This window comes from Panthera onca, chromosome X (assembly GCF_046562875.1).
Source record: "Panthera onca isolate mPanOnc1 chromosome X, mPanOnc1 haplotype 2, whole genome shotgun sequence".
NCBI lineage: Eukaryota > Metazoa > Chordata > Mammalia > Carnivora > Felidae > Panthera > Panthera onca.
The window spans coordinates 89,642,366-89,714,029 of NC_138357.1; the positions used below are offsets into that span (position 1 = coordinate 89,642,366).

General features: G+C 46.0%; 1 long non-coding RNA gene across 1 annotated transcript; it reads left to right on the plus strand.

Annotated features, from left to right (window-relative positions):
- The first annotated feature begins 35,322 nt into the window (after nucleotides 1–35,322).
- On the plus strand, nucleotides 35,323–47,964 carry LOC145714486 (uncharacterized). Its single transcript, XR_014136868.1, has 3 exons — nucleotides 35,323–36,103; nucleotides 43,601–43,751; nucleotides 47,199–47,964. It is a non-coding gene; the product is annotated as an uncharacterized LOC145714486 (long non-coding RNA).
- The last annotated feature ends 23,700 nt before the right edge of the window (nucleotides 47,965–71,664 follow it).

The following is a 71,664-nucleotide window of genomic DNA, read 5'->3' on the forward strand; positions in this document are numbered from 1 at the left end:
TCCTTTCCTTTCCTTCCCTTCTTCCCTCCACAAGGAGGGTTGCTCTGTTTGATCCCCCTTCTTTCCTTTGCCCCTGAAATAGGAATGGCCCTCAGGATTCTGCCATTCGTTAGCTTTTTCTCTTCTCCACCTGTATTTTGTTGCCTCAGAGCCCTGTGTTCAAGTTCACTCTCAGGCCTTGAGTTGCCCCTCTCCCTCTGCCCCTCTGCCCTCTGTTCTAAAGACTCCCCAGGTCTTGGGGCGCCTGGGTGGCTCAGTCCGTTAAGCGACCGACTCTTGATCTCAGCTCAGGTCATGATCTCCCGGTTTGTGAGTTCGAGCCCCACATCGGACTCTGTGCTGACAGCACGGAGCCTGTGTGGCATTCTGTCTCCCCGCCCCCCCCCCCATCCTGCCCACCTCTCAAAATAAATAAACCTAAGAAAAAGCAGACTCAGGTCTTTATCTCCTACTCCCACCTCCTGGCCTTCCACAGAAGGTCTGGATCTATATCCTTATCTGCCTCCTGGACGGCTCCCACGGGATATCCTACAGGTGCCTTTGTAAAGCACACGTGTTGTTCTTCTTCAGTCTGCTCTTCCTGCTTTCCTGCCTTAATGAATGTATTTACCATTAATCCAGGATCCCAAAGTAGAAATCCTGGCCCTGTCTCCAGCCTCCTGCGCAACTCCTATCCCTCTCACAGCCTATATTTAGTTTGGTTCAGGTCCCCTTTGGGATCGCAGTAATAGCCTTCCGACTGATCTCCCTGATTCTTCCCCTTGCCTCTAACCCCCACCTGTCATCAGCTTTCCTTTCCCCAAACGCAGGTTTAATCGTGTCATTTCCTACTTAAGAATGATTTGTAGCTCTCTACGGCCTACAAGAGGCATTCACATTCCTTAGCCTTCAACCTTCTTTTCCTATTCCATCGTCTGCCGTTTCCTCCCCGCACTCCATCTGTCCTAAACTATTTTCCATTCCTAGAACATTCCTTGAGTTCTTTCCTGCATCTGTGCTTTCTGCACGTGCCGTTTCTCTTCTACTTCTGACGCCCGTTCCTATCAGCTGGTGACTTCCCATTTTTTGCTTTAAAGTGTTGTGTTTATTATTTATTCTCAGAAAGACAGAGAGAGCGTGAGCAGGGGAGCGGCCGAGAGAGAGAGAGAGAGGGAGGGGGAGGGAGAGAATCCCAAGCAGGCTCCACACAGATCCTGGGAACCGTGAGGCCACGGCGTGAGCCGAGATCAAGAGTTGGACGCTTGACCGACTGAGCCATGCAGGCGCCCCTACTTTGTCTTGAAAAACTGGCTCCCGTGTGACCTTTTCTTTGAGGGAGCCCTCCTGTCCTCTAAGTAGATCGTGTTATTCACACTTCTTTTAGGGTTGTTAGAGGGGATGCCAAACCTTGGCACCATTGCGTGTTAATCTTGGTGGTGCCCTCCGTGATTACCGAGAGCAGTACTTCCAATGTGAAGGCATTTAACACTTGCTCACTGAATGAATCCTTTCTTTCCTATAGCCGTTAGCTTTTGCTGCTTAACAGAACACCACAATATGGATTTAGTCAGTGGTGTCAAGCCACCCGCATTGTCATTAGTTAGCTCTTAGGTCAGTTGGCTATTTGGACGGGACTCCACTAGGCAGTTCTTTGGATCTGGGCAGGTTTTCTGCCGGGTGGGTTGGGGGCTGGCTCTTCTAGGATAGCCTCAGCTCCAGCCCCATGTTTTTGTGGGTTTTTTTTTTCCTTTTAATTTTCTTTCTTTCTTTTTTCTTTCTTTCTTTCTTTCTTTTTTTTTTTAAAGTAATCTCTATGCCCATTGCGGGGCTCGAACTCATGACCCCGAGATCCAAGAGTCCAGGAGTCACATGCTCTTCCGACGGAGCCAGCCAGGTGACCCCCCTGTGCTTTTTCTAAAAATATCTTCTAACCAGGCTAGCTTGGGCTTGTTCGCACTGGGGGTGTTAGGGTTCTAAGAGGGCCCAGGTATGCAAGGTCTCTTGAGGCCTAGGCTTGTAACTGCCTCCAGGTTACTTCCTCTGAATTCTGTTAGCCAAAACGAGTCCCAGAGCCAGGGAGGTGGCGAAATAGCTTCTGTCTCTTGAAGGCAGGAGCTCCGTCATGCTGTAAGGAGCACGGATAGAGGAGAAATATTGCAGCCCTTTTTGCGAGTAACATACTGCATTTGCCTAGAAGCAGGAATATGAGATACGACCAGGTGTGGTCCAGAGGGTTGGAGGGAGGATGGTTTTCACCCCAAGTGCATCCAATCGCATCTAAGAGGAGCCCAACTAAGATGGCCCCGTGTTTCCTAGCGTGCTCTTGATTCTCCCCTCAAGTCCTCTGTCCTTATCCTTTCAACCAAAGCATATTTGAGACAGCCCCAGTTTCTTTTTGACCTTGATGAGGTACCTTTGATGCTGTAGGATGGGCAGATTGCTCTCAGTGCGGGAGAACGGACAAGCATAGCTCTGTTTCCTCTGTATTCTGGAAGCCGCTGTAGATACCCTTGGGCATTGGGGACCTTCTTGTTACGACACATCCTTTAGTGTTTGCCATCGATTTGTCTCTCACGTCCCATTTATTTATTTATTTATTTATTTATTTTAGATTGTTCAGTTTCTTTTTATTTTTTTTATTTAAAAAAATTTTTTTTCAATATATGAAGTTTATTGTCAAATTGGTTTCCATACAACACCCAGTGCTCATCCCAAAAGGTGCCCTCCTCAATACCCATCCCCCACCCTCCCCTCCCTCCCACCCCCCATCAACCCTCAGTTTGTTCTCAGTTTTTAAGAGTCTCTTATGCTTTGGCTCTCTTCTACTCTAACCTCTTTTTTTTTCCTTCCCCTCCCCCATGGGTTCCTGTTAAGTTTCTCAGGATCCACGTAAGAGTGAAAACATATGGTATCTGTCTTTCTCTCTATGGCTTATTTCACTTAGCATCACACTCTCCAGTTCCATCCACGTTGCTACAAAATTCCAGATTTCATTCTTTCTCATTGCCACGTAGTACTCCCTTGTGTATATAAACTACAATTTCTTTATCCATTCGTCAGTTGATGGACATTTAGGCTCTTTCCACAATTTGGCTATTGTTGAGAGTGCTGCTATAAACATTGGGGTACAAGTGCCCCTATGCATCAGCACTCCTGTATCCCTTGGGTAAGTTCCTAGCAGTGCTATTGCTGGGTCATAGGGTAGGTCTATTTTTAATTTTCTGAGGAACCTCCACACTGCTTTCCAGAGCGGCTGCACCAATTTGCATTCCCACCAACAGTGCAAGAGGGTTCCCATTTCTCCACATCCTCGCCAGCATCTATAGTCTCTTGATTTGTTCATTTTGGCCACTCTGACTGGCGTGAGGTGATATCTGAGTGTGGTTTTGATTTGTATTTCCCTGATAAGGAGCGATGTTGAACATCTTTTCATGTGCCTGTTGGCCATCCGGATGTCTTCTTTAGAGAAGTGTCTATTTATGTTTTCTGCTCATTTCTTCACTGGATTATTTGTTTTTCGGGTGTGGAGTTTGGTGAGCTCTTTATAGATTTTGGAGACTAGCCCTTTGTCCGATATGTCATTTGCAAATATCTTTTCCCATTCCGTTGGTTGCCTTTTAGTTTTGTTGGTTGTTTCCTTTGCTGTCTCACATCCCATTTAAAAGGCATTTTGGGGGGAAGAGAACGTCAGGAAATGAAAAGAGGTCTGACTGATGGCGGCCGTTCACGTGTGAAAATTGAAGATCTTATACAGAGAAATGGTTGTAGTTTACCTGGTCATAACGTGTGTGTGCTTTTCCAGATGCTATGAACGGAATATTCAGAGTGGAAACATGAGTTTAAAGGTTTCTGGTTTGCTACCTGTTAAAGGATTCTTTTTAAGGACTCTCATACATTATAAGAAAGTGTAGTTACAATATATGGGCAGGAGCTTAGTTGAAATCTACGTGAAATGCTTATTAGTAAATATTCTGAGAGAAACATATATGAAACGACCCTGACTTTCCAGAAGTAGTAGAGTCACCTTGGGTCAGTTTTGAGTTTTTCCAGAACTTTGTTATAGTACAAATTGGTATGTATCAGTAGAGCCGGTGGAAGGAAAGAAAACGGATCTAAATTTTTCCTCATTCAAGCCCATCTCTGCTGATCCCGGAAGTACAGATTGACTGGGGAGTGACCAAAATGCGTAAAATAAGGGACACTTGAAGGGCCTCGAGACCCCCTTTGGACCTCTTTCTGACCTTTTACAGGTGTTTTGCCTGCCTATGCCACTCCAGATCGGCTACTGACACAGTTAGAGGCATGAAACATCCACAACACGAGTAATCCTCTGTCAGAATGACAGATGTGTTACTATTTATGGGGAAAATAGAACTTTCACTTATGTTAAACAAAATCTTCTTAAAATTTTTTCTCAGGGCATGCTTCTCCTTTTATTTTGTAGAGAACAAAAGACACCGCTCACTATATTCTGTTTATAAGTCAGTTTCTTCCTGGATCTCTGTATCTCATTCGCTGTTTATTTAAAATAATGTAAATTCGAGGGGCTGTAGTTCCATTATTCTTAGAAGACCGTGACTAGTTTGAGTTAGAAAATCATTATTTTTCACTGGTAACAATTGAGCGAGGGAAGGAGCTTTAACAGATTGAAATAGGATCCTCATTGAGAGAGCATTTGCAGGTGTTTGTTTTTTGTTTTCTTTTTGAAACAAAAGTAACTAATTTTTATAGTGTAGTTTTTATTAAAATTTTTAATGTTCATTCATTTGAGAGAGAGAGAGAGAGAGAGAGAGAGAGAAACAGAGAAACAGAGCGGGAGCAGAGAAGGGGCAGGGAAAGAGGGAGGCACAGAATCCGAAGCAGGCTCCAGGCTCTGAGCTGTCAGCACAGACCCTGACATGGGGCTTGAACCCACAAGCTGTGAGATCGTGACCTGAGCCGAAGTTGGACGCTTAACTCACTGAGCCCACCAAGCGCCCCTATACTGTAGTTTTAATTTTTTTTAATGTTTTTATTTATTTTTGAAGGACAGAGAGACAGAGCATGAGCGGGGGAGGAGCAGAGAGAGAGAGGGAGACACAGAATTTGAAGCAGGCTCCAGGCTCCCAGCTGTCAGCACAGAGCCCGACGCGGGGCTTGAACTCACAAACCGTGAGATCATGACCTGAGCCGAAGTTGGACCCTTGACCGACTAAGCCACCCAGGCTCCCTTCTATACTGTAGCTTTAAAGAAATGTTTATTTATGAGAGAGAGAGAGAACAAGTGGTGGTGGAGGGATCAGGGAGAGAGAAGGACGGAGGATCCAAAGCGGGCTTTGTGCTGACAGCTTAGAGCCTGACATGGGGCTTGAACTCATGAACCGTGAGATCATGACCTGAGCCAAAGTTGGATGCGTAACTGACTGAGCCACCCAGGCGTCCCTCATGTTTTGTTTTTCTAAGAGCTAGTGTGATAATCTAGACAATAGTGTAAAATATTTTATACAATATATTCCTGACATGTTGAGTAATGTGAATTCTCCTTCGTATTATGTTTACTGATGTATAGATACGTAGTCTATATGTACTATACTATGCGCGTGTGTGCGGGGGGAGAGACAGGCAGAGAGGGGGGTGGAGAGAGAGGGAGAGAGAGAACACACATCCTCCTGCATAAGGTTAAAACAAAAGCTGTACAAAAATCATGAGTAAGCATAGAGCTGATTTATTCAAACAGCCACATAGAACAGTGACTTGAGCTTTATCACGGATTGTTAATATTTACATTGGAGAAGGTTATGATAGGGTAATGACTAAGGAATTCAAGGTGATAGTTTTAGGAGGAGCCTCAGACGCCACACTGAATGGTGTTACGGGGCACACTGTTGGCTTTTCAGTGGGGATTTAAAAACATACACATTTAATATGAACTAGATGGTTGGGGACGTCTGGGTGGCTCAGTGGGTTAAGCAACCAGCTCTTGATTTTGGCTTAGGTCATGATCTCACGGTTCGTGAGGTCGAGCCCCGGGTTCTGTGCTGATAGTACGAAGCCTGCTTGGGATTCTCTCTCCCCCCTCTCTGCCCCTCTGCTTGTGCTCTGCCTCTGTCTCAAAATAAATTAAAAAAAAAAAAAAAGATAAACTAGATGGTTAATCAGTCATCCTCCTGTCCTTTGAATACTAATCCCCGCGTTGGAAAATATTTAAAATGACCTCCCTGTTTTGTAAAAACCATGTTTTTGTTCCTGATAAATGATGGCAAAATTTTCTTCTTGTTATGGCAGCTGTCAGTATTTGGAGCACAGAGGTTGGGATCTCGGGCCCAGCGGTGGGTGAGGGAGGGTGTTGGACTGTGTTTTGACAAATGAACACAAACGAAAACGTGGCGTGTATTTGATCAGGAAAAGGTAACGGAGGAAAACGCAGTAGAGTCTTTGTCAATATCCTAAAGAGGAAGAGGTATGGCTGCTTTAGCCAATCACAGCGCCTCAGATTTAACGGATGCGAAGTAAAAAGCCATGGGCGCCGAGGCGACATTTTGTGCTCTGGTGGTAAGGAACCCATGCAGAGGGTCGGCTGTTGTCTTTTCTTTACCTCCAGGGACGGCAGTGTGGGACATCTTCCCTCATTCACTGTCATGCATGGGAACCTGACTGCTGGGGTTTAAGTGATGGTCCCTGGCCACACCTTTCTCGGTCTCTTTGACACGTTTTTCTGCTCTATCCGTGAGCATCAGGTTCACAGAGTGTGACCTAAGTCAGTGTGCGTGTGTGTGTATGTGTGTGTGTAGGAGCTCTTCCCAGTGATAATGCTGGATCTCCATATCTCCATGGTCCGTGAATGAGCACCTAGGGTCTTGTGTTTTGCATCACCAGCAGTGACTTTCCATCACTGTTCGTGAAACTGTATATTCGTTAAAATCCATGCGTTGCAGCAAGGGTTTTCACCTTGGATTCGATTTGACCTCAGACTGGCCTGGTGCTAGAATCAGAAGTCAGGAGGCTGCCGTTCACGTTTCCAGTCAGCTTCTAAAGAGCTGTGGGGGTTGGGTACATCATTCTTACTGCTCTGGGCTTTGGTTTTGTCAGTTTTTAACATGAGGGTTGGGCTGCTTGTCTCTAGAGTCCCGTTTTCCTCTGCTGCTCCGTCAGCCTTCATGCCATGGTTGTGTGTGTGTGTGTGTGTTTTTTTTCCTGATGTCCTTAAACTCTACCATGAGACTATCACTGGGATTAAAACATGTTGATCGCCTGAAATGAGGAGTTCCATTACGATACGGTTAATGAACTGAGATCAGTGGCCAGGTAGAGACCAAGAGGCAACCAACCATCGTAGTATATTCGAATTTATGTCATGGCGGAGTTTTCCTGTATTTGGTCAAGAACAGAGTGATTACCACCCTATTAAAGAATGTCAACTTTATTGTTGAGTTAGGGTACCCCTCGCACTGCCCTCTTTATTATAACCTCTCCAACAATAAGAAGGTTAAGTTTTAGTGGACTGCATGTGGGGGTTGCTACATGATTTTCCCTAGTGCTTGCCATGTTTTTGTACTAAGCATTTGACCTTCCCAAGTCCACGTGTGGTTTTTTCCCCTTATGTTTAACCTGGCTTTGGTTTGTGGAGTTTCCGGAACTTGAAGGTTGAGGTCTTTCATCAGTATTGCAAAGTTCTCAGCCATTTTCTCTTCAAATACTGCTTCTGCCCTGTTCTGTCTCTTCCTCTCTTCTGTCTCTCCAATTACGTGGTCAGGAGAGCTTCTCGTGTTCCTTATGATCTGTTTAGTTTTTCCTTTCCCCTTTTCTACTTTAAAAAAAATTTTAATTTCTTTTTTAAGTGATCTCTACACCCACCGTGGGGCTTGAACTCACAACCCCAATATCAAGAGTCCCACACCACCAACTGAGCCAGCCAGGCGCCCCCCCCCCCACCTTTTCTGTTTGGGTTTTAATAGGGTTGCCTTCCATTAACTTTTATTTATTATTTACTCATTTTTTATTTATTTTTATTAAAAATTGTTTAATGTTTATTTTTAAATTTTATTTATTTTGATTTATTAAAATTTTTTTAATGTTTATTATTGAGAGAGACAGAGTGTGAGCAGGGGAGTGGCGGAGAGAAAGAGAGACACCCACAGAATCCGAAGCAGGCTCTGGTTTCTGAACTGTCAGCACAGAGCCCAATGCGAGTCTTGAACCCACAAGCCGCGAGATCATGACGTGAGCTGAAGTCAGACGCTTCACTGACTGAGGCACCCAGGCGCCCCAATGTTTGTTTTACTTTTGAAGAAGAGAGAGAGTGTAAGCAGGGGAGGGCAGAGAGAGAGAGAGAGAGAGAGAGAGACAGAATCTGAAGCAGGCTCCAGGCTCTGAGCTGTCAGCACAGAGCCCAATTCAAGGCTCAAACCCACGAGCCGTGAGATCATGACCTGAGCTGAAGTCAGATGCTTAACTGAGTCACCCAGGCGCCCCTAGATTATTTTTTTTACATAGATTCTATGTAAAATTCTAGATTCTATGTAAAATTCTAAGATTCTAGTTCTTTTTTGAAATTCTCCATTTTTTCATCCATTTTTTTTTTCATTTTCTTTGACCAATTAATCCATTACTTTAAAGATTTTGTCTGCTGAATTCCATAATCTGGATCACCTTCGAGTCTGCATCTCTTGTCTTTGTTTTCTCTTGAACGTTGGTTACGTTTTCTTGCAATTTTTCTCCTGTCTACTTCTTATTTTTCTACCAGACCTGGTTCTTCCGGGCTTTTAATTGAAACCCTAGAAGATCTTTTGTCTTCTTGGCCCTGACAAACTGTGGGAGATTAAACTTTGCCCTTTGGGGGTCTTGTGCTTAGCCCCCTGTCCCCTTGATTTTTAGTCTCTTTTTTTTTTTTATTTTGGGAAAGAGAGCACGCACATGTGTGCACGTGTGTGCACACGTGTGCGGGGCAGGGAAGGGCCAGAGAGAGAGGGAGAGGGAATCTGAGGTCATGACTGGACCTGAACTCAAGAATCGGACACTCAACCGACAGAGCCACCCAGGCGCCTCCTGTCCCCTCGGTTTCAAAGTCTTGCCACTGTTTTGAGGAGAAACCTGGTGATGTACTCGAGGGAGCCCTCTTCCCTCAGTAAAAATGTCGTCTCTGAAACACTGAAACTGGAGACGTCACTCTCCCTTTTAATGGCCTTGGGCCTCCCATCGCTGCGTCCCTCTTAGAGCTGCGGCACTCACAAATGTGGGTATTTCCCATTTGTCCCAGGAGCCTACATTAGCGTGTTCGCCAAAAAGCTTTGCTGGTTTCTTTGGCTCCCTAGAAATCTTCTCTCTAGGCAAATCTCCTCAGCTCCCAGGGGCCCCGAGGGAGGGAAATCCTCAGAAGGAAGGGCTCCCTTCCTTTGACATTCTTGACCTTGAATGCTTTAGTGGCTCGCGGAAGCCTCCTACTGTTTTTTTCTACCTAAAACCTATAAGGTGGGAGGGGCAGTTTCACACTATCCGTCATCTTCATGTCCTCTGTTCTCCTCGTGGAGTCCTCAGTTTACGCTTTCAACATTTTTCAGCTTCGTGATAAAAGTAATGTTGCCCCTGAAGCACCTGCTGACTCATTGCCATATTTCCAAAGGAGGAAAATGGCACCCCTGAGACAATACGGTCTTCTTCAACATATTTTCATTTCACTTCCTTAGGTTCCCAAGTTTCATTTATCCAGAAAACACTTTTCTTAGGTAGAAGATGGTAATGGAGGCTGTTTCAGTTGATTTAACGTCTGACGGGTTCCTTATCGGACACATTTACTTCTCTTTTGTCCTAAAATGAGGCATGACTCATTACAAAGCCTGCCATTTGTGGGGGAGAATTTGTTCCAGAGAATTCGAGGACCATTAACAGGCAGCATCCATATGGTTTGCACATGTAGAAAGGAGAGAACGGAGCCCCTCAAATTATTTAAATTGGAACCATTTCAGTGTTAAGGAGCAGTTTCTGTTGTTAACTTTTCTTAGAAGCTGGGTAAGACCTGGCCAGCGCCGAGAGCCCCCAGGCCTGGCGGGAGCCCGGAGTTCTAGTATTGGCTTTGCCTGCCACAAGCCACTTGCCCCAGGGGGAGGCCTCTGTTTTCGCCTCCCGAGAATGTTAGGACATTGGAACAGTTGAACCCCAGTCCTTTCCATCTCTGCCCTTTGGATTCCAGTCATCCATCGCTTGGAAATGAAGGTTGTCCTTGAATTTTAATCGATTGAAAGGATCAAACTCTGCAAATTTCTTTTGACTCACACATTTTCTGTGTTTGTGACACCAAGTGGGAAATCCCAGATGCTGTGTGTCAGGGTCAAGAAACTATTTTTTTTTTAAGTTTTATTGATTTATTTTCGAGACAGAGAGCAAGAGAGAGCTCACGCGCGTGCACGCACGAGTGGCGGAAGGGGAGAGAGAGGGGGAGAGAATTCCAAGCGGGCTCCGCACTGACCCAGCGCAGAGCCTGATGCGGGGCTCGAACTCACAAACTTTGAGATCATGACCTGAGCTGAAATGGAGAGTTGGATGCTTAACCAACTGAGCAACCCAGGCGCCCCAAAACTATATATTTAAATTTTTTTAATGTTTATTTAGTTTTGAGAGAGAGAGAGAGAGCACGGGGGAGGGGCAGAAAGAGAGAAGGAGACACAGAATCCGAAGCAGGCTTCAGGCTCCGAGCTCCGAGCTGTCAGCACAGGGCCCGACGCGGGGCTCGAACTCACGAACCGCGAGATCATGCCCTGAGCCGAAGTCGGACCCTTAACCGGCTGAGCCACCCAGGAGCCCCAGGATTTTCTATTTACATAATCGTGTCACCTGCAAAGAGATAGTTTCCTATGTGAAGGTGCTTTATAAACAGTAAAGAGCTGTAAAAACATCAATTATCATTAGGGCTGTAATGACACATCCCGTGTCGGCAGTAACCATCTGTTTGTTGTGGCTGTCGCTATTAAAAGCGAGATGTGAAATCAGCCCAAGGGTATTTAAATTATAGGCACCTTGACTTTTGTTCCCACTTCAGTTTTTTTCGGGGGGGGGGGGGCGCCGGGGAGCGAGGAGGGGGTGGGTAGGTGAACCACTAGCAAAAGTATAAGCTCTCTGCTTGAAACCATTGAAATGTAGAGCTTGGAGGGGACAGTGGGATGATTTTAGCAAGTCCCCCTCTTTGAAAGATGCCCTTGAAGAAGTGTAACTGACTTACCGAAGGTGACTGAGCCGCTTCAAGGTAAAACCACAACTAAGACTGACTGTTACCTGTTTAAACCCAGATCTGTGCAGTGACTTCGGCACTTTTGGCCAAGGACCCCAAGAGGTTTTTCTTGGCTTTCAAACCTTGAGATTCTGCTTTCTCGTCTTCCCCCTAACTTGCATTTATTTATGTTTTTTTCTTTAAATTTTTTTTTAACGTTTATTTCTTTTTGAGACACAGAGAGACAGAGCATGAACGGGGGAGGGTCAGAGAGAGGGAGACACAGAATCGGAAACAGGCTCCAGGCTCTGAGCTGTCAGCACAGAGCCCGACACGGGGCTCGAACTCACGGACCGCGAGATCATGACCTGAGCCGAAGTTCGGCCGCTCAGCCGACTGAGCCACCCAGGCGCCCCTTATTTATGTTTTTAAAAATGCTTTTTCTTTCTTTTTGTGAGAGAGAGCATGAGAGGGGGAGGGGGAGAGAGAGAGGGGGACAGAGGACCCGAAGCGGGCTCTGTGCTGACAGCAGTGAGCCCGGTTTGGGGCTCGAACTCACGCAACGTGGGATCACGACCTGACCTGAAGTCGGACGCTCAACCGGCCGAGCCGCCCAGGCTGCCAGTAGAGTTTATTTTTGAGAGAGAGAGAGGGGAGAAGAGAGTGCGCAAGCGAGTGGGGGAGGGGAAGAGAGAGAGAGAGAGAAAGAGAATCCCAAGCAGGCTCCGTGCTGTCAGAGCTGAGCCCGCCTCGGGGCTCCGTCTCATGAAACTATCATGAGATGTGACCTGAGCTGAAAGCAGGAGTCAGAGGCTTAACCGAGTGAACCCCATTAAAAATGAAGTCTCGCCTTGAAATGTGAAAGTTGGAGATTTCATTGGCAGTTTATTGAAGCCGTCTGACACGGGAACAGACCTGTGGAAAACAGAGGACACACCGTTAACCGGAAGTCGAACAAAATCTTGATTATATTTTGGTCAGTTTCCTTTCTGTCTTTCTTCCCCCTGTGCGTGTGTCTGTTGCGGTCGACCCACAGCCGCAGGCGTGGTTTTGTGGGTTTTGTTTTGTTTTGTTTTTTTCATTTTACATCATGCATCCTTCCATATCATGCGTCTCTGATAATGATTATGTTTAATAGACCGTAGGTCGTTTCCAATTTTTTTTTTATTTTGTATTCTTACAAATAATGCTGAAAGAACAGCTTCTGCCAGGAGCACAACCCAAAAGCACGATGCCGTGTCTGCTCGCATTAGTCAACGTGTGTCATAGGGCCGAACCCAAAGTCAAGTTAAGTGGGGACTTGTACTTTTCCCCCATGACAATTGAAAGGGTGACTAATGCTGTGATACAGAGGGAAAAACCGTTGGGAGTAACGAGCCCCTCGACCTCCTGGAAGGGAATGCGATGGTGAGATGTAGAACATAAAAAGAGAAATAAGTAATGAACGTGGCAGGTGGAGGCAGGCCGATGGATTTCGAATTCAGGTTCTGACCTTGAGCAGAGGCCGTGTCTTCAGATGTCTCCCGTGAAATGGAATAATTAAGAGAAATGACGTATTCAAAGCATGTTGTGCCTGCCTGACATGTAAAAAGGCTGCCAGCAAATGTTCCCTTTGACGAAATTTTGCCATGGTACCGAATGTGCTGTTTGGATGGAACTTGACTTTCCTGGGTTTTGACTGGTTTTGACTCAAACACACACAATGCAGAGGATTTTGTAGGCATAAAAGATGGGCATAATTTCTGGATTATTCTCCTTAAGTCCCTTTACAAAGTGCATCATCCCCGGGGAGCTAATTTAAAATTCCTGCCTCCGTTCCATTTCCAAGGTGATTATGTGTTCTTTGTTACTTGAAGGGTGGTCCAAGGGCCAGCGACATCCCTCACCTGAGATTCGTTATGTACATTAAATGTGAACAGCACTGATACGGATTGTCCTTAGAAACACGGTGTCAGGGGCGCTTGGGTGGCTCAGTCGGTTAAGCGTCCGACTTCGGCTCAGATCGTGAACTTAGGCTCGTGGGTTTGAGCCCCACGTCGGGCTCTGTGCTGACAGCTCGGAGCCTGGAACCTGCTTCAGATTCTGCGTCTCCCTCTCTCTCTGCCCCTGCCCTGCTCATGCTCTCTCTCTCTCTCTCTCTCTCAAAAGTAAATAAACATTAAAAAAAAGTGAACAGAAACACAGTTGCAAAAGTTTTCTTTGTGAATTATGATTTGCCTTTCACTTGGGCCATAATGAAAAACGATCAACAATATTTAGGTAAAATTTTTTAAAAACCTATTTTAGGGTATATAATTTAAAATGGGCATAGTTAGAACAGTAATCATTTTGGATTGTTTTTCTCTTTTCCAGCTTCTAGGAAAAACAGTTATTTTACCTAGACGGTTTAATTTCGATGATGACCTTTTGGCCCATGACCTTTGGTTTGGCTTATTTGAATTTTAGAAATCTTACTTAGATTTCATAGGATTGAACTTGAACAGTATTAGAAGTAATCTACCGTGTAATGTTCGGAATCTTTGGAACAAAATGATAATTCTTGAACTAAAGAATCTGTTCTTATCTGACCCTGCTATATGATAGTAATCTTGTTTTTGAGTTTTTTAATGTGTAGATTGTATGTCAAGAGAACCTGATTCACTGCAGGGAGGGTGTGGACACTGAATGAAGTGGGGTTTGTTTAAAACTCCTTTACACACTTGGAGTCCCTGGGCGGCTCAGTCGGTTGAGCATCCGACTTCAGCTTGGGTCATGATCTCACACTCCGTGAGTTTGAGCCCCGCGTCGGGCTCTGTGCTGATGGCTCAGAGCCGGGAGCCTGCTTCGGATTCTGTGTCTCCCTCTCTCTCTGCCCCTCCCTTGCTCACGCTCTCTCTCTCTCAAAAATAAATAAACTTAAAAAAATTTATGAAAAATCCTTGACACTCTCAGATGCCGCACCAGTGTAAGGTTTTTGCCTGCTTTTACGGCAAACGACAGCCCGTGGGCCATATCTGTACCTGTGGTTTAAGTAAAGTTTTATTGGAACACAGTCCTACCCATTAAGTTACTCAATCGCCTATGGCTGATTTCATAGTACAGTGACAGAGTAATAGAGACCATGTATGGCCTGCAAAGCTTATAAGCTACTTACTCTCTGGCCCTTTCCAGGGAAAATTTACAGTGAAATTCTTGTGTCTGAAGAATGTTGTTTTTTTTTAAAGTAAGTCTCTTTTCTTTAAATGTTTATTCATTGAAGGGGGAGGGGCAGAGAGAGGGAGGGGGAGAGAGAGGATCCCAAGCTGTCTCCGTGCTGTCAGTGCGGAGCCCAACTCGGGATTCGTGCTCACGAACCCATGAGATCATGACCTGAGCCTAAATCAAGAGTCAGGCGCTCAACCGACTGAGCCACCCAGCTGCCCCGTTTTTCTTTTTTCCTTTTCTTAATTTTTTTTTTAATTTATTTTTGAGACAGAGAGAGACAGAGCATGAGCAGGGAAGGGGCAGAGAGAGAGAGGGAGACACAGAATCGGAAGCAGGCTCCAGGCTCTGAGCCGTCAGCCCAGAGCCCGAGGCGGGGCTTGAACTCACGGACCGTGAGATCATGACCTGAGCAGAAGTCGGACGCTCAACCGACTGAGCCACCCAGGCGCCCCTCTTTTTTCCTTTTAAATAGAACCAAGGAGTCAGGCTAACGTTGAATAGGTTTTTATTTTTCTTCTTCCAAATTATATGTTCGTGTTTGGGCCCTGACCACGGGTGAAATTAACCTCGCCACTTTTTGGACCTGTTTCCTTTTAAGTCTCTCAACCAGTCCTTTTCAAAGAACTGAAGATAATGCTGTCATCAGATGCTGACTTCATTACACAAATGCAAGAATTCATCAGTGAGCTGTGTATTCTGTATTTCTCAGCTGCCTGCTACTTGCTTCTTGCAACCCAAAGGCTATTTTTCTCTTGGAACCCAGAAACCTTAGGCTCTTCCTTCCCTAGGGTGCCGCCTTGTGGTGGGCTGTGGGTCCTTCACCGACAAACTCCCGCACAGGTTAGTCATGGAGGAAAGTGAGTCAGCCCCGGTGTGACTCATCCCAAACCCATCATACACCTAAGAGATCGTGAGTCACTAGACAGAGACAGCCTGCTGGTGGATCGGATTTGGAAAAACTCCCCTATTGTGATTTTCAACCCTTTTCCTCCTACTTCTAAATGGGCTTAGAGTAAACATTAGGAAAAAGAATAAAGACCTGACTCATGGGGGGTGTTTTGGGGATTCAGTCTTGATTTTAGCTAATTCAGTATTATTCATGCTTTGTTTTGTATGGTTGTGGGTATATATTTTAAAATTATGAGTATAAATAATTATATTATTATGTATATGAATAATTATACATAAATTATATATAAATTATTTATTTTTTAGTGTTTATTTTTGAGACAGAGAGAGACAGAGCATGAACGGGGGAGGGGCAGAGATAGAGGGAGACAGAGAATCTGAAGCAGGCTCCAGGCTCTGACTTGTCAGCACAGAGCCCGACACGGGGCTCGAACTCACGGGCTGTGAGATCATGACATGAGCCGAAGTCGGACGCTTAACCGACTGAGCCACCCAGGCGCCCCTATTTTTATTTTTTTTAAGTAGGCTCCATGCCCAACGTGGGGCTTGAACTCACGACCCTGGGATCAAGAGTTGGATGCTTTACCAACTGAGTTAACCAGGAGCCCCTATATATATGTAATATATATATAATTATATAAATTATATTAAAATTCATATATTAATATATTAAAATTATATATATACACACATATACACATACTTGTATGCATATCCACGTATTATGAGTGTGTGCACATGTATTGTGTAACTAATTAGCATCTCTGGTGAGCCTTGTTACCAAAAGTTTCAGAGAAGAGGCTGTGATTTTTCCCTGTACAGGCCCTTTCTGTGTCTGGACCCCATCCCAACTGTGATGCATTTTCCTCAGGGAGGTGTTAATCTACCACTCACTTTTGAGTCCGCACACCAGAGGACCTTTATGCGAAGAATCCCATCCCTTGTCTTACCTTCCACTGAAGTTACTTCTAGGGAAAACATGTTGGCAGAGGATAGCGGTCCACTGATAAACTCCACTGATTCAAATAGCTACCACGGTAACTGCTCCGTTCTTATCTAAAGACTAGGACCCTTCTCAAATCTGCATAAAGATACCATTTATTTGCAACTATTGTCAGGGGGGAGAAATACATGTGTACTAAATAATTGATTGTTTAGCTATATATACATGTATATATATGCATATATGTGTTTGTGCACATACATATGTATACACACGTACATATATGCATATATATCCTTATAATATATGTGTATATGTGTGTATATATGCATATGCATATATGCACACATAGACACACAAGCATATATATGCGTGTGTGTATATATATGTGTGTATATATACATACATGTATATATATGCGTGTGTGTATATATATGTGTGTGTATATATACATACATGTATATATATACACACACATATATATATACATATATACATATACATGCTGGGAATTAACGTCTTTAACTGCAAAATACAGTAGTAACGAGTAAACTTAGGAGCCGGCTTATCCTGCTCTAGCTTTCCACTCGTCCATCTTCATGAAGATAGAGATGTGCTACTTACAAGAATTGACAGATCTGGGATGGATTCAGCACAAACAGCCCTTTCGAGACAGTTCAAACTATGGTGTTCAGCTAAATGTTCCCCTAGTTTAAGGATCTGTTCATTTCTGAATGTTGCCAGGGATCTGAGTTCTGTGAGCAGCCTGCAGCAAGGGTTTGGGTGGTTGCTATGTGCAAAAGCCCTAGAGTAAGCAAGCGGGAAATGATGCCAGGGTGGGTAAATATTACTACAGTAACGCCTGATTTCTATAGGAGAAATTTGGAAAATAAACCCGGAATCCCTGGAACATGGGTGGAAATACACGTTGCCCCAAATGGACAGTCCAGAAAGACCAAAGTCACGCTTCTGCCCCGCCCCTTCCCCCCACCCCCCACTTTTTAGTAAGGATGCTTTTCTTTTTGATATGGACTAATTGAAAGCGTTACATGGTGAGCGACTTTCTAATGCACTACTTAGCATGGATAAAACCACAAGAGAAAGCACAAAGCCCCGAGAGAAAGCAGTGGCGTTCCTTTTTTCTGTTCTTAGTATGACATTGGCAAAATCTGCTCCTCATACGAAATGCAGGGTTCTGGAGAAGCTATGTGTGTGTCTCTTTTAATTCCGTTGTATCAAATGCCTCTTGATCATGAAATTCTTTACATACAGCCTGGATCTCTTATAGCCATTGTTTTGACTGTGAAGGACTGACAATTATGTTTCTTTGCTGGCATTTCTTTTACCGTGGTGGTCTCCACCCTCGCGGCTCGTTAGAATCGCCAGGAGAAGGTTTTACAAACTATAGATACCTGTGTCATACCTCACAGTTCTGATTCACTTCTTTTTAAAAATGTTTATTTAATTTATTTTTGAAAGAGAGAGAGAGTGAGTGTGTGGGTGTGAACAAGTGGGGAGGGACAGACAGAGAGAGAGAGAGAGGGAGACAGAGAATCCGAAGCAAGGTCTAGGCTCTGAGCTGTCAGCACACAGCCCGACGCGGGGCTCAAACCCACAAACCGTGAGATGGTGACCTGAGCCGAAGTTGGACGCTTAACCCACTGAGCCACCCAGGCGCCCCTCAGTTCATCACAGCGTTTTCTCACAGGGTGAGTGGATCTCCCGTGGCCTTGCTCAAGCAAGCGCGTAGGAATAAGGTGGAACGAGGGGAGGAGAGCGCGCATGGGCCACTCAGGCTCCCATGGCGAATACTTGTGTACTTGAACACGTTTGGGCTAATGCGAATAAAGGCTCATTGTCGATGGAGGGCCATGTATGTCCTTCATGCTTTCAGGTTATACTGTGGCCATCTAAGTATATGTCAAAGGGGTTCTTAGAACTCTTTTCAGAAAAAGAACTATTGGAGTAGCCTGCTAAACCCGTGTTTATGGAATGTAGTAAATGAAATTAACGAGAGTCCTGTACACCTTGTCACCTGAACCGATTTCAAGTGAGGTACCTCCTGATGATCGAGTTTTATTAACTGAAGGGCTGGTAAGCCCTTTGCTCGGAACTGTGTGTCAGTTCAAGACTGTACGCGTGTTAAGAATAGTGGGGATGCGGGGCGCCTGGGTGGCTCAGTCGGTTAAGTGGCCGACTTCCGCTCAGGTCGTGATCTCGAGGTCCGTGAGTTCGAGCCCCGCGTCGGGCTCTGTGCTGACAGCTCGGAGCCTGGAGCCTGTTTCAGATTCTGTGCTTCCCTCTCTCTGACCCTCCCCCGTTCATGCTCTGTCTCTGTCTCAAAAATAAATAAACGTTAAAAAAAAAATTAAAAAAAATAATAGTGGGGATGCAGCTGAGATAATTACAAAAGCAATTTTCATTTCCTGACCTTTTATTACGTGACAAGACCCTGCAGATATTTTCTCTCTAATCCTCATGAGGTAAGTGGAATTCTTATTTTTCAGGACAGGAAGCTAGACTTTGCTAAAAAAAAAAAAAAAAAAAAAAAAAAAAGCAAAAGACAAACAAACAAACCCCCCCCCCCCCAACTTTCAAGAATGCCATGCCACTATGTGGTAAAAGTAAGATTGAAACTTAAAGTTTTTGGACTCTAAAACCTGTGCTTTTACCTGTCCTGGTAAGGAGACTGTCTTTCTTCCTGTTAGTCCTCTTTTTTTTTAATGTTTATTTAATTTATTTTGAGCGCTTGCGAGAGAGGGGAGTGGGGAGAGGGACAGAGAGAGTCTGGAGTAGGCTCTGCTCTGACAATGCAGAGCCCGGCGCGGGGCTCAAACTCATGAACCGTGAGCTCATGACCGGAGCCGAAACCAAGAGTTGGATGCTCAACCGACCGAGCCACCTAGGCGCCCGTCCCCCCGCCCCCCTGCCCCCGGCGTCATCTGTTTTTTAAAAAATAACGACGTTCCACTCAACGTGTTTCTTCAACGTTCCGAAGTAGTTCAGAGTTCCAAATTAGTTTATCCTTATGTCTCAAAGAGCCGTTTGCCATACGGATCTGCCCTTTCCCCCTGTTTTGTAGCTGGTTCTTTGGGGATTTGTCAAAACCTTTTAAGTACGTGTGCATGTGTATGAAACACAATATACATGCAGGAGTGCAGTGGAAACAGTGTGCCGCTGAAAGAGGCTGTAAACAAACCCCCATCTAACCACCACCAAGGCCAAGAAATGGAACCTGGAAACCCTTTTCCACCTCCACTCATTATGCCTTTCTTCTGGAGAAATCCCAACTTTATGCAAATCCCTGCCTTGTTTTGCGTTTTAATTTTACCACCTACGTATTTATCTCTGAATTATGTAGTTCTGCCTGTTTCTGACCTTTATGTAAATAGATTAATACATGTGGCTTTATTTGCTCAACACATGGGTTAATACCATTCTCTGCACAGGAATCTGCACATATTTTGTTAGACTTATTTCCATGTACTTGTTATATTTTGATGTGATCGAAATGGCATATTTGTCAAAAGTTTATTTCTAAGAATGGCTAGTTGTATAAAAATACATTTTATTTTGGACCTTGGATACGGTCAGCAGTCTCGCTAATAAAAACCCTGGAAGGGGCGCCGGGGAGGCTCAGTTGGTTGTGTCCGACATCGGCTGAGGTCATGATCTTGCTGTTCATGAGTTCAAGCCACGCCTCAGGCTCACTGCTGTCGTCAGCGCAGAGCCTGCTTGGGATCCTCTGCCTCCTTCTCTCTCTGCCCCTCCCTCACTCGCGCACTCTTCCTCTCTCTCAAAAATAAACATAAAACGAAAGTCCTTTAAAATTGTAATAATTGTGAGGTCTTTGAGGTTTTTTTTTAAATGCTTTATTTATTTTTGAGAGATAGACAGAGTGTGAGTGGGAGAGGGGACAGAGAGAGGGAGACACAGAATCGGAAGCAGGCTCCTGGCTCCGAGCTGTCAGCACAGAGCCCGACGCGGGGCTCGAATTCACAGACCACGGGATCATGACCTGAGCCAAAGTCGGCACTTTACTGACTGAGCCACCCAGGTGCCCTGAGTTTTTTTTTTTTTTCCTGTGAACATAGTCTTCTCATGTGTAAATGCATTTTTTTTTCTTCCACGTTAATCCTTATATATTTTTCTTGCCTTATCGTCATGGCCAAGACCTCTAGTGCTACGCTGAGTAGAAGAAATGGTGGCAGACCTCCCGTCTCATTCCCTTTTCTAAAAGGAAGTGCTTTTTATCTTTTACCAGTTAAGCGTTAGGCTTATTATACATTTTTGGCGTGTATCTTCTTCTAGAGTAGGAATTTCCCTTCTGTTCCTCAAGTTTATTTATTTTTTAATCAATAGATGTTACTTTTTCTGTACGTATCGAGATGACAATTCAATTTTCTTTCTTTTAATCTGCTAATATGGTCAGTGATATTGACCAACGTAAAAAAAAATTAAGAGTGGAATCGAGATGTAAATTCAGTTTCGGCAGGGTGTGTGATACTTTTGAAATAATAATATGGATTTGATGTGCCTGGTATATTTTTTGAAGATTTTCTTTTTGTAAGTAACCTTACCGCCGGTGTGGGGCTCATACCTACAACCCCGAGATTGAGAGTCGCCTGCTCTACTGACTGAGCCAGCCAGGCGCCCCCCCCCCCCCACCACCTTCGTTCTTGATTGATATGTTCACTGCTTATAGAATTCCCATTTGGCAAATAATTCATTTGAGCTCTTTGAAGATACCATTCCATTGCCTTCTGACTCCAGTAATTCTTTCCTTGTGGACAATCAGTTGTCAGTTTAATTATTGCCCCCACCTTTTTTTTTTTTTTAAATTTTTTTTAACGTTTATTTATTTTTGAGACAGAGAGAGACAGAGCATGAATGGGGGAGGGGCAGAGAGAGAGGGAGACACAGAATCGGAAGCAGGCTCCAGGTTCCAAGCCATCAGCCCAGAGCCCGACGCGGGGCTCGAACTCACGGACCGCGAGATCGTGACCTGAGCTGAAGTCGGACGCTTAACCGACTGCGCCACCCAGGCGCCCCTTGCCCCCACCTTTTTAAAAGAGTTTACTTTTAAGTAGTCTCTACCCCCCATGTGGGCTCGAACTCACAACCCTGAGCTCAAGAGTCACACGCTCCACTGACTGAGCCAGCCAGGCGCCCCTAATTATTGCCGCTTTGAATGTGATTTGCCTCTTCTCTCAGGCTACTTTTAAGATTTTAATTGCCTCTTTAGTTTTCTGCATTTTTATCGTGTTGTGCTTAACGCACAGATTTCATTTGCCCTTCTCGGGTTTATTAGGGCTTCTTGAATCTGAGAGTGGAATCTTGAGTGAATTTTGGAAACTTCTCCACTGTTCTCTTTCTGTATTGTTTCTAGCCCATTTTCTCACGTGTTAATTAAATATGTGTTGGGGCGCCTGGGTGGCTCAGTCGGTTAGGCATCCGGCTTCGGCTCAGGTCATAATCTCACGGTCCGTGAGTTCAAGCCCCGCGTCGGGCTCTGTGCTGACAGCTCAGAGCCTGGAGCCTGTTTCAGATTCTGTGTCTCCCTCTCTCTGACCCTCCCCTGTTCATGCTCTGTCTCTCCCTGTCTCAAAAATAAATAAACATTAAAAAAAATTTTTTTTAATATGTGTTAATTATTTTAGGGTATTTTCTCTATGTCCTTCCGTGTTGGTTATCTGTTATTGCACACAAGCCACTCTAATAATCAGTGGCTTACAACAGCACGCGTTTCATTATTCAAGATTCTGTAGGGGCGCCTGGGTGGCTCAGTTGGTTGAGCGTCCGACTCTTGATTTCAGCTCAGGTCATGGTCCCAGGGTCGTGGGATTGAGCCCCTCATTGGGCTCATGCTGGGTGTGAATCCTGCTTAAGATTCTCTCTCTTTCCCCTCTGCCCCTATCCCCTGCTCGCTCTCTGTCCCTCTCTCTCTCTCTCAAAAAAAAAAAAAAGGATTTTGTGAATAGACTAGGGCTCAGTTGGATGATTCTTCTGGGAGTCTTTCTTGGGATCTGTCATGAGACTGCAAACAGAAGGCATCTGGGGCTTTAGCATTGAAACTGCCTTCACTTACTTGTGTGGTGCCCTTGATGGGGACAGCTGGGAAGGCTGATGTCAGCAGTGCTGACAGGACATCTTCGTGTCAGGACTATGTCTTCTATTGGCCTCTCATCATGGCCTCTTCATGTGGTCTGTCCAGTGGGACAGTTAGGCTTTTTTACATGGTGACTCAGGGCTCCTAAAAGGGCTTCCGGAAAAATGAAAGCGGTCAGGCTTTCTTAAGACCTAAGCCCAGAACTGGTACAGTCTCACTTTGACGCCATTCCTTTAGCTGAAGCTAACCAAAACTTGAGTTAGAGCTAACCCAGATTTAAGGTGGGAGGGGGGTACACAAGTCCTTGACTACTTGGGAGTGTGGTTCGTTGTGACCTGTCTCTAGAAACCAGCTACCTTCCCTCTTATCCCCGCACTTTTGGCCATCCCTTATGCCTCCGTCATTTATTCTGAATACTTTCTTTCCCCCCAACTTTGCTTTCGGCTCAGTCATTCTTTCTTCATCTGTTGAGTTTCTAATTTAGAAAACATTGAATTTCACACGTAGAACTGGTATTTTCTTTTTTTTCAAACTCGTGTCATTAAAAAAAAAAAAGTTTCCAGTTCCCTACTGAATTGTTTTTTTTTTTTAAAGATTTTGCTCGTGAGTAACGTCTGTCTACACCCAGCGTGGGGCTCGAACTCACGACCCCGAGATCAAGCGTCCCATGCCTCACCGGCTGAGCCAGCCAGGCACTCCAACCTTAACTGAAGTTTTTAAGTTTGGCTTTTAGCCCCGTGAGTGTGTTAAGCATAGTTATTTTACAGTCCGATTCTCACAGTTTCTGGTATTTGGAGTCCCATTGTTTTGTTCTGTTGTGTCTTGCTTCTGTGTTTTCTCGCTCACGATTGCTTTCCTTCCTGCATAAATGGTTGTCTTTGGTTATGTTCGGATGCTGTGTTTGAAGGGCTAAGATGCCTTATGCCTCTAGAGAATGTTTTTGTTTTCTTCTGTCGGATGCCCCAAGTACTAGCTTTCTGGAATCCTCTTATTAAGCTAAGTCATCTGAGCCACTGGCTGTAAGTGCATATGAGGGCTGCTGACTTTCTGTTCACTTTGCTTTTTCTATCCCCAAATGAGGTGGTCTCTGTGGGCCCCAACTTCTGGTTTTTTTCTCCCCAGAGGCCATCAGAAATAACCTTCATCCTCTCGTGTTCCTGGGGAATCCGCAAATACAGCCATGTTTTCACGTTTGCTTCATATTTTTTTTTTACTTCCCAGCAACATGACAAGGTTAGTTTCGTGGCAAGAAATAGCATCTGTCTCAAATCCAAATGGACAACTTATCAAGAATTTGAAAGCCGGGGCGCCTGGGCAGCTCACTCGGTGAACCGTCCGACTTTGGCTCAGGTCATGATCTCACGGTTCGTGGGTTCGAGCCCCATATCGGGCTTGTGTTCTCAGCCTGCCATCACTTCTTCTACTCAACGTAGCTCTAGAGGTCTTGGCCGTGACAATAAGGCAAGAAAAAGATATAAGGATTAAAATGGAAGAAAAAAAATGGTATTTACACAGGAGAAGACTATGTTCACAGAAAAAAAAAAAAAAACAACAAACTCGGGGCACCTGGGTGGCTCAGTCAGTAAAGCGCCGACTTCGGCTCAGGTCATGATCCCACGGTCTGTGAGTTCGAGTCCCGCGTCGGGCTCTGTGCTGACAGCTCGGAGCCAGGAGCCTGCTTCCGATTCTGTGTCTTCCTCTCTCTCTGCCCCTCCCCCACTCATTCTCTCTCTCTCTCTCTCTCTCTCTCTCTCTCTCTCTCTCAAAAATAAATAAATAAATAAAACAAAAAAAAACATGAAAAAAAAAGAATTTCAAAGCTGATGGCATAAAAATACTTTACAAAAAGTAAAAGCCCGGTTACCATGCCTCAGCAAAGGTCACCCCGAGTGCTATTACAGGTAATTCCGATCATTTTCTTAAGGCACACGTCCCCATTTCCACTCAAGTGACAATACTGTAGCATAGACTGACATCTACACAGGCACTTAGACATTTAATCCTGCCAAATGGAACTGTATCTGAGCGAAACAGCCCCATGTATGCCCTCCCACCCACCTTTTGACTTGATACTCAGTGGTTTCCTCACGATTTTCTTTCACGTTTTCTTTATTTTTGAGAGAGCGCAAGTGGGGGAGGGACGGAGAGAGGGGGACACAGGATCCACAGCAGGCTCTGTGCTGAGAACACAAGCCCGATACGGGGCTCGAACTCACGGACCGTGAGATCATGACCTGAGCCGAAGTCGGACGCTCCACCGGCTGAGCCACCCAGGCGCCCCGGTTTCTCATGATTTTAATAGCTCTTCGGTACCTTTTAGGATGTTTTCTTCTACTTTGCCTGGCTGCTATCTTCAGGGAGTGTATTGGCCTTGACTCTCTGGTCCATTGTTACAGAAAGTAAAAGTTGCTGTAGTTTTTCATATTGATTTGCTTTTCAGTCTTTATTCCTGAGGTTTTAGGTGCATTCTTTACACGTAGAGGTAATACATATTAACGGTGATCGTGGAGGACCAAATAGCTTGTCACACCCCTAGTTTAATATTTGGTCGGGTCAGGCTGGGCTTCCTGTGTTTTGCCTCATCTTTAAACTATTTTGTAATCCTAGACCATTCGAAGCACATCCTAGGCACTGTCTGGGCCTCATGCTCCTCCCGCATAAGAATTTTCTGGGGGAAAGTTATTACAAATGACCTAGTCCAATTAACTGCATTTTTCATAGACAGAAACACACGACAAGAACGGTCAAGTACATTGAATTTAAAGTTACGGACTTCATTTGTTCAGATACAGTTACATTTGGCACGATTAAATGTATAAAGGCCTGTGTAGATGTCTGTCTATGCTTTACTTTTTGTCGCCACTGGTTTTCAAATTCTTAAAAAAAATTTTTTTTTTTAATTTTTTTTAACGTTTATTTATTTTTGAAACAGAGAGAGACAGAGCATGAATGGGGGAGGGTCAGAGAGAGAGGGAGACACAGAATCTGAAACAGGCTCCAGGCTCTGAGCCGTCAGCACAGAGCCTGATGTGGGGCTTGAACTCACGAACCGCGAGATCATGACCTGAGCCGAAGTCGGACGCTTAACCGACTGAGCCACCCGGGTGCCCCCCCTAAAAAAATTTTCTTTTAATGTTTATTTTTGAGAGTGAGAGAGACAGAGTGTGAATGGAGGATGGGCAGAGAGAGAGAGAGGGAGGCACGGAATCCGAGGCAGGCTCCAGGCTCCGAGCTGTCAGCACAGAGCCCGACGTGGGGCTCGAACTCACAGACCGTGAGACCGTGACCTGAGCCGAAGTCGGACACTTAACCCACCGAGCCAGCCAGGCGCCCCTTTACATATTTTATCTTTAAGTGATCTCCACAGCCAACATGGGGCTCCAACTCACGACCACCGAGATCGAGAGCCGCAGTTTTTCCAACCGAGCCAGCCAGGCACCCCCCGTACATTAAAATCCTAACTCCCAAAGTGATGGTATGAGGAGGTAGGACCTTTGGTGGGAGGCGATGAGGTCATGTAGGCTTTGCCCTCATGAAGGGGATCGGTGCCCTTACAAAAGGGCCTCCCTGCCCTTTGCAACTACGTGGATGGAACCGGAGGGTATTAGGCTAAGTGAAATTAGTCAGTCAGAGAAAGACAAAAGTCCTGTGGCTTCCCTCATATGAGGACTTTAAGAGACAAAACAGATGATCCTAAGGGAAAGGAAACACAAATAATATAAAAACAGGGAGGGGGACAAAACAGAAGAGACCCATAAATATGGAGAACAAAATGAGGGTTGTTGGAGGGGCTGCGGGAGGGGGAGGGGCTAAACGGGGAAGGGGCCCTGAGGCATCTACTCCTGAAATCATGGTCGCACTAGGTGCTAACTAATCTGGATGTCAATGTAAAAGAATAAAAAATAGGGGCGCCTGGGTGGCTCAGTCGGTTAAGCGTCCGACTTCGGCTCAGGTCACGATCTCGCGGTCCGCGGGTTCGAGCCCCGCGTCGGGCTCTGGGCTGATGGCTCAGAGCCTGGAGCCTGCTTCCGATTCTGTGTTTCCCTCTCTCTCTGCCCCTCCCCCTTTCATGCTGTGTCTCTCTGTCTGAAAAATAAATAAACGTTAAAAAAAAATTAAAAAATAAATAAATAAAAGAATAAAAAATAAAATTAAAAAAAAATAAAATCGTGAAAAAAAAAAAAGAGAGCCTCCCTTCCCCCATGTGAGGTTACAGAGAAAAGATCGCTATCAGGAAGCAGGCCCACACCAGACGCTGCCTGGCCTTGAACTTCTCGGCCTCCCGATCTGTGAGAAACAAATGTTTGTGTTTGGGATTTGTGTTACAGCAGCTGGAACGGACCGAGGCACCGTCCGAGTGGAGGTATTGCCGACTGGCTTGCGTAGCTGAGTATCTCTTGGTTTAAGACCGTCCGGGCAGAAGCGAGACATTTGGGAGCCATCAGTGTACAGATGGCATTCAGAATCGTGAGCTCGCATGAGGCCACCAAGGGAGGCGGCCGTGGGAGAGAGGGGGAGCCAGCTGAGCGCCGAGCCCTGGGACACCCTGCTTGTGATACAGTCGTGGCACCCAGAAGGAACCAATAAAAGACGGAGCAGCTGCGGCCGGGAAAAGTAGGAGGGAGAACCAAGAAAGCTGAGTGTCTTGGGAGTCACACGGGAAAAGCGTTTCAGAAAGCGTGTTCAGTGGTGTTTAGGTAAGATGGGTGGACTCCATCTGAAGGTGGACCGTTGGCTGTGGCCATGTGAGGTCATGGTAGAGCTTGAGAGGCACCCTTTTGGCGAAGGGATGGCACGGAGGGGGGCCATCCTTTATTGGAGTGAGATCCGGAATTAGCAAGTACGGGAACAGAGAAGTGGGGCTGTCCTTGGAAGGGGGCACGAGGTCAAGGTTTCCACTCTGGTTTTTAAGGTGGGAGAAACCCAAGTGGTAGTCACGTATATATGCGGATAAGGAGGATAGAGTAGCAGTAGAGGAAGGAACATTCATGAAACCGGAGAAACTGGGGGCAGTTAACAACTGATGTCTCTGCAGAGGCGAGAAGGGTCTAGTACACGAGGGGGTAGGCATCACCCAGGAGGTTAGCATGTTCATAGGAGAAGAAGGTAGGGGAGGTAGGCATGTTGGAAGTCATTAGCACTAAGGTCAGACAGGGTCCGCTCTCTCTCTCTGCCTTCTGGACACATGGGAGGATTGTGCTTGCTGGCCCCTGATGGCATGGCGGGGTCACGTGACTGCTTGTGGCCAGCGAATCGTTCAAAGCGACACACGTCATTTCCGCGCTAGCCCTTCATTGTCCATGCGAACATCGTTGAGTTATTTCCCCCTCTTCCATGGCCAATAGCGACGCTCCAAACACTGGTTTCTCATCAACTGACATCCCTGAGTAGGGACCACACAGAGCAGAACCCTTAGCGGACCATTATGGACGTTGAGCATCCTTTGCTGTTCTTACCACATGAGCTTAGCCCATCCTGAGTGTTGTAGGCACGGATGTAGATAGGAGGACTTCCATGACGGTGGGGGATTATGGGAAGTCTGTTATGGTTGTACCTGGCGTGGCAGTGGAATAGGAAGGCGAGAGTGAAGATAAGGGAGAGGCATCGGAGATTGGAGGAGAGAGCAGAGCGGGTAGAATAGTCATTAGGGAGAATCTTAGACTAATTGGGCCAGCAGGACGGTACGATTATCAATCGGGAGGTACTCCGGGCCCATTTGAGGTTGGTGGCCATGATTAAAATGAATAGTTGGTGGGGGTGTGTTTTTCTGCGACTGCTGTTGACCGAGTGGGCACAGGCATGGTGTAGACCAAGGAAGCGTTGGATTTCACCAGGCAAATATGACCGTGCAAAGGGAATTGGAGATAACTCATACAAGAGTGATTATTTAGCGTATCCTTTTAGGACTTTTAATCAGCCTCAGACACATTCATTCTTAGGGTAGTTGACACTGAGGGCTGAGAGACGTAGTAAAAGTCAAACTCGTGTCATGTCAACCTTGGTTTAAAATTCACAAAGTCCTGGGGCGTCTGGGTGGCTCAGTTGGTTGAGCGTCCGACTTCAGCTCAGCACATGATCTCACGGTGCGTGAGTTCAAGCCCTGTGTTGGGCTCTCTGCGGTCAGCACAGAGCCCGCCTCAGATCCTCTCTTCGCCCTCCCTCTTTCCCTACCCCCGTTTGCTCTCTCTCTCTCTCTCTCTCTCTCGAAAATAAGTCCACGTTGAAAAAAACCTTTAAAAAAAGTAAAATTTTACAAAAGACCTACTTAAAAAAAGTGGAGCGTCTGACTCTTGATCCTGGGTCGTGATCTCACGGTCATGAGTTCAAGCCCTGCGTGGTGCGTGGAGCCTACTTAAAAAAAATTAATTGATTAAATACAATTTACAGAGGACTTCTGCACACGGCAGGATATGAAAAAGGGGAGATGGTACTGTTGGGTTGGTCGTAAAACCGGTACAGCTCCTTTGGGCTGAGGAGAAGGTCCCTTGTGTCCCCATGTTTATCCTCTGTGCTTTGTGAAGTCACTGCCGTAGTGGGTCCTTTCTTTTTTTTTTATTCCCTCCTTTCTCTCTCTCTTCCTCTAAGTATTTCTCTTTAAAATATCTGCACTCTTCATGTGTGGTTTACTATTTTTTTAATCTTTATTTTTTATTTATTTTTTTTGATGTGTATTTTTATTTTTGACAGAAAGAGACAGAGCATGAGCAGGGGAGGGGCAGAGAGAGAGGGAGACACAGAATCGGAAGCAGGCTCCAGGCTCTGAGCTGTCAGCACAGAGCCCGACGTGGGGCTTGAACTCACAAACTGTGAGATCATGACCTGAGCCGAGATCGAGTCGGACGCTTAACCGAATGCATCACCCAGATGTCCCTTCCGTGTGTGGTTTAAAGTTGACCGTCATACCCCTTGTCCTTCTCTTGTCTTTGCTGCTGTTCCCTTTGTTTCGTTGTGGGATTTGGCTCACCGTTGGTTGAGCAGATGGGGAGGGAAGAGAATATGGGTGTGGCGGGTTAACTCAGTTCCCAGTGAGACCCAGTGGCCCTGTGAGCCCCAGCCCCCCACAGTGGAAGTGTGACTGACATCCCCCTGATGACCTGTGAGCTCTCCGCAAGTTAGAAGTGCGGAAACTGATGCTTGAGGTCACTCGCGTGATTTCTGCAGCAATGGAGAATTGTTATTACCTTCACGCACACACCCCCTTTGTTGACTCCCGACTCCCCACCCCCCTGCCCCCACGTAGGGAATGTTGGCTGTTAATGGGAGGAATTGTCCCTAATTCTACCAGTCGGTTTCATGTGCACAGTGTGCCCCTTTCGGACCACGTAGGATCTCAATACTGTCCCAGAGGACACTCATTCAAAGCTTCTGTTCTTTCTTTGCAGCTTCTAGGTACAGATGTTGGTTCTAATTCTGGAACTGTTTAGAGGGACGCCCTGTGTTGCTGTTGGGTCACTAGAAAGCTGGAGGGGCCAGCTGCTTCTAAGCGTTGTTAAATGTGTCTCTTCCGTCTCTGTCTTTAGATAGGGACAAGAGAGGGCTGGTTTGAGGAGGCCCCGCCGTCTGCTTTTGTGCTGAGCTTGAACCCTGGACTGAGGATCCCACATGCCCATCCTCGTGAGCATGTGTGCAGCCCGCCCTGCCTAGTTTGGGGGGGGGGGCTGACGCCCACATGGGGCCGCTGTGCTAGATCAGAGAGAAGCAGTTCATATCTGGGGTGTCGGGGTTGAGGTTGAGAGCCTGGGGCTGCCCTTGAGGATGGAAGGGACAGGCTTTGGCCATTGGGAGAAGTCTTCTCTGGTGTCCAGGAGTCCCCCAGTGCTCTTGTTAGAGCTTTCTTTTTTGGTGTGTCAGAGATCTTTAATGCTTCCTATTAAAACACGAACACCTTTGAGAAGAAGGGGACTTCAGACCCTCTTGAACAACAAATACCGTGTAAAGAGTCCTTTTTTTTCCTAATGTTTATTTTTGAGAGAGGGAGAGAGAGAGCATAAATGGGGGAGGGGCAGAGAGCGAGGGAGACACCGAATCCGAAGCAGGCTCCAGGCCCCGAGCTGTCAGCACAGAGCCCGACGCGGGGCTCGAACCCACGAACCGTGAGATCATGACCTGAGCCGAAGTCGGACGCTCAACCGACTGAGCCACCCAGGCGCCCCTTAATGTAAATCACACAGAAACTATGCAAATATATTTCTTCACCTCGTTGGTGATCTCACATGCCTGAATGATGCCTGTGGTGAAACTCAACGGAGATTTGTTCAGAATCCTAGATCCCCCCCAAGACCACGGAGTCATGAGCTACTGGGAAATGAAGTTCCATAGTACTTGTCTTTCAGTGTCTAAGGCCAAGATACAAAAACGTTCATTACATTTCTCTATAGGAGAACGAGCCTTGGACATTTCGAGTCTGCTCCCTTACGTAATCGTTCTTAGCCGTGGAAAGTTGAAGTCACGAGCTTTAGAAAGTGTGTAGGTGTCCTTTGAGGTCACCCTTTTCCGAAAAGAAAGCCGGGCTGACACGAGTTCGCCCTGCCTTTTTGCTCTGTCAACTTAAGAGTTACTGTGCTCCTTATGAATAATGTTGTCTCCGTAGAGTAACTTCTACATTTCGGAAGAATGCATCATGGATCAGTGTTGAGAGTAATGGGAAAGTAAAGAGAGGCCCGGGAGCGAGGGAACCAGTGCAGGAGCCATTCACGAAGTCACAGTTGTTCGTAAGCCTTGTACACTCCCTCTGCGCGTGAATTATTCATTTTGCTGCCCTTGTGATAATAGCCACAGTGTTCCGTCTCTAAGACCGTCTTGTGATATATCCTTTCTTGTGCTAAAAGGCTCCATATGATTTAGAAGCCAATCCTTCCTGCTATGAAAATGTCATGCATGCTTCAAATGACAAAGGTTGTCGCCAGCAGTAGTTTCGAGTACTTTGTAATTCTTCTAGACTCTTCAAAGCAGTTTAATTCGAGGGTTCTCATTTTCAGTAAGAGAACTCGCTGAAATACTTGTTCTGCTCCTTAATATCCAAATGTTGAATTGGAAATTGAGAATGGCCAAAACGTACGGTGAAGGCAGTGTGTGTGTGTGTGTGTGTGTGTGTGTGTGTGTGTGTGTTTAATCGTGGTAAAAAAAAAAAAAGAACTCGCATACCATAAAATGTGCCATTTTAGCCATTTTTAAAGGTATACAATACAGTAGTGCAACGGACCTGTAGAACTTTTTCATCTTGTAAAACCGGAAGTCTGTACCCATTAAACAGCCCCACCCCCCGCTTCCCCCGCCCCTCCCCCAGCCCCTGGCAACCAGCATTCTGCTTTCTGTTTCCAGGCGTTTGACTCCTTTAGATACCTTGTATAAATGGCATCCCACCATATTTGCCTTCTTGAGACTGGCTTATGTCACTTAGCGTAATGCCCTCGAGGTTCACCCGGGTCGTAGCATGTGACAGGACGTCCTCCTTTTTTTTTTTTTTTTTAAGGCTGAATAATATTCCATTGCCTGCCTGTGCTCCATCTTATGTATCCATTCGTCTGTGAAGGTAGCGTATCCCGTTTTGTAAAGTGCTCTTCTGAAAGCTTTTCTTGCGAGTGAAAGCAACCGAACCACGGAGACCGTAGAAAAATCCAGTCTGAGCCCCTCGTGCTGAGAGAGATCAGACTTCCGGTGATGTTTTGTATCAGCTTTTTATACTGGCAAAACTTGGCATTTCCTCAACTGAAACTCCAGTGTAAGAGGTTCAGGCTCACACTCCGCCCCCGCCCCCCCCCACCTCCCTCCTGTCCCCCCACACACCCCTCTTAGCATTAAAGTCCCTCAGATTGGCCGTTTTAGGGGATGGTGCGCCTGGGAAGCAGGACAGTGGAGAGCGTGTGATGAACATGGACGTTTTCTCCTCAAGTTGTGCTTCCCTCCAAGGAATCTTCTAGAAGGAAGAGATAAGGGGAAAGGGGCGGGGTGGGCAGGCAGCCGTTGCAGCAGTTGCGAAGATGAATGAGCTCATTAGGGTGAATAATGGGTTTTCTCACTGGGCTCTGGATTTTTCTCACGCACGGGCCTCTCTGTGGATTCCAGCCCCCGACTCGGAGTTGAAGCAGCTCTGGCTCCAGCGAAAGCACACACACACAGTAGGCTCCGTGGTCTGGGTTTGGTCTAAATGTTGCCCGAGCGCCAGAAAGGCAAAAGGTTGGACTTGAAGACGGAACACACGGTTTGGGAGACTGAATCCTGTAGCATTACTCTCGCCTTTTCTTGACCTAGGGTCTTCCTCTGAGCCAACGGAGGAGGCAGATTGGGGAGGCCTGATGTGGACGGTGGAGGCCTCCTTGTCCTTCCAGAAGCCGTAGTGGCAGCCGTGTCCTGTCTTCAGAGGTATGAGCTGTGAGGATGAGCCTTTCCTTGACTATTCTTGGGTAAGGGTGAGGGAGGAGCAACAGAGGGTGGGAGCCCCTCTTCTCCTTCTCCCTGCAGGAGTGAGTGATCTCCATTCTGTCCCGGAAAATGGCCGCCCCCGTCCCCGGCCCACCCTAAGGCGGGCCTTGCCCGGCTCTGCGGCTGTTTTTCCTCCCAGGAAAGCCCAGCAGGGTGCCGTGGGGTGGGTGAGGGCAGGAGGATTGCCCGTGGCCGTGCCCAACAGCTTGAAGGAGAGACCTGAGGTGCCTGGGGGAAATGCCTGTGTGCTTGGAATGTGACTCCCTGGGGATCCCCAACCCTCAGGCGCTTCCGCGATGGAGGCCGAGTATGGGGTGAACGAGTATGGGGTGAACGGGGCAAGGGGGGAGGGGGATTGAGGGGCCAGGAGTACCGTTCTTCAGCTGGCTCTGGCCTGCCTCCTGGGATGCCCAGGTAACTGCCACGTGTCACGGACAGTCAGCTGACTGACTTTCAGGCACGAGTCGGTGAGGGCCCTGACAGATCCGTGTGCCTCATAGCAAGGGATCGTTTTATTTAGGAGGCAGATGGGAAGGGAGGCAAGGACTTTCTGCCTCGCGGATGACCGTTCGGAGACCCGAAGAAAACACTTTTCAAAGATTTTTGGCAAGCGGCTTCTAAAGATAAGTTTACAGTGTGGGATTCGTCTCCAAACATTTTTTTTTAATTTTTTTATATGTTTATTTATTTTTGGTAAAGAGAGAGACAGAGCATGAGCAGCGGAGGGTAGGGAGAGAGAGGGAGGCACAGAATCGGAAGCAGGCTCCAGGCTCCGAGCTGTCGGCCCAGAGCCCGACGCGGGGCTCGAACCCACAAACTGCGAGATCGTGACCCGAGCCGAAGTCGGATGCCTAACCCACTGAGCCACCCAGGCGCCCCTCCCAACATTTTTCTTTCTTTTTTTTTTTATGAAAAACTCCCAAGTCTACAGCAAAGCGGAACCTACCTGGATTAGTAGCATCTTAAGATACTTGCTTTTTCAAATACCTAACCATCTAGTTGCTCATCTAGCCATCCATGAGCCCATCTTATTTTCCGATGTGGTAAAAAAAAAAAAAAACAAAACACTTTTCCCCAAATGCTTCTGCATTAGTAGTTCAGTATTTGTTTTTCAAAGGCTTGGTAGGTAAAATCTGCATGCGAGGAAATGCACAGATCTAAAGCGTAGGGTGTGGTCTTTTCCATCATTTTGTCAGATGTTACCAAACCAAGCCTCTGGATCTTGTCGCAGAATTTCTATCAGTTATTCAGGAAGTGCAGTTTTAATTTTTTTTTAACGTTTATTTATTTTTGAGACAGAGAGAGACAGAGCATGAATGGGGGAGGGTCAGAGAGAGGGAGACACAGAATCGGAAACAGGCTCCAGGCTCCGAGCCGTCAGCCCAGAGCCGTCAGCCCAGAGCCCGATGCGGGGCTCGAACTCACGGACCGCGAGATCATGACCTGGGCCGAAGTCGGCCGCTTAACCGACTGAGCCACCCAGGCGCCTCATGGAAGTGCAGTTTTAAAAGCCGTTGGGAATGAGACCGTATGAGGAGCATGTTGTAAAGATTCTGTTCGCTGTAACATGAAGTTTGTGCCTTTACCACCCTGGCCTTTCTCTTAGTTCTTTTCCCCTCTCCATTCCCTTTCTCCTCCCCACCCCCTCCCCGCCAGGAGGGGGTGGGTGGTAAGAAAGCAGAGTGGTTGATTGAAGATTTTTTTTTAAATTTTACTTCGATACCTTTATAAGGCATTCTTTTTTTTTTTTTTTTTTTTTTTTTTGAGGGAGGAAGGGGACAAGGGCAAAGGGAGAGAGAGAGAGAGAGAGAAAGACAGAGCACAAGCAGGGGAGGGGCAGAGAGAGAGGGAGGCACAGAATCCGAAGCAGGCCCCAGGCTCCGAGCTGTCAGCACAGAGCCTGATGTCGGGCTCGAATTCCTGAACCTCGAGATCGTGAGCTGGGCTGAAGTCAGACACACCTTCTAGAAGGAGTGTACCGTTTACTTGGGAAGAGAGGATGGAGGTATGTGGTAGGTCGTGAAGAAGCAGGATATGGTAAGTGTAGGAAGTGCTCCAAGAGTAAGCAGTGGCTGGCAGCCAGCGATTAGGGAAGGTTCTGGAGCGGTATCTGCTTTGAGGTGGTTCTGTGTGGAAGGAGAGGAAAAGGGGAGAGGGCTTTCAGGGTCCCTGTGGCCTGCTCACAGCAGGGACGTTTTGGCCTTCAATCCAGCAGAACTGATGGCCGATTCGAGGAGGTCTTGACCGATAATGTTGAAAAGGCAACTTGTCACAATTGTGACGGGCCGTTAAGTGACCGGTCCTTTGGAAAGGCCAGTACGGTCTCTAGTGTTCCCTGGATTATTTTCCTTTTTTTTTTTTTTTTTTTTTTTTTAATTTTTTTTTTTTTAACGTTTATTTATTTTTGAGACAGAGAGAGACAGAGCATGAACAGGGGAGGGGCAGAGAGAGAGGGAGACACAGAATCCGAAATAGGCTCCAGGCTCCGAGCGGTCAGCACAGAGCCCGACGCGGGGCTCGAACTCACGGACCGTGAGATCATGACCTGAGCCGAAGTCGGACGCTTAACCGACCGAGCCACCCAGGCGCCCCTCCCTGGATTATTTTCCATTTCTCCCCTGTGGTTAGCAGAAATCCTACTCTTTGATTTTTTTTTCTTTTGGTCAGGAGAACGAATGGAATCCATTTCTCGATCCATGGTTTGAATAAGAAACTTTTCATCTGAAGGTTTAAAGGCGAGGGTCCCCTTTTCACGAGAAGAATGAAGAGTTGTACTCCTTTTATTAATGGGGACTTGGTCACTGTTGAAACCACAAACAAACAAAAAAGGCCCAGCAGCATTTCTTGCATATAGTTACTGGGCTCCTTAAACGTTGCCAAATACCGAGGGGAAAGGAAAATCAGAAAAGTTTTGGGGGGGGGGGTTGGTGGTTTAAAAAATATAGTGACTAACTCCTTGTGCTGACTAATGCCAGTGAACTCATAATGAGTAACAATAGTGAATTTAGAAGGGAGATTAAATAGAACAGCTATTTAAAGGTTGCTTTAATTCAAAAGACAGCCGAGTTGGTCACACAAGTCAGGATTCCCTTTGGGAAATTCAGAAGTAGTTCATTTCACCCCTACAAGGAAGGTTCTGTCTCTCTCCTTTATCGAAAGGAGTCCTCTTAGGGTGGTTAGAGATCAGTTCTGTCAAGGGTGGCTCCTTTTCCACTCATCTCTTGGGGTGGGGGGATTCTTGGCAGATGATCTTGCTTGTGCTTTTGTGTTGGAGAAGTAACATAGGAGGCCGCTGATAAGCAAGAACAACCAATCGATGTAAAAGAACAAACAAACAAACAAAACTTGGTTGGTGATGCCCGTGAACTGGAAACACAAGGTTTGCTTGAGTTTATTTTCTCAGTTTTTGTTGCTAACCGTGGCATACAAAGAGAGGAACTGCCCGAACATCCTTTTCATATCTGTAAATTTTTTCAACTGAATATTTTTTAAAATGAAGATTATATAATCGAGCAACAGTGCAGCTGACCAAAAGGTACAAACATGGGAAAGTCTGTTGTGGAATTTTCAATGATCTGAGTGTTAACCAGAAAATGGTTTGTTTGGTTTTTTTCCATCCTTGTTGAAAATATTTAAAAAATATATTTTTTCAGTTTATTTTTTGGGAGAGAGAGGGAGGGAGAGCAGGGGAGGGGCAGAGAGAAAGATAGAGCGAGAATCCCAAGCAGGCTCCACACTGTCAGTGCAGAGCCTGAAATGGGACTCGAACCCATGAACTATGAGATCATGACCTGAGCCGAAATCCAGAGTCGGATGCCTAACCGACTGAGCCACCGAGGCACCCCGAAAATATTTTTAAATGTTCATTTTCCTTGGAACTCCTTTTTCCCAACTTCACTTGACCCTGAGACAGATAAGGGGACTTGTCATTTCCTGTCACACCATCTGTTGTATTTTTATTGATGCAGATTAGTGAACCGGTCTCTAAGTCCCCATTAGACTCCAGCCCGGTGCCCAGCATGTAGTAGGTACTTACTAGTTGATCAAGGAAAAAAGGTAATCACATTAAAGATGGATTTGTCTAGATGTGTTTTGGGGATGATGACGTCGTAGATGATTTTATCTTGAAAAACATATCACACTCATCTAAACCTGCGACATGACTGCATATTCACCTTTTAGCTAAAATCTTTACATGAGTTTATTTTCCCATTGCTTTTTCTTTTTGTAAGTTTATTCATTTTTTAGTAATCTCTACACCCACCGTGGGGCTTGAACTCACAACCCCGAGATCAGGAGTCCCAAGCTCTCCCGACTGAGCCCGGCAGGCGCCCCTCGTATTGTTTTTTTCTGTTACATTTTGTTTTCTCTCAGTATTTGGGATTTCCAGGCACTTAGGTCACTCTTCAATTTTATATTGTGTATGTATTGAGAACATAATAATATTATAATTATAATTCTATATAGATAAATAATTTTCCCCATTTAGTATGATAAATAAGTAAGAAAATTATCTCAAAATGCATGAATTTGAAAGGCGTGAATAGAGAAGACAAAGCCTCGTTTCCTTGGTGAAGATATTATCTGAAGGTCTTTGAACAATTTATTGAATGGGGTATTTATTTAACGAAATTCAAGTCCATAGGCAAGTTCATGAGCAATTTTGCTTTTTTTAAAGAAATCTAATGGCTTGGAAATAATGAATTGAAATTCTTATTAGAGCATATGAGTTTTCTCTCAGTTTAATTTCTTCAACACGAAGAAGCCAATATTTGCATGTAAAGCTGGAGGTAATTTAAGTAATTTTGCCTTCAATTCAGCGGACTTCTTTTTCAGAGTTCGAGGTGCTGAGGGCAGACTCCCAAAATACCCTTCCCCCCCAAACTGGTGGTTCATTTAGATGAAGTTTTAGAGCACAAGAAAAAGCACACATACTATAGAACTTGGTGTGGTAGTTAAGGAAGATTTCTTGTAAAAATTTGGCTTTCACAATCAGAGGAAACAGTTTTTAAAAGGAAATCGTTTGTAAGATCCAATTTGGTCATTGTCTTCTACCCTTTATAGACTTTGTTGCTTATAGGAGAGTGAGAAACGAATAGAGAGAGGGATTTCTATGGACATTTAATTAAAGAATTGCCTCAAGCTTTTTGCGTGCCACCTTAACCTAAACAGGGATCGTCTCCTGTTTTCCTGTCTTCTGGTTGGGGCTGGGGCCAGGTGCTAGAAGTATGTTCTCTCCTGTAGAATCACTATTTCCAGTTCGTTCGGATGTACTATAAATGTTTATTCCGTACCATTCAGAGATCGAATGCTCTCCAATCTTATCCGATCCAGAACTTGGGAAATAGGTTCGTGAACAGCATGACTCGATTTTCATTTTGACATGTAAGCACCCCCAAAGGCGTTTAATCCCTTCTTTTCTTTTTCTTTTTTAAATTGTTTTTCTTTTACATTTTATTTATTTTTGAGAGAGAAAGAGAGGACACGCGAGCGCCAGTGGGAGAGGGGCAGAGAGAGAGGGAGACACAGAATCCGAAGCAGGCTCCAGGCTCCCAGCTGCCGGCACAGAGCCCGACGTGTGGGGCTCGAACTCACGAACCGGGAGATCGTGACCGGAGCTGAAGTCGGACGCTTAACCGACTGAGCCACCCAGGCGCCCCTGATCCCTTTAAAAAAAAAATCGGGGCGCCTGGGTGGCTCAGTCCGTTAAGCAGCCGACTTCGGCTCAGGTCACGATCTCGCGGTCCGTGAGTTCGAGCCCCGCGTCGGGCTCTGTGCTGACGGCTCAGAGCCTGGAGCCTGTTTCAGATTCTGTGTCTCCCTCTCTCTCTGCCCCTCCCCCGTTCATGCTCTGTCTCTCTCTGTCTCAAAAATAAATAAAACGTTAAAAAAAATTAAAAAAAAAATCACATTAGCGATGCTGGAAATCCCTTGCCTAAACTCAAACTTCAGAATGGAATGGAACTCAGTCTCTTGGGCCTGTTAGAGCTTCTCAGCAGAGAGCAGTGGTAAGGAGCACGGGTGACCGAAATGTTTTACAAGGAAGTTATTGAATGGACCAGGAAATGCTACAGGTCCGTCAGATTAAGGTGCAGAAACCAAACCATCCTGGATCTCATAGACTCTTAGCTGTTTGCGGGAGGATGGGAAGCTTTTAATGTCGATCGCCGCTAAGGAACACGGGTTGCTTCAGGACGGGGCACGAATGACGGAATTCCTTAAACTTGATCTCAAAATTCTGGAATGCGAATGAAGCTTGAATCCTCAAGAAGACATTTGAAGAAAATAAAGCAAACATTGTTTCATGTAGCGAGAGCCAAGTCATAGAACCCATTGTCCAAAGACGTGGTGCCCGTTGACGCCAGTAAAATGAGCTCAAGAAAAATTTCTATCAGGTGACGCTGAAAGAGGGGTCTCTGGTCACTGCAGAAAATAGGGTGCCGTCTACCCGGACCCTTTCCCTAGTGGAGTCAAATCCTGTTGTGCATTAAATACTTTCAGAAGATGCAGGTTCCTCCTAAAAACCCGTAACAATGGATTTTCTTTCTCCAAGGGTGTGTGTGTTTTTTTTAACCTTTTTCTTTTGAGCTGATTTTGCGTGTGCAGAAGAGTTGCAGAAAATACCATGAACAGTTCCTGTATACCCATCAGCCAGTTTCCTCAATCTCACGTTAACAGTGGTACGCCTACCAAGACCAGGAAATGAACGTTGGTGCAAAACGGCCAACGAAACTCCACGTTTTATTCAGCTCTCTCACCATTTTCCTGCTTGTGTTCTGTGTCCGTTCCAGGATCTCATCCAGGATCCTACAGTCCTTTTAGTTATCTCGTATCCTTTATCCTCCAATCTGAGTCGGTCCCTCCGTATAAAGGGTGTTTATTACCAAGAATCCCTGGAGATCATGGCTGTTAGGTACATTTGATAATAAAGGGGATTTAGGGTGTTGAAAGGTAGTTACGAAATAAGAATTTTAATCTAGACACTTGTGAGCATCACTGAACGTATAGAGTTATCAGCTCTATTTATTTATTTAAAAGTTTATTTTGGAGAGAGAGAGAGCAGAGAGAGGGGAACAGAGGATCCCAAGTAGGTTCTGTGCTGACAGCGGACAGCCGGATGTGGGGCTCGAACTCACGAACCGTGAGATCACGACCTGAGCCGAAGTCGCATGCCTAACTGACTGAGCCACCCAGGCGCCCCTACAAGATTTTATTTTTAAGCAATCTCCACCCAACCTGGGGCTCAAACTCACAGCCCCAACTGAGATCGAGAGTCGTGTGCTGTACTGACTGAGCCAGCTGGGCACCCCTTTAAAGACCCCCCCCAACATCTTCTAAAATCATTTTTTTAATATTTGCAAAATGCTTTAGAAAGTTCTACTTGCTCTGAAAAGTCGTGAGAGGCAGGAACCAAGCTTTGACAATTTGCTCATTTTACTTAAAAGCAAATTGAGCCATAGGGGAGTTGTATATTTTGCGTGCACTTGAACAGCAGTTTCAGGCACACTGGCAGGTGGAAAGAAAGACGGCAAATTACCACAGCGATTGAAAAGTAAACCTCATTTCATCAACCTTTTTTTATTATGACAGTAACTGAAATTGAGAAGGAAAGGCAAAATCTTCCAAAATTGTATACCCTCAAATAAATCAAATGTTTTACTCGTCAAAAGGTGAGATCGTAAGTGCTTTCAAATGCCTTCAAAATATTTGTCCCGTATATCTAGTTTGTGTTAAGATTATTTATTTATGTTATGAGAGAGAGAGTGAGCATGAGCGGGGGAGGGGCAGAGAGAGAGGGAGCGACAGAATCCGAAGCAGGCTCTGCGCTGTCAGGGCAGAGCCCGATGTGGGGCTTGAACTCCGTCTCTCTCTCTCTGCTCCTCCCCCGCTTGTACTCTGTCTCTCTCTCGAAAATAAATAAGCATTTAAAAAATAAAAATAAAAAGAAGATGCTGTATATGAAAGACGAGAATGACAAATTGGGGGACACAGTCCCAAGCTTATTTTATTGATTGATGGCTTCACAATCCAGTTCTGGTGGAACTGAAAGCAGTGGAAAGGCCCGGAATTTCCACAGAGGATGTAACATTTTCCTTTCGTGCTGCCCCACACTCAACCTTTCTCGAATCAACCCCAACGTGGTGATGCCATTTGAAATGAAACCACCTTCTAAGCAAAGAGGCACGATACGGGAAGGCCTCCCTTGGCCAACACAAGACCCGTGATTTCGGAAGACTCATCATCAGGTTGATGTCGTCATGAAGGAAGCATGGATGTTCTGTGGTTCCCAGATGCCAACGGTCTTCTGAGTCGAGGTCTGCCCATAAAGTAGCCAGGCTTGCAGAGGTCGCGGGACTTAGGGGAGTCAGAGCGTCTGCTTTCCCAGAATGCTTCACTTGACTGGGCAATACAGACGCGTTGCTTTTCCATGACCTGTGTACCTGGACCCTCTACATCTTCTGCCCAGTACATTTTAATTTCTGTGTTGACCTGTGTGCATGGGTCAGGTTATTTGAGAGTTTCGAGCAAATGCCAAACAGTATTGGCTGCTTTTAAGAAATCAGTGTTTGAGGTTTCTCACCTATTAGGAACCTCCTCTCATTTCCTTGACTTCAGGAAACCCAGTGGGGGTGGGGGAGGGAGGGAGGTTCAGTTGCTTCTCACCTGGGGTCCTCTTTGCTGACGAAAACAGATTAACACGCAGTATTTATTCCTATATGAAGCGGTTAGCTATTACTCCTTTCGGGTAAAGTGGTTGAAACTTAACCAAAGCCTTGCGGAGGTAATAACTGAGGGCCAAGGACTTAACCATTTCAGGTTTGGGAACACTCGAGCAAGCGAGCATGTTTCTGTGGCTCGCTCTGTTGCTACACACACTGGGGCCAGCCCTGCCAGTGTCGAGTCACATGAGAAGCACGCAAAAGTGAATCTTGTAAGAAACTACTAATTATAAATACAGTTTCCTCTGGAACACAGGAAGCAAGCATTTGTCAGGCCTGTGAATGGAAGAATGCTTTCCAAATGAAGCCATTTATGCAGCGTCCTAGGTAGATTGTATTACGTCTCGCGAACTGAACCTACAGGCTACGTGGGCACGTTCCGAAGGATATGGGAGAAATAAAGAACTTGTCTCTTTGGCCGTATCCTTCGAGAAATGTGTATATCTATCTGTTCGGTCTAGACTGGACCCTTCAATAAGTTTTACATTAAAAATAATTTTTATGGGGGCGCCTGGGTGGCTTAGCCGGTTAAGCATCCAACCCTTGGTCTTGGTTCAGGTCAAGATCTCACAGTTCATGAGATCGAGCCCTGTGTCGGGCTCTCTGTCAGCACAGAGCCCACTTTGGATCCTCTGTCCCCCCCCCCCCCCCCCCGCCACTCCTCCCTTGCTCGAGCTCACTCTCTCAAGAAGTAAATAAAACTAAAAAAAAAAAATATGTCGCCTCTCAACATAGGTGCTTTGTTAACTTTTGAGTAATAGTTCATTCAGTTCTTCAGAATGGACATTTATCACTGCAAATCAAGAGCCCTTCAGGTGTTCAGAGAACAAGGCTGTTGTAACGAACAGACCGTTAAACTGTTCCCTCGGTTGGCCATTGTTAACCTGCTCGAGTCTTTATGTTCTGTGAGTGAGCAGTCTGTTTGTGCACTCTGTATGGTTGTTATTAGCGCGTAAGAAGTGTTCGATATCCTATAGCCGCATTGGGTTGCCAGGGCACGTAGCATTATCAGATTTAAGGCCTGTGAAAGAGGCTGCTAAGGTTTTCTCCGTATTGGGGCTTAGGAAAAATACATTTTTCTTCATGTACTTTGAATACGGCATGCTTTTGAAACAGGCCATTTTGGGCTCTCCTTTCTTTTCGTGACTTTGCCTTCATGAGGATTTGATGGCGTTACCAGATAAATCAGAGCGCTCTTTTAAGCCTTAGATTTTCTTTTGGGAACACCTTGCCCTCCGAGCTCTGGGCTAAGGCAAGGGTGCTGATACTGTGTTCCATCTTGTGCTTCTTGTGTTCCTGGCAATCACGTACTTCGCCGGAGGGTTGCCAGCCCGTGAGAAGATTTATTCAATCTTAAGACCCGCCTTGGCCAGTAGGAGAGAGGTTTGTGGCACTAGGGGAACAGAGTTATGGCAGTTTTTTAAAAAAATTTGTTTTTAATGTTTATTTTTGAGAGAGAGAGAGTGAGCGAGCGCAAAGAGAGAGGGAGACACTGAATCCGAAGCAGGCTCCAGGCTCCGAGCTGTCAGCACAGAGCCTGACGCGGGGGCTGAACTCATGAACTGTGAGATCGTGACCTGAGCCAGAGTCAGACGCTTAACCGACTGAGCCACAAAGGTGCCCCGAGTTACGACAGTGTGACTGAAAGAAAGGGGAGGGATGTGGCCGGTCCTGTTTTGGGGTGAACAAGGTGTGTAGGAAATTTCCCTTTAAGTCTGCGTTTACTCATTGTGTTGTTTTTTTTTTTTTTTAATTTTTTTAACGTTTTTTTATTTATTTTTGAGACAGGGAGAGACAGAGCATGAACAGGGGAGGGTCAGAGAGAGAGGGAGACACAGAATCCGAAACAGGCTCCAGGCTCCGAGCTGTCAGCACAGAGCCCGACGCGGGGCTCGAACTCCCGGACCGCGAGATCGTGACCTGAGCCGAAGTCGGCCGCTCAACCGACTGAGCCACCCGGGCGCCCTGTGTTGGTTTTTAAACCCTGGTCCCTCTCACTCTTCTGGGGAACCACATGTTAGAAGATAGGCATATTTGGTAATACAATACCTGGCATAGGGAGACGTGGCGATAATTCCTATTTTCAGAAGAGAGGCATAGCATTTTAGAGTTTGCCGGATCCGTCCCTCCCTGCTTTTCTTTTTTTTTTTTTTTAGGCAGATGGAGAAACTGAGTCCTGAAAGGCTGAGACATCCTTGAGGTTATACAGAGAACTCAAGTGGCATATGGTTCATCTAGAAGGTAAAGACGAGAACCATTTCTACTTGACGGACACCCGCTTGCCGAGAAACGCTTTTGCTCCGCTCGGTGAGTGTTGCCCTTCTGATTGCATCACGTTAAGATTTTTAAAAGCCTGTTAAACTTACGTTGAACAAATACGTGTGTCGCTTTTAAAATGGAGGCTCGCGACAGCATTTCGATCTCTCCGTATGTCACGGCTGAGGCCAGATTAACCAGCCAATTTCAGATCTGGTGTTGGGAGAGCTCAGATGTAGATTCACTCGAAGTTTCTGTCAGATCGCAGCTTCTGGAAGCCATTTGCAAACGGCCTTTGATTTACTGGTTAAACTAAGGAGGCTTCTCAGGGGGGCCTGGGTGGCTCAGGCTCGGAGGAGCGTGAGACTCTCGATCTCGGGGTCGTGAGTTCGAGCCCCATGCTGGGTGTTCAGATTATTTTAAAAATAAATAAATAAACTTAAAAAAATAATAACAAAAAGGATGCTTCGTCTTCCCTTCACCTTACCTCTGAAACCTCGTGCTCCCTGTGTCCTGACTGCTTCCGTTGTGCTGTCCCTCTGTCCCCACGTATCTGAGCTCTTGGAGGGCACAGGGCCCCAGGGCTCCGTGCCAGGTGGAGGACCCCACCGGGCCTCTCTCTCCTCCTCCCCCTCACCACTGGAGAGTCACAGTGAGCCAGGTCACCTGCCTCGAACCCCCCGGGGGTTCTGATCTGCCGCGCCAGGGTAGAGAATGCTTGTAATAAGCAAAGGACTGGGTTTTGGAGGTTTTTTTTTTTTTTTTTTTTTTTTGGAAAGAAACTCAGAAAGTGACAGGGATACTACAGACTTCTAGTTAGGATCCATGTTTGAGGTGAAAAGACCTCTGCTCGCTCAGAGGTCCTCATTCGTTGAACGCCTGTTGTGCGCCAGGCTCGAAAACAGCATGGCCACATTTAAGCCCTTGTGGTAACACTGCGAGGAAGAGGTTAGTAGCTTTCTGCCAGCCATGAGGTCATAGAGACTTAAGAGTAGGCATTCAAGTCCCAGGGCCAAGATCACATAGTTAGTAAACGGTGGAGGGCATTCGTTATTTTTGCGTGTCCGATTCCACCCAACTGTTCTCCGCAAGAAAAGAACAAAACAGGTGTTTGGTCTTCCCTTCCATCCCTTTCTTCCTTGCGTATCGCTGTGAAAACAGAATAGCGATTTTTCAAGGCACATACTTCCGGTTTGGCAGAATCACTGCCTCATCGTTCGGCTGTGCATTTATGCAAAAACACACCCCACTTTCTGAAGTTGTACTACGTGCCAGGCTCTGTGCTAGGCGCTCTGGACACAGCCGGGAATGTATTTGAAAATAAGTATTATTTTCACCAAGGCCCGAGATAAAAATTAGACGCTTCACCGCATTTCACCGTGTTCTTTCTTTACTTATCAAGGGGTCGAAACAAAGCGCCCGAGATGAATTGTCATTTTCCCGTCGACTCACAGAATTACTGAACTGATTGGGTACGTCTGAGATTTCGTAGCCAGCTTCTGAGGGTCTGGGGGAAATGCAAACTAAATCATTCTATTATTAATAATTTTTTTTTAATTTTTTTTAACGTTTATTTATTTTTGAGGCAGAGAGAGACAGAGCATGAACGGGGGAGGGTCAGAGAGAGAGGGAGACACAGAATCCGAAGCAGGCTCCAGACTCTGAGCGGTCAGCACGGAGCCCGACGCGGGGCTCGAACTCACGGACTGTGAGATCGTGACCTGAGCCGAAGTCGGCCGCTTAACCGACTGAGCCACCCAGGCGCCCCTCTATTATTAATAATTTTTAAGGAGGGGGATTCCATTAAGCCTTTACCATGGGTGCCGCTTTAGACTCTTACAGCCTGCTGTGATGATGATAAATGATTTCTGCCCCGTCAGAATTGCCTGGTATGCATGTGCATTTTCAGGTGAATACGTTTTAAAATCTTAAATTCTATACCTTTAACCAAACTAACCACCAACTTACATGCCTACTTTGTTGTTCTTCTGTTAATTGTCATGGTTAAAAGAGTCTGGTCTTCTGTTGTAATAGAATTAATCAGATCGTGGGTTACAGACTTGAGTCTTTTTTTTTTTTTTAATGTTTATTCAGTTTTGAGAGAGAGAGAGAGAGAGAGAGAGATGGAGGGGCATCGAGAGAGGGAGACACAGAATCCGAAGCAGGCTCCAGACTCTGAGCTGTCAGCACAGAGCCCGACATGGGGCTCGAACCCTGAGATCATGACCTAAGCTGAAGTCGGATGCTTAACCGACTGAGCCACCCAGGGGTTCCTGAGTCTGCTTTATCAAGCACTCTTCCATATGGTAATTTGCTGTCTGTAAAGCTACTTTCACCTCAGGTCTCCGATTGTAGGATTGCATTTATCCCTTGAAAGAATAGGGGAAAATTCGAGACGCTTTAAAATGATTCCATCATGAGAGTGCCAGTTGTAGGGGAAACATCTCCCGCAAGAATAACTTGACCAAACATCTGTAAAAGTTTCCCATTTAAAAGTGTTCTGACCGATCAGGTTCTGAGGTAAACCAGAAATTCTGTCTGTGTGTGTTTCTTTATGTCCTTTCTTCACTGTCAGGGTGTTGAAACACGGAATCCTAGGTTCATTCCCTGCTCTCCAGAACTACCTGGTTTATTCAGCAGAGAGCTCTTGCTCTCTGGAGTATGTCATGCTTGGTTGCTGGAGTCTGTGTCAGGGCCTTCGTGGCTCCAAGGCTATTTCCCCTGGAGTATCTGGGTCATGCTTGGCTTGAGTCACCACACAATGGCTCCTTCTTCTTGGTCCCACAGAATGCCCGGGGCTAGAATCATTACTTCTTTGAATGTCGGTCTTTACTTCTTTGAATGGCAGTTTTTGCTCCTTGGTCTACTAATATGACGTCCCCCCCCCCCCCCCCGCCCCCCGTAGCTACCCGAGATGGTGCTTCACATACAGGACTCAAGCACTTTCTAGGTTGTAGACTTCACCAACGTGAAGTTTTATTCAATCACCGAAAGATCCCATATAATAATTTCTCAATTTGCCAAGGTGAAACTTTTCCATGGGGACCACTGTGGCCGACTCTTAGTGCTGGTGGTGGTGAAGTTCTCATTAGTAACTTAACGCTCATTTCTACTTCAGTTACCTGTGTCACTGTTTAATGCCTGTGTATTCCCTGCCGAAGTTCAAATTCTGCGGTGACAGGAAGTGTCCTCACATTGCCTCACGTATGCAGTGGGTGTCCAGTGAATACTTGTTTTTATGTGTAGTGTAAAGAACACTGAGCTGGGACCCTGGGGGAACTTGGACCCCAGTCCATTTTTGCCTCAGCAAGGTATGCGACCTTGAGCCGGTCACTTCCCTTATCTAGAATAGAGTCTCCTCATCTTGCGAAATGAGGCCACGGGCAGGGAGACTCATGAGGTGGCTCTCAGCTTTATGAGTCTCGGTTTGTGTCTGACTAAATGGAGGAAGAATTTCAGCCGGCCAGTTGAATGCCACGACTTTGTTTCCATACCCAGGCTGATTCCATTGGAGTGCCCTGCCTTGGGCTGGGAATGGCTGGCCCCTTGCCCTCTCGAGAAGCCTGTGCCAGAACCCGAGTCATCTCCTTTGGGACGTCTGAGTGGTTTCCCAACTTTTTCTGTAGCAGCTGAATTCTCCTTACGATAATAAAAGAGTTAGAAGGACTGGTCAGTATAGGTGGGTAGAAGCCATGTTGGCACTTAGACCTGACTTCATCTCCCACCCCCAGCACCAGCTCCAGTCCTGTGGTTCCAAGCTCACACCATAGAACATTCTGGTCTGGCCAGGTAATAGGCATTTGGATGACTAGGAGTCTGAAATGTTCCCCCTTAACACCCTTCCCTAAGCCTCCCTGTAACCTCCCCCTCCGTCCCCCCGCTACTGCTCTCTGACTACTACCAAAAAGATTGGAAACCTCTCCGTGACAACCTGAAAGATCCTGGGTCACCTTATCTCTTCTCTGATCCAGGAGGAATCAAAGAAGACTCCAACGGGAACTTACTTCTTCCGCCAGTTCCCCCTCCCCACCCCCCCCAAAACCCCACAACCTATCCAAACTCACCTGAGTTGAAATGTACACCCCCAGTGATCCTAGCATGATTAATAAAACTGGATTCATAGTTACAAGCCTGAAAAAGGAACATCCAGTCCCAGATGGCTTTTCACTGGTCAATTCTAACAAGCGTTGAAGGAAGAAATAACACCAGTTTGAGACTGTCTCTTTGAGAACAAGAGGGAAAACGTCCCATTGTATGACATGAGGCCAGCATTTAAGGATACTAACGGTGGTAGAAAGCAAGACAGCAGCGACAAAACCACAGTCAACTCTCATGAGCACAGACCAAAAAAAAAAAAAAAATTCATCGAAAGATAGAAGCAATATTAGGGGGCAAATTTATGTGTGTAGAGTTGTTACGTGCCCCTGTCCTTTTAACGTCCGTGGGATCTGTGGTGACACCATTTCTTTCCTTAGGAAGAAATGAGTTTTTTCTTCGTCAGTCTTGGTTTCCATTGATTTTTTTTTTTTTTCTGTTGTTTGTTAGCTTTCAATTTCATTTATTTCTGCCTTTGTCCTTGTTACTTCCCCTCCTTGCTTCGGTGGTATTTTGGTAGTTAGGGCAGGTGGAAACAGATTATTGATTAGAGACCTTACTTTTTCTCTAATACAAATATTTCATGTAAATTTCCCTCTAAGCACTATTTGAGCTGCATCACACACGTTTTGTTGTGTTGCATTTTTATTTTGGTTCAATACAAAAAAATGTTCCCACTTGAGACTTTTTTTTGGACCTGTAAGTTATTTAGAAGTATGTTGGGGGCGCCTGGGTGGCTCAGTCGATGAAGCATCCGACTTTGGCTCAGGTTATGATCTCATGGTTCATGGGTTCGAGCCCCGCGTCGGGCCCTGTGCTGACAGCTTGGAGCCTGGAGCCTGCTTCTGATTCTGTGTCTCCCTCTCTCTCTGCCCCTCCCCTGCTCTCATTCTGTCTGTCTCTGTCTCTCAAAAAATAAAATAAAAATGATTAAAAAATTAAAATGAGAAAAAAAGAAGTATGGTATATAATTTCCAAGAATTTAGAAGTTTTCCTTTTCTCTTTTTGTTGTCTCTTTCTGTTCTCTTTTGTTTTGATTTCTAGTTTAATTTCATTACGGTCAGAAGACATACTCTGTATTATTTCAATTTGTTTAAGTTTTATACTTGGAGGTATGGTTAGTCTTGGTGAATGTTTTTTCAGTAGTTTAGAAGAATACATATTCTGTTTTTGTTACTGTTTTATAAATACTAGATTTAGCTGGTTGGTGGTATTTTCTATTTACCATTTCCATATATTACTGAGCGGAATGTTGAGGCCTCCAACCGTAACTTTAGATTTATCTCTGTCTCCGAAGTCTGTCAGTTTTTGCTTCCTCTATTTTGAAGGTTTGTTGTTGGGTGCAAACACGTCCTGTCTTGTCAACTTGACCTTTTTATTGTTATGTAATGTATTTCTTTGTCCCTGGCAGTTGGCTTTGTTTTGAAGTCAGCTTTGTCTGATACATAGATATAGATACAGATATAGATATAGATATAGATATAGAGCCACTCCATCTGTTTTTTTAAGTTGTCTCTGCATCCAACTTGGGGCTCGAACCCACAACCCCGAGATCGAGAGTCACACGCTCCTCCGACTGAGCCAGCCAGGCACCTACCCCGACTCCAGCTTTCTTTTGAGCAGTGTTTGCATATCATCCCTTTCTCCCTCCTTTTACTTTTAACCTACCTACTAATAGTATATTTCACGTGAGTTTTTGTTAAGATATAGTTGGCTCATATTTTTTAATTCATCTCACGGTCTCTGTCCTTTAATTTACATGTTTAGACCATTTAAGTTGAATACAGTTATTGATCTGCTTGGATTTATGCCTACCGTTTGATTATTTATTTCTTTTCAGTTTCTCCCCTTGATTTTCATTCTGGGTTCCCGTGTTCTGCCTTCTTTTGCGTTATTTGAATATTCCTTAGTGTTTTATTTTAATTGATCTCTTATATGCCTCCTATGTCTTTGTGTGTGTGTGTGCGCGCGCGCGCGCGTGTTTGGGTGCATGCTGTAAGGATTCCAATATACATACTTTATGGTGGATTCAGAGTCAGCATTTTACCTCTTGAAGTGTGGTGCGGAGACCTTACCCCTCTTCTTTTGTTACATTTATCTTCGGGTTACAATGGCATACACTGAAACCCCCATAGACAATGTTATAATTCTTGCTTTCAACAAAGAGCTCAAGAGGAGACGAATAGTGTTTTATATTTACTCAGATGTTTACCATTTCTGCTGCTCTTTCCTAATTTTTAATGTTCCCCGTTTCCATCGTGGTATCATTTCCCTTTTGTCTGAAGAGCTTTCTTTAGCTATTATCTTAGAGGAAGTCAGCTGCCAGTGAGTGAGCTTCTTAGATCTGAGAATATCTGTGTTTCACCTTCATTCCCGAAAGACAGATTCGCTGGATATAGAACTGCGTGTTGACAGTTCTTTCCCGAAGTGCTTAAAAAATACTGGGCCACCTCCTTGTCTCCTCCACGGTTTCCAGTAAGGAATCTGTAGCCTTTTGAGTTTTTGTGCTTCTAGGTAATAGGCCATTTCTCCCTCGCTGCCTTCAAGATTGTTTTGGGTCTCGTTTTTTCTTTGGGCCTATCCTAGGTGAGGTTTGCTCTGCGTTTTGAATTTGCAGATTTGTGCCTCTGGGGAAATTTAGCAAATTCTCAGCCACTAGTTTGTTAAGTTTTTGTTTGTTTGTTTTGTTTTGTTTTGTTTTCTGCCATGCCCTGTCTCTCCTCTCTTTTTGGGACTTCCAGGACACAAAATGACAGACCTTCTGTTACTGTCCCTTGAATCCCTTGGGGCTCTGCTGTTTTGTTTTCAATCCTGTATCTCTTTGTTGTACAGATCGGCCAATTTCCCTGGCTCTGTCCTCAGGTTCGGGCACTCTTCTCTCCATGCTGTGTTGAGCCTGTCCAGGAGGTTTTGTTTTCCGTTATTTGATTTCTCAGTTCTAGAATTGCCCAGCTTCTGTGTCTCTGCCCAGACTTCTCTCTCCCGTAGGTTTCACGGTTCCCTGTGACTGGTTGCCGGAGCAGTGTTCTAATAGCTGCTTTCAAGTCTTTTGGATTTTAGCCAGGACGTTTTGAATGTTATGTTACGGGCCTCTGGATCTTGTTTAAATCCCATGGAGAATGTTGATATCTTTGTTTTAGCAGGCAGTCGACTTGGTTATGTTCAGAGAGCAAGTTCTAACCCAACCTCCTGTGACTGTGGCCCCCCGGTGTTCTTAGTCTCAGGTAGGCTGTTTAGGATGAGATCCATGCTGGGGGCGGGGGAGCCTGGGTGGCTCAGTCGATTAAGGATCCGTCTTCGGCTCAGGTCATGATCCCACGGTTCATGGGTTCGAGCTCCGCATCGGGCTCTGTGTGGACGGCTGGGATTCCCAATCTCTCTCTCTATCAAAATAAATTAACTTAAGGGGGGGCGGGGGGGAAAGGACAAGATCCATCCATGCAAAGCTCGTGGGTGAGCACAGGAGTTTATAAACAATTTATGGGGTGCCTTTTCCTGAGCTGCTCCCTCTACATAATTTCTTTAGTACTTCCCGATTGCAAGGGGCTTCCCTGTTTCGGTCATTTAGCTACCAAGCTTGGTCAGGAGGACAGAGAATAAAAAAAAAAGGCATGGTCTCACCCCGTCTTCTTGGAACCACAGCTCCGAGGAACGTAGAGGAAGGCTCTTGGCCCTCAGAGTTCTGGCCCTGCGGGCTGCCATTGCCACTGGGGGGTGGGGGTGGGGGGTTGTGACCTGAGAGGACAGAGCGAAGGAAAACAAAACAAAACAAAAAATAACCGGGGGATTTCCCCCGCTCTCTGAGCATCAGGAGTTCTTTCCTGCTCCCTGAGCCAAAGCTGACAGTGCGTTGGGGTCAGGCCGTGGGGTAATACTGGAGGAGACAGTCATGGGAAACTCACTGGCCCTTTGGTGGCATTTTGAATTCCTGCCTTTCCTAACCTTTCCTGTCTTTCCTAGCTGCTCTGTGCAGTCTCTCCAGGTTTTCTAGTCTGGTACCCTGGGAAAAGCAGGACGATGGAGTGTGGGCGCTCTCTTTTTTGCCCAGCCGGAACCTCTCTGGCCATTTTTTGAATATGGAAAATAGTAGGGGTCTAAACAATGAGTGCATGAACTGCCTCTTACCCAGCTTTACGTCTTTGCCTGAGAAACCACCTTAGGACCCACATGCATCTTTTAGGAGGAAGGTAGGATTAATACTGCCCGTCACCTGATGAAACAAACAATTCTTCTTTCTTGATTCTACAGCTGAAAGGAAATGGGGAGTACTTTTCTCATTAAATCTGTTTTATTTAAATGAACGTTCTTTTTCAAAGAGCAGGGTTATGCATACAACTCACATGTTTCTTTTTTTATTTAAAATAATTTTTTTATAGTTTATTTATTTCGGAGAGAGAGAGCTCACGCGAGCCGGGAGGGGCAGAGAGAGGGGGACAGAGGATCTGAAGCAGGCTCCGGGCTGACAGCCGAGGGGCTTGAACTCACAAACCACGAGACCACGACCTGAGCCGAAGGGGGACCCTTAACCAACTGAGCCACCCAGGCGCCTCAACAACTCCCAAGATTTCTAAAATCCTTCTAGTCCCAACTAGAAAAGGACCGGGAAGGTCATGCTTCTGTAAATCTGAATCCAGCAGGCAGCCTCTGTCTCCTAAGGGAAGAAGCATTTCTTTAATGAAGATCGCTTCGTTGTGCACATTTTTCAGCATCCTGTTTTCCATTCCCAAGGTCCTATGTGCTTATTGTAATTCCTGGAGAAGTGATGAGCGTGAAAATCGTTTAGTTAACACGAGAGAGAGAGAGAGAGAGAGAGAGAGAGCGAGAGCGCTTCTGTGAACATCCAGAGTGAAGTTGCAAATCCCTCCCTTTGCGCTAAATGGTTAAAGGGGTCACCAGGGTGGTGCATGATATTCAAAGACCTGTTGTTCAGGAGGGGTGGGGAGCAGGAAGCTCCTGGTTGTTAGAAGAGAATGGAATGTTTCAGGGAGTGAGGGTTTGTCACGGTGGGAAGGTCTGGCTCCAGCTTGAGCCCACTCACAGGATGTCAGGGGGAAGTGTGACTAAGGTCACGGCCACGCCACGTGGTGGGCCAGCTGGAGCCAGAGCAGGGGCCCCTGTGGCCACACATCCTGAGTTTCCATGGTCTAATGCAGTGGGCTTGACCGAAAGGGTGGATGCAGGATGCTGGCTGGGCGTGCGGAGTGCGTGGGCTGTATGTCTTAAGTGACAGTGGGTGGAGATTACAGTATTTCATCTGCTTTTCCTTTGACACCTTTTAAAGCTACAGCCCACGTTTTTCAAAGGTGTATGCCTGTGTCAGCCAGAGGCCTCTTAAACCCCTTCGAGTGCTCCAGAACACAGGGAAAATTTCCATTTGACCGCCATGTGCCACAAATGGGGAAATTGCAAGTGAGATCGAGAACCTGAAACGCCATGCCTGTTGAGCAGTTTATCAGGGGGTTATTCTGAAATCTTTCTCCCATGATTTTAAGACGCTGCCGTATCTGAACGTGGCTCCTAACTTTTCTTGGGAGAGAAGGGCTGGCTCTTCAGGATGCCTCGCAGCCCGGGTCTCAGGATTTCAGCAGCTCTTTGCTGTTGTCACCCCGTCTGACGGGTTGGATGTGCCCTTAGAGGAAACGGAATGTATTTTTCATCGCCGGGGTGTATATGTCAGGTATATGTCAGCTGGGAAGAGTATTTTGCCGATGAGTTTCAACACTGGTGGCGTGCTTCAACTCTGCGCCTCCTTGAACAGTGCCTAGTATTTTCCTCATTGCAAAGCGGTTAAACGAGGCTCCAAAGATTGGTCTTAGAAGTTTTATCCTCCGTCCCGATTTGAGAAGGTCTCAGAAGGTCTCACGTCCGCCTCACTAAAACTGGGGAAGCGTTCCTCTCTCCTCTCCGCCCTCCCCCAACAAAAGATTTTGAAAAAAAAATGCTCCAAGGAAGGGGGGGAGGGATTTTCTTCAGATTAGTTAGGTAGTTTAAATTCAGACCTTTTGAGTTCAAGTATCACCATAGAAACACGGGTGGGAGGCTGTTAAGTACTGGAGGCTGTTATTGTTAGACATCATTGTTGAGGAGTGCTGCATTTTTCAGTCCGTGCCTCCTGGCAGGAATTCATTGAAGTGTAAAAAGCATTTCCTTTAAAGTGCTAAGTATTTATTTAGTTCCGGTGTTCTTCCTAAAAATTAAAGACTTGCATTCCTCCTACGGGGAGCGAAAAGATAGCATAAATCACAATCCTTAGTTGTATCATTTTGACTGTAATTGCCACGTTCAAGGTAGGAGTGTACCTGGAAAACAAGGTACCTGAAAGAGACAGGTAACTGCTCGAGAGGCTGTGAAGTCTTCAGCAGAAAGGAAAAAGTGGGGAAACCACACCCCCCCCACCCACTTCGTTGAAGTGAGTTCATAGGTTTGAAAGAAAATCAATTGAGCGGGGTGGTTCAGTTTGGCTTTTGTTGGGCGGGGGGAGGATCTGAAGGAGAGGATACACAGATGGGTGTGTTTGGGGACTTATAACACTGGTTCTCAGCTGACTTTGCCCCCAGGGGACATTTGGCAGTGTTTGGAACGGGGTTTTCATTGTTGCCTAAGGGGTGGAGGCCAGGGTTATATAATGCATAGGACAACGTCCCTCCCTGTCCCCCCAAAACAAATGATCTGGCCCCAAATATCAACAGTGCTCATGTGAGGCAACCGTGACTTATTTTTTAACGTTTATTTTTGAGAGCGAGCGAGAGAGAGACAGAGTGCGAGCAGGGGAGGGACAGAAAGAGAGAGAGAGAGAGAGAGAGGGAGGGAGACATAGAATCGGAAACAGGCTCCAGGCTCCGAGCTGACGGCACAGAGCCCGACGCAGGGCTGGAACTCACAAACCGCAACATCATGACCTGAGCCGAAGTTGGGACGCTCAACCACCTGAAACACCCAGGCGCCCCAATAACCGTGACTTCAAATTAACCCAGAAAAGACACTAAAACCAGGGCCCTCCCTTCGTCACTGAGCTGTGTGGAAGAAATTTCAGCTGGAGGCATCCCTCTTAGCACATAGCTATATCTATCTAAATATTATTTCTAGACTTCTCAGAGAGTAGTTGACTACAGCTCGCTCACGAAAAGGATTGCCTTGGCGATTTCCGGGGTCCATGATTTTTTTTAGGTTCTCATTTTCAGGGTTCACTTCTTTTCCTCAAGCCCAGATTTCCCATCGTATAAATTTGGCTTCTACTTCATTTCATCTCTCCACTGTGGAGGTAATAATTAGCTGGTGGCCATTCGGCGTGAAGGACTCTTTTGTCCAAGGTATTTAGAGGCTGCTCTTAACATTGCCCCTGAGACTTAGATAACCATCAACCAGTCAGCAGCGCTAGGGGCTGTTAACCTTGCTGAGATCCCTGCTAAGTACGAAATAGTAGGGTGGAAAAGTCAGAATACAATGCATTGTAAGAATCCGGCTGTGTTAACATCAAGTGGCATTAATAATTAATTTCTTGCGAAGAAAACGCCTAAGTTCTATTCTTTTTTTTTTTTTTAACTTCTTTATTATTTATTTATTTATAGTAATCTCTAACACCCAGTTTGGGTCTCGAACTCCCCACCCACGAGCCCCCCAGAGTTCCGTTTTTAAATGTCGAGATTGTGCCCGGAGACTCACAGATTGAGTTGCAAGGCCTCAGCAGTGGAGAGGTCCCGGGCTCCCATCCACCATCCAAACAGGTTCCTTTCTTCAGTGTCCCAAGTGGTCACAGATTTGTAAAAGGTAGTGGACCCGTGGTATCTGGCGCGATCTGTCATTCTCAGGCATTTTGGAACACCTAACTGCTGTTTTAAATGTCAGAACGCTAAAATCGATGAGGACAGAATTTAGCCCAAACCGAAAGGATAGGTAGACGGAACAGCAAATAGAACAATCTGGTCTGCTGGTTTTAGAAAACGAAACCTTTTCTCATAGTCCTGGGAGAAGACCAAATGTCTGCTTCTTAGTTTTAATTAGGAAGTGTGCTTTAGCTGCCCGAAAAATAAATGATCTCTGCCCTCTTAAAATTACATTTTGAGAACATTCTACCACTATCTCCACCAAAAAAAAGAAGAGGTATGTATGGCTATAAAATAACACACAAATAGAACCATCTTCTCAGTTATAGACAGTAACTGTCAATTTTAAGAAAAATAAAGATTTTTCCCCCCTATATAACCTTTTCAAAAAACCTTGAACATGGACATACAGGCTTTTGTTGTCATGGTTCACTGAATATTAACCTTTTGCTTGCTAACAATTGAAATTCCACAGAAAATACAGAACGGCCTTATCATTTAAAGCAGTATTTAAAAAATACACCCGTTGGGGATGCCTGGGTGGCTCAGTTCGTTAAGCATCCAACTTTTGATTTCAGCTCAGATCTGGATCTCACGGTTCAGATCGAACCCCACGTTGGGCTCTGCACTGACAGTGTGGAGCCTGCTTGGGATTCCTTCTCTCCCTCTCTCTCTGCCCCTCCCCCTTTAACATAAATAAATAGTCTTAAAAAAAATATATATATATATATACATATATATATATATATATATATATATATATACACACATCTTGGCTTGAAAAGACTTCTATATTATATTTTTATATGTTTTCCTACTGATTTTTTTTTTAATTTTTTTTAACGTTTTATTTATTTTTGAGACAGAGAGAGACAGAGCATGAACGGGGGAGGGGCAGAGAGAGAGGGAGACACAGAATCAGAAGCAGGCTCCAGGCTCTGAGCCATCAGCCCAGAGCCCGACGCGGGGCTCGAACTCACAAACCTCGAGATCAACCGCGGACCCTTAACCGACTGAGCCACCCAGGCGTCCCCTTACTGAATTTTTAAAAAATTTCCTGAGGGGGAGAGAATCTACTGAAAAGGGTGGTAAGTGATTTTCACTCTGGGTCTGTTCTTTTTATTTTTGTCTCTCTGCAGTTTGAATCTCTCAAAGAGCCCATTACAATTACTTAGAAACTTGGCCTGAGATACAGTTTTCTATCTGATTCTAACAAGGTGGCACTGAGTGAGGCCCTTGCCCTCTCAAACCAATTTTGTTAGAACGATGTTTTTAAAGATTTTTTAATGTTTTTATTTATTTTTGAGAGACAGAGTGTGAGCAGGGGAGGGGCAGAGACAGAGAGAGACACAGAATCGGAAGCAGGCTCCAGGCTCTGAGCTGTCAGCACAGAGCCCACCGTGGGGCTCGAACTCACAAACCTCGAGATCAACCGCGGACCCTTAACCGACTGAGCCACCCAGGCGTCCCCCAAGTTTGTTAACTATTAAAATGAGAGAGGAAAACCAGTGCTGGAGGGGATAGATGAAACAAGATTGGCAGAGACAATCTTTGAAGCCAGGTAAAGGTAACGTTGGTTCATTATACTACTCTCTCAACTTTTGTACGTGCTTTTTAAGAACATCCTTATTAATAAAAATATTTTTATTTATTTTTTTAAGTTTATTTATTTATTTTGAGAGAGAGAGAGAAAGAGAGAGAATCTCAAGCAGGATCCGCACTGTCAGCACAGAGCCCGATGTGGGACTTGAACTCATGAACTGAGAGATCATGACCTGAGCCGAAACCAAGAGTCGGATGCTTGACCAACTGAGCCAACCAGGCACCCCCCCCAAATTTTTTTTTTAAAGGGCGACAGAAATAGATAAAAGTGTATCTTGCTCTAGGACTACCGTTGGCGTTCTCAAAAGGTCAGGGGGAAGATCTGAATATACTTCAAGGCCAAGTGCAAAGGCCGGCCTGGCATGGGATCAGTTCAGGACCTGTATTTGGTGAGTGGAAGATGAAGGGACTAGATGTGAATGTTTGAGGAGGGTTACACGTAGAAATTCCTTAGTTAGACCCGGCTGGCTGTCTCTTTTTGAGGGGGGGAGGGTATATTCTCAAAAACACCTTTTTAAAACCAGTTTATTTATTTAATAAATCTCTTTGCCCGACATGGGGCTCGAACTCACAGCCCTGAGATGAAGAGTTGTGATGCCATCACAACACGTGCCCTCCTTCATCCCCATCACCTGTTTCCCCCCTCCCCACCCCCCCACCTCCCCTCTGGTAACCATCACTTTGTTCTCTATAGTGAAAGAGTCTCTTTCTTCCTTTGTCTCTCGTTTTTTCTTTGCTGGGTATTTGTCGATATTTTTCTTTGCTCGGTGTTTGACGGTATTTGGCTTTCTCTGACCGACTTATTTCGCTTAGCGTTACACACTCCAGGTGTGTCCCTGTTGTCGCAAATGGCAAGATCTCGTTTTTTATGGCCGAATGATACTCCATTTTATATATGTATATACACACACACACACACACACACACACACACACACACACACACACCGTGCATCTTCATTCATTCATCTATCCATGGACACTTGGGTTCCTTCCATAATTTGGCTATCCCCATAATGCTGCTGTAAACATAGGGGTGCATATAGCCTTTGAATTAGTGTTTCTCTTTTAATTTCTTTTTGTACATTTATTTATTCTTTAGAGACAGAGAGGCAGAGCACTGGTCGGGGAGGGATAGAGAGAGAGGGAGACAGAATCAGAAGCAGGCTCCGGGCTCTGAGCCATCAGCACAGAGCCTGACGTGGGGCTCGAGCTCACAAACTGTGAGATCATGACCTGAGCCGAAGTCAGACGCTTAACCGACTGAGCCGCCCAGGTGCCCCTGAATTAGCGTTTTTGTATTTTGGGGGGTGAACCCCCAATAGTGTGATTACTGTATCAGAGTAGAATAGTTTTATTTTTAACTTTGAGGGACCTCCATACTGTTTTCCAGAGTGGCCGCACTAGTTTGCATTCCCACCAATCGACCTGGCTTCCATAAAGCCTCCAGCGAAGGCACTTTTCCAGTGAAGCCTATTGTGTGCTCATCCTCTTCAGCCTGTTGTTTTCCTTTTACCTGAAAACTGGCCCAAACCATTGCCAAAATCTTACATGCTCTCAGCAAGACGATCAGGAATTCCTTCAGCCCTGGCAATTCTACGATCTGCTCATTTCGGGGACGCTTTGGTCTTTGCCCTCAAGCTCCGATTAAACGTCTCATGTCAGTGGTTGCCTTTCTGGAGCCATCCCCTCATTACCTTGGTAAGAGTTGTTTCTTTCTTTTTTAAAAAAAATTTTTTTTAATGTTTATTTTTGAGAGAGAGAGAGAGAGAGAGAGAGAGAACGAGAATGAGTGGGGGAGGGGAAGAGAGAGAGAGAGAGAGAGAGAGAGGAAGACACAGAATGAGAAGCAGGCTCCAGGCTCCAAGCCTTCAGCACAGAGCCCGACGCGGGGCTCGGACTCACAGACCGTGAGATCATGACCTGAGCTGAAGTTGGACGCTTGACTCACTGAGCCACCCAGGTGCCCCAGTAAGGGCGGTTTCATTCTGATGTATGGGATACACCTTAGGTAGAACTTCCCCGTGTGCATCTTGGAACTCCCTTGATTCCTCAAACCTCACACTTGGCTTTCTGTAAAGTCCAACCAGAGCTACTGAGAACAGAGTCTTGGGACCCATCTTTAAAACCCCAGAAATACATTTTGAGATAAGAGCTCCAGAGCTATTTCTAGCAACCCCATGAGTGTGCACGTGTCCTTCCTAGGTCTCCTAGCGAGGAACAGGGCTCAGAAGGGCAGACGCTCAGAGCCCTGCCCAGGTCCTTGCTACCTTCTGAGGCTGGAGACAGATGTAACGCCACCTGCCACCCTGATGTGCAACTACAATACGCTCCCCATTTACTTTGTGATAATGACTTTCTTTTCTTGGCCCAACTCCAAGTGAAGTCCTTGAAGAGGGTGAGAAGGGAAAAGAGGAAGGGAAGCATTCGATTGCGATTATGCGTAACTGCATAATAAATGAACTTGAGGAGGTTCAGTGCGGAGAGCAAATACAGTAACCCTGACACTGTTCATGGTGACTTTGTGAGTAATTTCTACATAGACCTCCCTTTACTTAGAACCTGCTACCCCATCTCTGTCCCCCAAACTGCAGCGTTTCTCTAAGGGAGGAGAGGCAAAGAAGCCGGCTTACCGTTGGCTGCCTATTCTGACATTTGATTCTCACATACTCATTGAACAGATACGTATTGGACACACCGTGTGCGTTGGGACCCCGGGCAAGATGCTGGGACCGTTGTAGTAGGCAAGAGAGCCTCAGACCCCTCTTCTAATGTGACCTGTTGGTACGTTCTCTTTGGCTCACCCAGTGCTATAAACGCTACGGTGTTTTTTCCTCTTGAAAAATTGGGAGATTTGTATCTGGTATTTTAGCTCTCGGGGGCCCCTTTGGTTGGGATCCCCCTCTTTATGCGCCTCCCTACACAGTGATCACCCTCTGAGATGCGGAGCCTTGGGTGAGAGCCGGGGTAAGAGGCCAGGTTGGTTGGGATGGGAGGTGTGGCTCCCAGCAGTTCTCTCTGCCAGTGGGCAATGCTCTTGAACTCTGCCCTTCACCCCGCCCTTCCCAGGTCACTCTGGCTTGCTGCGCAGCTAGCTGCCTTGCGAGGTTCAGGATTAGAATTTAAATCAGAAAGGGGAAATTGTGCTGCCAGTTTTTTCTAGTCCTCCACACCTGTCTTTGCAGTTCTTACCTGCTTGTGGTGCCGCTCACTTTTGAGAGCACACCCTACCTCTCCTTCTCGAGCATTCTGAAGGCTAGGCGCTTTTGGGGCTCGAGGCTGGGGCGCAGGCAACAGAGAACAGAGCTGCACGCTGGGGCTCTTCCAGCTTCTGCCAGGTCACTTGCTTTGATCTGATTTACATATTGGGCTTCCTTTGTACATTTCCTTTGAAGAAAGCCTTCCAGAGCTTAAGGTATTGTCTGTTTCACTAATTTAGAGCCCACAAATTGCCTTAGGTTATTCGTTATCTTTCCTAATCTTTGTATCTGGTCTCTCTAATTGCATCTTGAATTCTGGAGGGCAGGGTCTCTGTCCCCTATGTTTCTACTGACCCAGAGCCCAGCCTTGGACTGCACGAAGTGAGTTAGAAGAATAGATATTTGGGGCACAATCAAACCAATATTTCACTTACTGATGTTTAGGGCACAGGGTCTATAGGTGATACAAATTTAAATTTTTCTTAAAGCATTATTCTGCTTTAACTTTTTTTTTTACCTTTATTTATTTTTGAGAGACACAGACAGAGCACAAGTTGGGGGAGGGGCAGAGAGAGAAGGAGACACAGAGTCTGAAGCAGGCTCCAGGCTCAGAGCCATCAGCACAGAGCCCGATGCGGGGCTCGAACTCACAAACTGGGAGATCAGGACCTGAGCCAAAGTCGGGCGCTTAACCGACTGAGTCGCCCAGGCGCCCCCAAATTTAAATTTTAATACCCTGAGACCCTCTTCTGAGGGCACATGCATTCCTTGCTCCTCTTAAAATGTGTATAATTTTGAATATGGAAGCCATCCATAGCATCGTCTCTTTATTTCCCCAATCTGTTGGGATCTGTCTTATTAAATCAAGGGCTAAAAGTAAGGGACAAGTGGTGACAGGCCTGGTTGGAACAATCCTGGGAGCCTCAAGCCACCTTATGTGAGGGAGAACCAGGGAGGGCCGGGCACTTTGACAGTATTCAGGGTGGAGACCACAGTCCTGTCAGAAATACCCTGGGGATTCCCAAACTCTCCTGCTAAAAAACATCGTACTTACAACAAGGCATCTCTCCCTAGGCAACTAAGTACCCTCTCGGGAAGACCCCACATCCCAGGTCAAGTTGGAGGCATGACTGAACCTGCAGTTGGGAGCCCTGGTTTACTTGTTAACCCCACCATATTCTATGTATTTAACCCTCAGCAGTCACTCACCTTTTTTTTTAAGGTTTATTCATTCTTTAAAAAAAATTTTTTTTTTTACGTTTATTTATTTTTGAGACAGAGAGAGACAGAGCATGAACGGGGGAGGGTCAGAGAGAGAGGGAGACCCAGAATCTGAAACGGGCTCCAGGCTCTGAGCTGTCAGCACAGAGCCCAACGCGGGGCTCGAACTCACGGACCGTGAGATCATGACCTGAGCTGAAGTCGGACGCGTATTATTATTATTATTATTATTATTATGAAATAGGTACTGTTAGTTACCTCCATTTTATAGATGAGAAAACAGGTCCAGAGATGTTCAGGAAGTTGCCCAAAGTTATACGGTTTGTAAATGGTGAAGCTGGGACTTGACCCTGGCAGTCTGGCTCTTAAAACCTGTGCTCTTAACCTTACTCTGCTGTCTGCAGTGTAGACAAGCTTGATAGAGTAAACGAATTCAAGAAAACCAATTGATTGTGTGTGTGTGTGTGTGTGTGTGTGTGTGTGTGTGTGTCATTAACAATGGTTAGAATTTTGGTGCTGCTTTTCACAGCCACTATATGACGCACAGCGTTTCTGCAATCAATTGTAATGTCATTTCCAGGTAACTTATTTATCTAGAACTCAAGAGGCTCAATAGTGGGGCTTCGTGTCCTCATTTAGCCAGAACTTGGTCAGCCTCAGTTCTGTGGCCACAGACAGACTCTACCTGATAACCACCAACTCCTCAGCTTCTGAGAGATGCCACAGAGGGAGTGCCTCTCTGATTGGAGTGACCTGTGTCAGACTAGAGAGAGATTCGGTCTGAAGTTTGTGTCATGACATCAGGTGATGGATCTCCATAAACCATGTAGTTGGGGTGTTTTTTCAGCAGTGTGGCTCAGATACAAAAGATACCGATACTGAAGTCGCTGTGGTGGCTTTGCGGTGTTATTTGGTACCGATGCTCTTTACTTAGCGTGCATTGTGTTTCGTAGCTATGTAAACTAAGGCTAATGCCATTCATTACCCACAACCCCGTTTAATGTTTATTCTTGATACGGAGAGAGACCGAGCATGAGCGGGGGAGGGGCAGAGAGCGAGGGACATCCAGAATCCGAAGCAGGCTCCAGGCTCGGAGCCGTCAGCACAGAGCCCCATGTGGGGCTTGAACTCGTCAAACTCGAGATCGTCACCCGAGCCAAAGTCGAGTGCTTCACTGACGGAGCCACCCAGGTGCCCCCATGTTTCTTTAGTCATTTAAAAAATTGTTTAAATATTTGGATCAGGACGGTAGGCTTTCTGTATCCATTAGGGCAACAGCAACAACCCAAAGTCACGGAGGACAAATGAATCCAGCTCTAAAAAGAAAGGTCTTAAAGAGACGTATGACATAGAATTTAGACCTTCCACACATCCCACCCTGGATCTACTGGCATATCGCAATGGGTGCGCATGGGGTTGTTTTCCTGTACTGCCTTACGAAGGCCGACCTCTCCGTGGCAAACTGGGTCCTATCCTCTGTCTCCTAATTGAGGCTCCCGCACTTATCTGTGTTCCCCAGCATCATCCGTTTCTTCCACCCGCATCGTCTTCCAGCTACTGTGCTATTTCTTGGTGTTCACGTTATCTACTGCCTCAAATACGTTTCCTCCCGTGCCCCATTGTTTGCTCTCCAGTTAGGTTGTCTGCACCTACAGCCTACACCCCAGCCCCCCAAATGACTCCTGTCCTGAGTGCCTGGGACCTCCATGTGTCGCCTCCAGTGAGGAGCTCCCAATCCTTATCTTATTCAGCCTTCAGGCAAGATTCGACCCCGCTGCTCCTGAAATCGGTTTCCTTTTCCTTGAAATCATTTTCTTTACTTGGCTTTCCTTGGTGTTTTGCCCGCCCGAGGGTGTTCCTTGCCAGTCTCCTTTGCTCATTTCCTGGCATGGCCCCAACCTCTTCATACTCAAGTGCCTCGGTCCTCCTACCACTTCTCTATCTGTCCTCACTCCCAAAGTCAAGTTAATCCCTTGGCTTTACATGCCACTTAAACACTGATGATTTCATCTTACAACTCTGCTCAATTTCAACTTCATCTCTGCTTGGATGTCTGATTGGCATCTCCCACCGAGCATGTCTAAAACTCAGCTCTTCCTTCCCCTCTGTACACCTCCCCACCCCTGCCATACCCAGCCGGTCCCGGCTTGAGAAACGGCAGCTCCTTTCTTCCAGAAACCCTGGAGTCCCCATTGAGTCTTCTCTTTAGCTTACCCCGCGTCTGCAAGTCCCATCGTCCCTTCCTTTAAAAGATATCCTGGGGGCGCCTGTGGCTCTGTCCGTTAAGTGTCTGACTGCGGCTCAGGTCATGATCTCTTGGTTCGTGAGTTTGAGCCCCCACCCCGCCATGCGGCTCTCTGCTCTCTGAGCAGAGCCCGTTTCAAATTCTGTCTCCCTTTCTCTGCTCCTCCCCCGTTCATGCTCAATATCTCCCCCCTTCAAAAATAAATAAACATTAAAAAGATCACTCAGATGTGATCAGTCACCATTATCTCCACTGATAACCACCAAGGCCACGTCACTGTCCTCTCTTTTGGTTTAGTCAGCCAGGTGCTTTGTCCTACCTACCCTTGCCTCACGAGCAGGGGAGGGGCAGAGAGAGAGGGGGACACAGAATCCGAAGTAGGCTCCAGGCCCCGAGCTGTCCGCACAGAGCCCGACACGGGGCTCGAACCCACGAGCTGTGAGATCATGACCTGAGCCCAAGTCGGACGCTCAACCGACTGAGCCACCCAGGCGCCCCCGGCCATTTGAAAAATCTGGATGCATGTTAGAATGGAAAGCCTCTCTTAATAGCCATCTGTCAGGCAGTCATCACGATGCTGTCGCCCGTGCATGCACAAAGTTGGCCACGGCCGTTTGCACGGGCACCAGTTTAGTTGAGTTGCAGTGTTGGTTCTGTAAATGGCTGAGGGTATCTGCCATTTGATGTGCTCTCAGTAAGATTACACTTCCTGAAATAGAATTCTATTGGCACCAAAACCGAATCCTATTGTGTACATAAAAAGGAAGGCACTCGCACCGCAGGGAGTAAATTTGACATTAGCGAGGTAGATGTGCATTGTTGGAGACATGAGGTGAAACCCCACGTCTTCTTCTAAAGCAGCAACCAGGCAGACAGAAGTAGTTGAAACTGTCCCTGGCTGCTCGAGGTGCATACAGGGGGACTGCCAGTCACACGCCAAGCAACATAACTGAAGGCACGAGAAATAACCCACCTCCCGGACAGCGCAAACGAGACTGTCTTTGAGGCGTGGTGTCATCGGGTCCCAGCTCATCGGCGAAGTTTGTTTCTTTCCTAATGGCACATAGAAAAACGGAGCGTCTTAAATCCACGACGTTTCAGGTTGGGTGAAATAGGGCGGGTCTCTTTTCTGCACCTTGGGATTCTAAAACTAACGTGTACATATTAATGTCATTTTCAGCTACTCACTTTAGCTTCGGAAACGCCGGCGTATCTTCAGGTCGTGCGTATTCATGCACACTCTAGCGTAGGCATTCCAAAAGAAGGGAGAGGCTTGGGCAGGTAACTGGAGTTACGGTGTGCTGGGTTTCTTACCGAACGTTTTCTCCGGCATTGAGAGCCACCGGCACCCTTGGGAGTAATTATCCAAAAATGAGTTTTGCCTTTGGTTTGGGAACGATGAGGCGAAGGTCAGTTTTTCGGACAGCGGCACGTTTTGCTTTCCAGCTCTTTCTTTTGAAATAGTAATAGGCCCCCAGGAAGTCCCGACCAGGATGCAGAGGGCTCGTACACCCATCTCCCAGCTTTCTCCCCCGCTGGTGACATCTTGGGTTAACCGTAGCACAGCCACGGGTGTTAACTGGATCATCTTGTTTTCTCCCAGTGACCTGTGGGGGTAGGAGTGGAGATGATAAGCGGCTTTGTCCTACGGTACAACCAGCCCATTCACTTTATAGGCCCCCCCCCGCCCCGTCACGGGAGCTGAGATCAGAGGCAGAGACGTCACAGAGGGATTCGCGTATTGATTGTCACGTCACGGAGGAAATAATCAGGTTGAATTAATTTGTGACCTGTTTCTCCAACAGGGGAACCCTGCATCGACTTGTGTTTTTGCTTCAGCACAAGCTGTCTTGTAACGAAATTTAGAGTGAGTTACAATGCTCTACAAAAACTCTGGAAATAGTGCAGTTCTAGAATCGCACAGTCAGAAGGGACTTAAGGCCAGCCACACGCTGGATAGGGTGAGTTCTCTTTTAACCTCCCTGCCAGGTTTCTGTTTCAGCCCTCCCCCCTTTTTTTATGTTTATTTATCTTTGAGAGAGAGAGAGAGAGGGAGAGGATCTGAAGCAGACTCTGCACTGACAGGCTGACAGCACAGAGCCCGACGCGAGGCTCGAACTCACGAACCGTGAGATCGTGACCTGAGCCAAAGTCAGATGCTCAGCGACTGAGCCACCCAGGCGCCCCATCCACATGATAGGACTTTTCTTAACCGCACATCACACAACACACAGGTATCTCTGTGCCTCCCTGCCTTCCTTCCGCTTAAATACGTCTAGATCCTTTAATCCCAGGGTGCTTTAGACCCCCCCTCATTTCCCTGGCTGCTGCGTTTTTTGATAGCTTGGCCACATCCTGGAGACAGGATAATGATGGGTCAGGTATTTTAATTAGGGAGTGAACTGGGAGTTACAGTATAGGAAAAATAATAATAAACAGGACTTGGTACAAGCTTGGAAATAAAAGCTCGCCATTAAAATAGTAGTGTTTTTTTTTTCCATTTTTTAAATTTGTTTTAAAGTTTCTTTATTTTGAGTGAGAGCGCACGCACACACAAGCCGGGGAGCAGCAGACAGAGAGAAGGAGAGACAGAATCCCAAGCGGGTTCTGCATTGGCAGCTCGGAGCCCGACGTGGGCTTTGAACCCATGAACCGGGAGATCATGACCTGAGCCGAAGTCGGACGCTTAACCGACTGAGCCACCCAGGCGCCCCTACTGTTGAGGACATTTCAAAAAAAAAAAAAGAGAAAGAGCTAAAACAGGAATAGAAAATTTCTGGTCACTCCTAGCCCCTTGCCATAGAGACAGTTCAGGATGTGACAAAATCAAGTTTGGGAGTATTGGTTCTGCTGCAAGAGAAACTAGACAGTCTAAGTGGGGAGAGTTACTGGCTTGAAATGTAGAAAGTTAAATACTGCAATGTCGTGAACTTGGCTGTGACCAGGTAGCAGGTAACTGGGGGGCTGGGGCTATCCAGAGATCGCCAAGTCACCTAGTCTCAAAATACATCTGGCTCATGTTGTGTGAACCTTCTATTGCTATATCTTTCTAGATTATGTAAATAGATCTTGACTAAAATCTCCAAAATGTTAATGTTACATGACAGGTTTGGAAGTGTGTTACAGATTACAATTTCCAGATTGAAGAACACAGAGGCATGGAAAAGTTAAAAAGTTTTGCTTATTCAGAGTACTCTTGAAATCATTTATTTGGAGACCCTCCCGCCCTCCCCCCCCCCCCCCCCCAGTAAAGGTTGTACTGGCACAAAGTACGTTGTCCCATAAATAGAAATGAACTTTGGAAAACGTGACAGTGTGATAAAGACACTATCCTCCTCGAGCTCCTGTGTGTGGAATGTTCTGTAAGGGTACTGAATTCACAGGGTGCACTTGCCTATGTATAGAATATCTATAGATATATCGCGCCTTTCTCTTTAGGTAGCCAGTTTTTTCCCATGGTAATATTTAGATGCCATGAATTACTAAATAGATCGGGTTTAAAAATACGGCCTAAAAGGAAGTGCCTTTCTATAAATCTGGTTAGGTCTGCTCCCTGACTACAAATAACTGAGCTGTGTTCTTCCTCTTTACATAAATTCCAGAAAACCTGATTTTATATGTTCTGAGCCATTGTTGTCTCAATATGACTCCTTGTAAATTCTCAAACCGATGAGGATCCACTTATGTCAGCATAAGGTAGTTCAGAAATGTTGTGCGGCAGCTTTATTCTCGCCGAAAACCCTTGTGAAAGGATGCCCACTTTTTCCCCCCCCCCAAGGGTTTGTTGTTGCACACAGCATTCCCCTTGGAGAGCTCCGGAGAGGTTAAACTCATTTCTGAGCAATTGTTTTCATAAACTCAGTATTTTGCTTCCAGCCCTCACGGCTAGAGCCTATGTAACCTGGTCTCTACCCAGCGCTAGCCACGTTGTTTTCACACTTGTCTCCAAGGGCCAAAGATTATCTCACAGAAGCTCCGAAGTGATTCCTGTTTCTGAAATTCGTGTGTAAAAGGAAATTTTTAAAGGGAAGCGGGCGAGGATCAAGTCCAAGCCCTTAAGAGGTCTCGTAAAGGATTATATTGATGAACAAAAGCTCTCCGGCATCTTCTGGCAGACGAGCGAGAGAAGGCAGTGATTGTAATTAATTTTCAGTGAGTGCCGCATATTTGATAATTGCTCTGATTCATGCTATTATATTCCTCTTCCTTCACCCACAGCAAAACAAGCTTAATTTGATTCATACCCTTAGGAAGAAAAAAAAAAAAGCCTAAGATTACTCACATGGCTGTGATTCAGCTCTTGGTTCCTACCACCACCTTCTCCTCATCCCCCTTTCTCCCACCCTGCCGCCCCCATACTCACTCCCACCCGGTGGCATTGCCATCAGAAAACTGAGTCAGTTCGTTCTTTAAAATGGGTGGGGGAAAGCAGACGACGAATAAAAACTTTTCTGAGCACAGTATACTGCTCAGCTCTGAGAGCACTGCAGGAAGACGGGCAAAGTGGCTGCTTATATAACACACAAAAAAGCGTGGAACCAGAGGCAGCGCTCTCCTAGAGAAACGTTCAGATGGTCTTACGTAAGCCTAGACTTGGTTTGCGTGCGTGTCCATAGGGCGTGCACACCCGTCGCCACGTAGGCAGGTTTTCATTTTGTTCAGATCGGGACTCTCCCTTGTACCGTACACACATGACGGTGGTCTTCTGATCTCCAAGTAGGGTACTTCGTGAGCAGCCAAAAAGTGAATCGAGCAGCCGTCCGAAAGATTTTTGATCATTGGGACGTGATGACGTTGCTCTGGAACCTTCAACCTTCAAAGGAGCAGTGTGGCTTGGAAGCCTAAGATTGTTGGGTTCCCCCTGCCCCCCTCCGAGCCCCGCCAGGAGTCGTCAGGTTGGTAACTGGGGATGGCAGCCATGGAGTTCTTCTCATCGATTCCCCTTCTCCAGATGAAACAGACAAGCAAACAAAGCCTCCGTGAAATGAAGTGACTTTCCCACGTCCCTCCCCACGTGCTAGTCCCAGAGCCAGTCTTGGAACCGGGAACCCAGGCTGTTTGCATCCTGACCTGTAGTTCCGGTTCGTGGGAACCCGACACAGTTGGGTCATTTGGTATTTTAGCGATTGCCTGGGGACAGGAGTGGTGGCCCAGAGGAAGCTCTGTGCCGGGGCTCCGGACCTGCCTTTAACTGAACTGTTGAACCGGGTCTCCGGGCGTCTCGGAACTGACATGCAGGGGAGCAAAACCAAACCGTCCCCCAAACACTCATTTGTAATCCTAACCACCTTCTCCCCGTGTTGCCGGCTTTCCCCCCACCATGTTACCATCTGTCTCACAAACGTTGCCTGGATAAAGACAGGTTGGAGCAGTTGTTCGCCCTCGAACAAAACCTAGAATTACTTCTCATATCCCCCAGAGCAGTGTCGAGCACCATATTTGAGGAGCTCCATATTTATAAAGCTTGCCTGAGCCTCAGAAATGTCTGGTTGCTGTCCTTCTTATCATTCTTCAAATATGTTATATGCTGGATGGAAATGATTAGCTTTTGTTACTGAAGGGTTTGTGGGATGCTTGAGTGTCTTTGTATGGTTTTCAGATGGAAACCCATGTAGTTTTCTCCTTTAAGAAATGAAATTTCTTGGGGCGCCTGGAGTGGCTCAGTCAGTTAAGCGTCCGACTTCGGCCCAGGTCATGATCTCGCGGTTCGTGAGTTCGAGCCCCGCGTCGGGCTAAGTGCCGACGGCTCGGAGCCTGGAGCCTGCTTCGGATTCTGGGTCTCCCTGTCTCTCTGTCCCTCCCCCGCTTGCGCTCTGTCTCTCTGTCTCTCTCAAACATCTTTTAAAAAATAAAAAATAAAATTAAGAAAAAATCAATAAATATTAGGATAAAAAAAGAATTGAAATTTCTTAATGAAAGACCACAAAGGAGAGAATGCACCCTCCGTTCCATGATTTTCCCTTAGGGTTAACCATCATAAAGTTTTGTGTCTTGACCCTGTATAAACAGTGGATCTCACGTACTGTTTTCTGAGCCTGGGACCCCTTCCTCATACCTCTGTTTGCCCCCCCCCCCCCCGCCCGTGGCCCCAACAGGGATATAGTGTTACCCCTAGTCTTTGACCCATTCACCTTCGTTTCTGGCTCATGAGTTTCATGTCTTGACCCATCTGGGCCGCCTGGAATGGAAGTTCTTTTTGAACGTCTTCCCTGGCCGGCCCGGACCTGATTCTGTACCGGATTTTGGAAACTCCGAGAAGTTTGGACGGAAAGACCCCAAACAGATGTCAAATGTAAAATCAGAGGAATATGTACCGAAACTTTGGTAGGAGAATATGGCCTGGTGAGGTATTTGTCATCATTAGTAAAATAGTTACAAGTGAGTTTTTTACAAAAAAAAAGTTACAGGATTGTATTTTTCTCGGGCAGAACTGTTGTTTAGACTAAGGTGTCTCTGACTCTAAAACAGTGGCACAAAGAATGGCGAAAAGGGTAGAAGTGACATGATGACAGTAATAGAAAAGCCAGCCTTTATATAGTGCTTACTGTCCTCAGCACCTACATGTATTACATTTTTAACCCAGGTGCTACAGCTAGGAATGACAGAGCCAGGATTCGAATCCCAGCAGGTCTGGCTCCAAGCTTTTAAAATGTTATAGATTCTTTTAGATGCCAAAGTTTTCAGTGTTTGGTTTTATTAATGTTCTGTATTCATAGCCTGTTTTTATTTCCATTGAAAGCCACGTAATTATAGATTTTATGTTCTCTGTCATACGGAGGTAACTTTCCTTAAGCCAGTAAAATTTTACTCAAAAAGTCCGTGGCTAGATTAACACATCCCTTTTGAAGTATGAATATGTTTTAATAACTGAATGACAACTATGTGCGTGCAGTTAAAATACCAAGGCTTCAAAAGTATAATTCAGAAATGCGCTTCCAGGGGCGCCTGGGTGGCTCAGTCGGTTAAGCGTCCGACTTCAGCTCAAGTCATGGTCTCACAGTCTGTGAGTTCGAGCCCCGTGTCAGGCTCTGTGCGGACAGCTTGGAGCCTGGAGCCTGCTTCCGATTCTGTGTCTCCCTCTCTCTCTGCCCCTCCCTTGCTCATGTCTGTCTCTCTCTGTCTCAAAAATAAAGAAAAACATTTAAAAAAATGTTAAAAAAAAGAAATGGGCTTCTGAATTGTATCATGTGACTTTAGTTTCCGAAAGTCAGTTCTCTATGTATATTTAATGTAGGGTTTATTGCAGCAAAACCCTCAAGGGAATCGTTTTGTAAAGTGAATAGTCAGGCCCGGAATTAGCTCTTTTTCACTGTTTCAGTGTGTATACCCTTTCTCTGGCCTCATCTACCAATTTGAAAGTTAGGTGTTTGAACAATTTTGTGAATTCTAGAAATAGAATCTTTTTCCTGTTGTAACAGAATTAGTCCTCCATCAAGGCATTGTCAACCATAAATGTTAAGCCTTAGTCCAAGCGGTTGCTGGCTTTGCTCAAGGTTAAAGGAAGCACTCTGACAAGAGATAACTCTAGTGAAACTTGCTCAGACCAAGCCTTCCAGATTTTTCGGGTGGGGAATTGCACTTCTTAGGACTGCCTTCTTCCTGCCTGTGTAATACCCGGGAACAGTTTATTCCATATAATGCCTCTGCCATCTTGGTAGTAAAGTTTTTCCTGAGGTGAAGACTTTTCGGCATGGCCGTGTATTTAATGGGAATTTTCATAGATGACAGTTGATGATTTCCAAGTTTTTCTCTTGCAGCTCTTAGCATGTTGGGATGAGA